Source organism: Sphaeramia orbicularis, chromosome 4, assembly GCF_902148855.1.
Source record: "Sphaeramia orbicularis chromosome 4, fSphaOr1.1, whole genome shotgun sequence".
NCBI lineage: Eukaryota > Metazoa > Chordata > Actinopteri > Kurtiformes > Apogonidae > Sphaeramia > Sphaeramia orbicularis.
Genome location: NC_043960.1, coordinates 28,892,922 through 28,965,010, shown reverse-complemented (window position 1 = coordinate 28,965,010; position 72,089 = coordinate 28,892,922). Strand labels below are relative to the sequence as shown.

Genomic DNA, 72,089 nt, shown 5'->3' with positions numbered 1-72,089 from the left:
TGCAGACCAGGACAATACCAGCTAACATGATAACAGCTGTGTATATAGTCAGACTGAAATGTAAACCCCTCCACTGTTATTTCTTCTTCCACCATGAGTTCGTGTTAGATTTAGTGTGTTTCTCTAAAAAAACTACACTGAGCAGATTATTTGTCTTCTATACTTTTTTTGGCTTTGTTTATGGATTAATATTTTTTTATTTGTTTGTTTTTTCTTCAATAAAACTAATTATGTTTTGCCTTTCATTTCCTTTTTTGTTTTCAGTGCAAAATGGCCTACAGTGATGTGAGGAACATTCACAAGAGGGCCCTGAAAGACAGACAGACAGACACACACACACACACACACACACACACAGATAGATAGACACAGACAGACACACACAGACAGACAAACAGACACACACACAGACAGACACACACACAGACAGACAGACAGACAGACAGACAGACAGACACACACACACACACACACACACACACAGATAGATAGACACAGACAGACACACACAGACAGACAAACAGACACACACACACACAGACACAGACAGACACAGACAGACAGACACACACACAGACACAGACAGACAGACAGACACACACACACACACAGACACACACAGACACACACACACACAGACACACACACAGACAGGGGTGCATGGCCGTGGCATCAGGGTGTGCACTGGCCCACAGCAGGTGGCTGGCTGGGCCGCCCGGTGTGCTGGGTGGCCGGCGTCCCTGGCCCCCTGGGGCCTGTGCTCGGCTGCTGTGGGGCCTCTGGCTGGGGCCTCCCTTGACCATCTTTGGGGTGGGTACACTGTCGCCTCTCTGGGGGGCAGGCTGGATTCCCCCTCTCTGTGGTGTCTGCTGGTTGGCCGGGCGTTGGGGCCCTCTTGTATTGTTGATACTTTCTTGTGAGGGTCTTCGCCACCTTTTTCTTTCTGCTGCACCCCCCCCCCCCCCCCATCAGGTCCAGCATCAAAATGTGGTTCAACAAAACTCATAATAAAGACAGTAGAATATCAAGGGGAGCTTCATATACTTTATGAAGTTTCCCTTGGCAAAGCAAATTTGTTCAGCACAAAAAAGCAGCCAGACTACCATTCTGCTGTTATGATGCTGGACAAGACAAGTTAAAAAAAATAAATAAATAAAAAAAATAATAAAATGGCATTCATTTGCTAAATGATTTTTCCCTTTGCATCTGTAGCATGTCTTTGTTCCCTTTAGCGTTACCTTGTCAATGCTGGCTGCTCCACTGTTTTCATTGCCCATGCCTCTCAGTTGACGTGCATCTCTGTCAGCAGACTCCATGTTGAGCGCAATCTCTGAAGCTTTAGCGAATGTCAGGTTGTTTCCCGAGAGTAATCTCCTCTGGCAGGCTTCGTTTCTTATTTCACTGACTAAACAACCTCTTAAAGATTGTAACAGGTATAGCAGAAGACCCAAAAGCAGAACTTCGGACCAAGTGCAGTCTTTATTTTCATCAGACAAGCAACAGACAAGGAGCAGGCAGAAGGTGAGTCGGGGACAGGCGATGGGTTGGTAACCGGGAAAACCAGAGGAGCGAAAACAGGAGACGTGGTGAGGGACGGAAGGCAGGTGGGTAAATCAGGAGGCAGGCAGAGAGACATGGTCAGAACAAAGGCAGGTAGGTTACAGGGGAGCAGACAGGCAGCCTTGGTCAGACAGACAGACAGGCAGATATCTAGGCGGCAGGCAAAGCAGGTCAGAAACAGTCAGGATCAAGGTTCAGACAGGAATAACACTTGAGAGTCTTAAACTAGGTAGAAGAACAATCTGGCAGAGAACAGAGAGCAGAGAAATGAATATATACACCCAGCCTGATGAGCCACAGCTGTGCTCACAGGTGAGTGGAGTTAGCTGATGAAGAGGTGTGGTTGAGTTAAAGAGAGAGGAGCAGCAGAACAGACAGAGATGTGACAAAGATGAATCCAGATTTGTTCCCAACTCACAGTTGACGGTGCATTGCTTTAACTCGGCCACATACAGTGCCACTGACTGATTAGCCTTCTGGCTACATCTATTAAAAAGGAATCTTTCCGCCACCAACAGAGGTTTTGGTTCAAAATGTCCTTTAAGGATAGCCACTATTTTGTCAAAAGTCTTGTCTTTTGGCTTATTTTGGCTGCACCAACTTTCTTAAAAATCCATAAGTTGACGCACCCATTACACTTAGCAAACTGGTGACATGCTTTTCTTCATCTATGTTGTTAGCTTCAAAAAACTGTTCTAGCTATTCAGTGTGCGCTGACCATTGCTCATTTTCTGGATTGAACTCATCAGTTCTTCCAAACAGGGCCATTGTACTCACTACTACCGACACCGTGTGTCTCCCTTCCCCGTGGAAAAACATAAGATTATATTTTCCTCGTCACCAGTGTAGCGTATTTACGAGGCGGGCACACGCTAACTTTCATTCCAGAGCTTTTACTGCCATGCTTCACTCATAACACAATGGTGCACATGTGCAAACCAGCAACCTGGTCTCTATGGTGTTCACAGTAGTGCAAAAACTTAAGTACCCATAACATCATACAGTTATTATATGGTCAATACACCACAAAAGCATTTCCACATATATTTCCATCATAATATACAAACAAATGTTGTCTGATAATGTTCATTTTATGAAATATCGTCCGGAGCGGCCATCAAGAAAGCACAATTTTGGGACTTTTATTTTGAAACCACCACAAGGACAGGATATTGCATCGGCCAGACACATCTGAGGGACCCAGCGAAACATCTGGAAGGTTAGTAAGTCTCTCTCATATTTGCAAATAAATCTGTTTTAATTGCTGTACTGATGTACTAGCCACTTTTGGATATCATGTGGGGCGACCACCCCAAAACTGTGAATAATAAGTTTTTATCTGCAAATCTATATTTTGATGATAAATTTGATAGTGACATGTCATAAGAAGTAGCTAGCTTGTAATATTTGAGGGAACTTGAAAACATCACCTGGGGTGACCGAATATCATGTGAGGCGACCACTGTTGAGTGTTTCAAATTATAGATCTATGTCCTGTATTTGTAGTTTCTGTATACTGATATTTTATACATGATTTATATACATAAAGTTCATTGTTTAAGCATAACTCTTTGTATACTTTAACATATAGTTTTCTAAATTTAGTAATTTTCCATTCCTATTTAGGAATAAACATTTATTTTTTCATTATTGTTCTATCTTATGAGAGAAATGTAAAAACTGTATACCATGACATTCCATATAGGTAACTGTACATGTATTAGTTATGTTTAACTACTTTAACTCATTCCCTAGATGGTACCATTAACAAGCAAAGAGAAGACGGCTTACCATAGGCAGCAGGTCAACTCAGACCTTGCAGCAAGAGCAGAATACCTGAGCTTGAGGAAGACAGCGGGTTGTGCCCAATGGGTAGAATATGGGAGGACGAGGCTGGTTCCTGTCAGCTGCATACATCACCAAGGTTAACATTTAACTCCATTGACGTATGGAACTGCTGCAAAGACAGGGGCCGTTGGACAGGTGAGTGTTCAATTAAGTCTGGTAAAAATGCACAGGTTAAGCCTGTGGTCCTGGCCGCTCCTGTTAAAACTGTGAGACATTCTGGTATGGATGCTGTCTGTTTTAATCAGTTCGGTGATTCCTCTTGTATCTCCCCCTGTGATAATGTGGAATCTGTGGATAATGGCAGTTTAGAGCGGTCTGATTTTTCTGCATTTCTGTCAGATGGTCATGTGTCTCTGGTAGGCAGTGATGTTCAGATTCCAGTGAAAGTCTTGAGATACACTGGTGCATCGCATTTATTGCCAACTCTGTGTTGCCATTTTCTATCTACGGCCACTGGGGATTATCTTCTGGTCCAGGGAATGGGGTTGATGGTGTTACCTGCTCTGGTTCATAAACTACAGTTCAGTTGTGGTTTGGTTGAGGTAGAAGTGAAGATGGCTGAATGTCCTGCTCTGCCTATTCCAGGCATAGGGGGGCAAAGGGGTATTGTTTTTGGGTTTGTTTAACACTTGTTGGGATTCTACTTACAAACCTGACTCCAATTCTTTATCCCTCACGTTCTTTACATTGGTTATTACCTTTGCCATAAAACAGACCTGAAACAGGATTTAAGTTTAATTTAGTTTATTAGTTTATTGTATTGTGGACAATCCCAACTAATTAACTTAATTAACTGTATCAATAACAGTAAAAAGGGCAGCTTTAGCCAACATGGCTAGTATCCTGCTGTACTCCCAGGCCTGATGACAATAGGCACCCAAAAAAACCCAATATATTACAGCACATTAATTAAAAAGAGACAGTTGAGACAGCCATGAGACAAGATAAATCAATAAAGAGAAAAGATAAAAAAGAAAAAAGAAAAAAAGAGAACAGTGAAGAATCAGTACAATCATACAGAGACAGCTCATATAATCCAAACATACAAAAGCAGCATTTACAATATAATCACACACAATACATCAGCACATAATTACAGACAGGGATGTAAACAGACATCACATATGGACAGACAGCATCCACGATTGTGATAATAATAACAATGAATCAATCATTTAATGAACATTGCTCAAACTTGCACAGAGCTATGGTCTAACAAGTTGACAGAGAATCAGACTCCTTAACCAGCAGACATGAAGTCACCAAACATAGACCCCAGCTCTCTGACTCCAGTCCTCAAGAGCCCAGAGAAACCTTTTTCCTCATCCTTTCTGGTCATCCATGGGGTGTTGTCTCCTTCTGGCCTCAACCAATAACTTTGCGTATCCTCCATCTTACAGCTGTCTGCATCATTTTCAGCCCCTGTCCTTACCCCCCAGATCTCCTTTACCCTCTTCTTTTTATGGCTAACAAAACAGTAACAAACATTCCATACTTCTAAAAACCAAGCTAACCCATCTGTGACCCTCTGTCTGTATTTTTCCATTATACCCCTTGAAGCTTGTAACTCTCTAACGTCAATATTTCACAAACATCTTTACTTCAAACTTAGCACATACAGTTGCAGAGAAAACTATTAGACCATCAAAAGTCATCAAAAACAATGGTTATGCAATCAAGTCCTAACTCCTGTGTGTATCATGTGACTAAAACAGACAGAGAAGAAAACATGGAATGCCTAAAAGCACTGTTTTTGGCAGTACAATGCCAGAGCTATTGATGTAAGAACTGAAGTGATTTTGGTTATTATCAAGAAAACCATGGAAAATGGATAGATATCATCTCTGAAATTAAACTCTTATGAGCTATTTTTGTTGTTATCATTATATTTGACCAAACAAATGTACCTTTAGTTGTACCAGGCATTAAAATGAATAAGAAACTGAAGAAAACAAGGGTAATCTAATAATTTTTTCTACGACTGTACATAGAGGCAGTTGATAAGCTGACATCCGCACATGCATAGACATGATGACATCAGCTGGATCAATGCCAAAATAAGCTATAATACATGTGAATGGCAGGGTTTGTTGTGTCTGGAACCGCTTGTTCTGTTTTGGTTTTGACTGAATTATTGTGAGTTCAGTTTAATAAATCACTGTTTGACTTTTTACCACCTGGTCTGTCTCCATCCTTGCCACAGCCTAAGAGCTGGGTTGTGACTGTTTTACTTTGTACAGTGTGTACAATGAATGGATAACGACGTGCTCTCAACTCATTCATTTAATCACAGGTGGACATGCTACAGCAACAGCAGACATCCTTCAAATGACACACCCCTTCTAAGTTGTGCACGTGATATAAAACAATACACTAAACATCCAATAGGTGGCAGTTGAATATAGGGTCACTTCTTAAACTTAGATATTCTGCATAGAATATTACAGTGACACACCCATGCAGCTATGTTGGTGTTTATGGTTCATTGACTCTGAATGTTTCTTTTATTCCATACATACAACTCTGTTTACTTGTAGACTGAAAATGTTCATCCCTGTCCGGTCAGACTACCAGGGTCCACAAAAGTGATGCTACTTAACCCTCCTTCATTTCTGAAATGTTTGTTCTTGAACAAGTTCCTGAAGCTGCACTTGAACTTTTTAAATGTTTATGTTCTTATCATTTGTGATATTTGAATGTTGTTTGAAGAAAAAGTGTGTTCAGTTTTCTTTTGTCTGAACTGTATTGCGTACATTTTAAATAGACTTTTAACTAGCTGCAGTTTTCTCATCATTTGGGGCGACCATCTGTCATGTGGGGTAACCAACGATGGGCAATAACTACAGGGTGTCCCATAAGTCTCCATACATAGGAAAAATAAACGTTTCTTGACGTAAACCATTTTTGTTTATATAATATGCTCTATATGACTGCCATTTTGTCGGGAACACATTTCAATGCGTGTCCTCCACTGCTGAAGAACTATGAAGAAGAAATATAAAGAAATACATGTTAGAACCATATATGTTTGGAATGTATTATGTCTCCTATGTATGGAGACTTATGGGACACCCTGCATACTAAATTCAAATATTAATCAACAGTACTGTTGAGTCAAAGTCTGTCAGTCAGTCCAAATCAGCCAAAAGCTGCCACCTGTAGGAGGAGAGAAACAGTGAGCTTCCTCCCTAGTCTGACTCCAGCTGATGAGCTGAACTGAAGACACCTGCTGCAGATTGTAAGGCGGAGGAGGACACACTGCTTTAGTTAGGCTGCAGACACTGGATGAGACACAACTGACTGTTCAGCTTGGGCAAACTATGGAAGGCTACTGATATGAATGGACTAGTATTTGTGTTTTAGTGTAATGATGTTAATGATGAATGTGTATTTGAAAGTTCTGCACTTTAAAAAGTTAAATTGACATTAACATATTTTGAATAACAGTACTTTAAAAAAATTTAAGTTGAAATATTTGAATAAAAAGGTACTTTAAAAAGTTAAATTAAAGTTAAAATGTTTGATTAATGAAGTACTATAAATGTTTCTAGACATTTCAAAGGAATGTGAGATATTGTTTGCTATAAAATTGATTTCGTTATGTTTATATATTTCTGTTTTGTTTAAAGGTTTTCAACCTCATAATCCTCTAAATCAGGGGTCAGCAACCCTGGTCCTAGAGAGCCACTCTCCTGCATATTTTAGATGTTTCCCTCTTCCAGCACACCTGATGGTCATTATCAGGCTTCTGCAGAGCTTGATGATAGGCTTATCATTTGAATCAGGTGTGTTGGAAGAGGGCTACATCTAAAACATGCTGGATAGTGGCTCTCTAGGACCAGGGTTGCTGACCCCTGAACTAAATAAAAACTAAAGGAGGAAGAGTTGACCCGTTTCCTCTTTTATGGTTTGCCAGGCCATTTTCAAGTTTGAGCAGGAGCTGAAAGATACAAAATCTATATAACTTGACAGTTGAAAACCAGTTGGGAAAACCATTGCATGACAGAGGACAAAGGATTAAAGGTCTGAGTAATGTCAAGAGGTTGCCAAAGCAGAAGAGAAAGTAACTAGACTCCATTATAAACTGATAATCTTCACAAAATGGCGGCGGTAGCTTTTGGGAAGACAATGAGCCAACTGAAGAAGGAAAGAACCTTGATTAAAAGTGCTTTCACCAAAGCAGTTAATTATCTCACACACCAAAGACTAATAAAAGTGGGTTAAGCAAACTATGACCCCTTTAAAACATCAGGTTGTTCATACTTGCTCAGGTTATTCACATTTTTTGTAAAAGGATAGTTTGTAAATGTAAACATTTTTGTGTAATTGTACATTTTTTACACTAAAACAGAAAAAAATTGTGGCTTTCATTATGTACAAGTTAGGGACAAAAATACATTGCTGGGTCACAGAAGGATAGACCAGTGATGTTAACTCATAAAGACCCAAACATCCACCATTGAACAAAATCGTCTGTTGATCTAAAATGTGTAATACCTGTTGATCCACTAATCCTATTAATACATGTAATTAGCTGGTGTAAAGTGCAGTTTGTCATCTTTTCATGGTCATCAGATATGACCCATTTGGACCTTCAGAGGCTCACGTAATGAACGTGGAAACACCATCTTCTACAACATTGATTCACCAGTAAAACCCATGGAGTTGGATCACTGACAGTGGACGGAGACAGTGGGTTTATGTTCAGTTATTGATATATTTGCTGAAAAAAGTCACTTTTTCTTCAGTTTTCTCTGTTTCTGATACAATGACCATCAAGTTTAATCTGAACTTTTATGACCATGTAACATATGAATATATTATTAATATATAGGACAATATAGAATATTATATGTATTTATATTATGTATCTATATGTGTTTTTGTTTGAGGGTCTTTGTTTTTTTTTTTTTTTTTCTTTTTAGTTTTTATTAATATCTGGTAGGAAACGTTGTAAATGGGTATTATATTAGTGTACATAGGTAAAAGGATATGTGTTATTATTATTATTATTATTATTATTATTATTATTATTATTATTATTATTATCATTATTATTATTATATTCGTACAAAATAATTACTATATAATGATCAGAAGGAATAGAAATTGGGGGTAGGAGTACATAAGTTTTTACTTCTTCCTACTCCTTTTCAAACATGTATAATTTCATTTCATTTGTTTTATTATTACTATTAACTATTTTTTATTTATGTTGGTTGTTTGCTTATCAATCATTTATGTACCAGCACTTATATTTTGTTGGTTGATTTTTGTTTTGATTTTACTGTCTACATGTTCGAAATAAAGATTTCATTACCTCCGCCAAGGAGGTTATGTTTTTGCCAGGGTTTGTTTGTCTGTTTGTTTGTTTGTCTGTCCGTTAGTGTGCAACATAACTCAAAAAGTTATGGACAGATTTGGATGAAATTTTCAGGGTTTGTTGGAAATGGGATAAGGAAGAAATTATTAAATTTTGGTGGTGATCGGGGGTCGGGGGGGCCACGGGGGGGCCACTGATCAGCCTTGGCGGAGGTCTGCGCTCTCCGAGTGCTTCTAGTTCATTCATTCAACATCATGATCAGTAAATTAAACATAAGAAAATACCCGATTTTCACACAAAAAAAAAAAAAAAAAAAAAAACACGAAATACAGAGGATAATATTATAATATATGGTGATAAAAGATTTAAGAAAAGTCCATCAGAGAGAAAAAAAAAATCATTTGGGAACTGCCATAAACACAGCACTGGGTTTGTATGGGTTAAATGGACTACAGTCCTGCGCGTGCCTGGCAGACTAAGCTCAGGACATACTTAGCCTGTTTACGCTGATGCGTATTGATGACGTATTTCTGGATGCGACATTACTACTTCCCATGTATGTACTCCACGCTGTTTACTTAAAAGTTACGACCTACGTGTGTTAACAGTATTTTCCTGGTGTTTTTTCTAGTAAATCATGGAGAAAAAACACTCCAATTCATCCAGGAAGAAACCGAAGCCTGCTAAGATGAAAGACGGCACGGACCCGGTCAAAAACTTTCAGAAATGGAAGAAAAAATACGATAAGACGAAAGCACGAGTGAAGCGAGAGAGAGCTCAGAAGAAGAAACCCGAGTGGCAAGTGGAGAGGGAGTACATCCAGAAGCTGGTCAGCAGATACAGCGACATAAACGGCAAGGATGTGGTTAAATTCTCCGATTTTCCCATTTCAAAGAAGACATTGTTAGGTTTGCAGGAGGCTCAGTACAGGCAGCCCACAGAAATCCAGAGGCAGACTATCGGCTTCGCCCTGCAGGGAAAAGACGTCCTCGGCGCGGCCAAGACTGGCTCTGGGAAGACATTAGCTTTCCTCATACCGGTGTTGGAGTGTTTGTACCGGCAGCAGTGGACCTCCATGGACGGCCTGGGGGCCCTCATCATATCCCCCACCAGAGAACTCGCCTATCAGACTTTTGAGGTGCTCCGCAAGGTGAGGATTTATGGATTACTCTGATTACAAAAACAAAGGTGACCAAAACAGAGCATTTATGGATTACTCTGATTACAAAAACAAAGGTGACCAAAACAGAGCATTTATGGATTACTCTGAATACAAATACAAAGGTGACCAAAACAGCATTTATGGATTACTCTGAATACAAATACAAAGGTGACCAAAACAGAGTTTATGGATTAGTCTGAATACAAATACAAAGGTGACCAAAACAGAGTTTATGGATTACACTGAATACAAATACAAAGGTGACCAAAACAGAGTTTATGGATTACTCTGAATACAAATATAAAGGTGACCAAAACAGAGCATGTATGGATTACTCTGAATACAAATACAAAGGTGACCAAAACAGCAATTATGGATTACTCTGAATACAAATACAAAGGTGACCAAAACAGAGCATTTATGGATTACTCTGAATACAAATACAAAGGTGACCAAAACAGAGCATTTATGGATTACTCTGAATACAAATACAAAGGTGACCAAAACAGAGCATTTGTGGATTACTTTGAATCGGTGTACTGAACTTTTTTGGCTCGTGACCCCATTTTAACATCATAAATTTCTGGCGACCCCAGACATTCAAAAAGGAGACTTTTTTTTTTTTTTTTTTTTGGCTAAGATTAATTTGTTTTTGATCATGTAGTAGTTACTATGCTGCAAATAAACGTTAACTTTAGACGACATTTAGTCTATATAATGTATATTATTTTGGACGGAGGCAGAAAAGCCAGGTGTAGATTACTGCACAAAGTGAGAATGTTATTTTCCTTGGTCAGGATATGTACAGTTAGTTCAGCTTGTAGTTACAAGGCTGCAAATTAATACTGAACAAACAATAACTCAAACTGAATTATGAAAGAGCTGCAGCATCTGAAACTGACCACAATGAACATTTGGAAGATAAACAGTACCACAGTGCTTCAGTTTCAGCTTCACAGTTTGTCATGTCTTTTATGTATTAGGATTGTTTCTCTCAACTCACCATATATTTTTTAGTAGTACATATTTTTATCAATTACTAGAAATTTCAGGTGACCCCTTTGAATTCCAGGCAACCCCAAGGTTGAAAAACACTGCTGTGAATACAAATACAGAGGTGACCAAAACAAAGTTAATTAAAATGCCAGTGTAGTAAGTAATGGTGTTTTTATATTGCTTTTTGTATATGAAAAGTGATTAATATGGTAATAATACAAAATTTCCTGATTTTCCTGAAACAACAGGTTGACAGACATCCGTTCAAGGTTATTAATAACAGTAAAAAAAATAAAAAATAAAAAAAAAAACAATAAAAAAGCTGACAGCTGATCAGTTGGCTGTTTGGGGTCAGTAATTATGGTTGATATGATTACAAACTCTGAACAGATAATCAAGTAAATGCATTAAGTAGTTAAATAGATTTGCAATATTTAATTCAGTCTGAATCTTTCTGTCAGTATGGATGCTCTGTAAATGTCCTATTGTTTATAGTAATTAATTAGTCTAAAATCTAAAACCACAGACAGTATAATCAGTTGTTAATCTGCTCAAATGCTGCCACAGCCTTTAGGTATGGTTGTGGTGCCAGAATAAATGTGTCTTGGTGTTCCTGACCACTTCCCTCGGTTATCTTTTCTCATCTTGTCAAGCTAACGATTTGCGCTTTAACATCTTTGTGCCATAAGGTGGGGAAGAACCACGAGTTCTCAGCGGGGCTCATCATTGGCGGAAAGGACGTGAAGAGCGAGTGTGAGCGGATCCACCGTACCAACATCGTCATCTGTACTCCAGGCCGATTGCTCCAGCACATGGATGAAACTGCCACCTTCCACGCCTCTGACCTTCACATGCTAGTACTGGATGAGGCAGACCGTATCCTGGACATGGGCTTTGCAGATACTCTCAACGCCATCGTAGAGAACCTACCCAAGACCCGGCAGACGCTGTTGTTCTCCGCCACGCAGACCAAGTCGGTCAAAGACCTGGCCCGTCTCAGCCTCAAAGACCCAGAGTATGTGTGGGTCCACGAGAAGGCCAAGTTCAGCACCCCAGCCACCCTGGAGCAGAACTATGTGGTGTGCGAACTTCACCAGAAGGTCAGCATGCTCTACTCGTTCATCAGGAGCCACTTAAAGAAAAAGATCATTGTGTTTTTTGCCTGTTGTAAGGAGGTGCAGTACCTATTCAGGGCCTTCTGCCGTCTCAGGCCTGGCATCCCAGTCCTGGCCCTGCACGGCAAGCAGCAGCAGATGAAGAGAGTGGAGGTGTACAACGACTTCCTGAAAAAGCAGAATGCTGTGCTGTTTGCCACCGACATTGCTGCCAGAGGCCTGGACTTTCCTGCCGTCAACTGGGTGCTGCAGTTCGATTGTCCGGAGGATGCAGACACATACATCCACAGGGTGGGCCGCACCGCCAGGTATAAGGAGGGGGGAGAGGCCCTGCTGCTGCTGCTCCCGTCAGAGGAGAAGGGTATGATCACCCAGCTCCAGGACAAGAAGGTTCCCATCAATAAGATTCAGGTGAGTGTACAGGTGGCCAGGTATAGGGGTTGATAGATGTGAGTTTTTTCCCTTTCAGGGCCATGACTACTTCAGGGTTTCTGCAGGTCTTTAAAAAGCATTGAAGTCATTAAATAGAATTTGTGAAATTTTAGGCCTTAAATAGCATTAAAAAACATTAAATTCAATGTCCAGAGGCATTAAAAAATTAAACACACTTGATGGGAAAAAAGCATTGTTATTTGCGATTTATTTTGATTATATAAACATTTAAGAATTTTAATCAGAAGTGTAGGCTGGTGATTGACAGGCGGAACCTTTTAATTGTCTATTGTTTATGGCTGATACACAAAGTCACAACACCGGATGCTTGAACGCAACGTGCTGTGAGCGTGATCATGCTGTGGTGAAAGAGCAGAGGGGATTTTAGCAAATGTTGGAAAAATGGGAAAATGCAAGTTTAAGCAGAGGTGATTGGAGGGAGAACTATTCAGAACCTGGTTAAAGCTTGTCGAAGCTTAACCACCATGTATATATAAAACTATATGTAAAACTGTATCTGCAGTTGGACATGGGCATTAAATTTGTTTAAAGTGACATTGAAATGGGCATTAAAAAGCATTAAATTAGATTTGCTAATACCTGCAGAAACCCTGTGATTATTTGTAATCAAGCAGAATGATAACTGGTATTTGGAAGAGATAAATATTTGCAGTAAAAATGAACTGGAAAAAGATCTTGTACCACATATCAAAATAAATCCAACACATTTGCCCTAAAGCCAACTGTCAAAGAAAACCAAGAGAGAACCACAATTATCATCTGTAATGAAAACCCAAACAGACTTGAAGCACTAATACTCACTTCAAATAAATACTGCATAATAAACACAAATGAAATGAATAATGCAACATGAACAAAATGAAACAGGTAAAATGTAACACTAACAGTTAGAATTAGTATCACTGCAAGACAACTTTAAGGAATAGTAATATATAGGAAATCTTTTCTTACTTTCTGTAGTTCAGGGAAACTCATATCACTGAAGCTAATACATACCATGGTCTTTAATTATTTAGCTCCAGGGCCAGTGTAATGCTGAGTTCTGTTTCCCATCCCTGTTAACAGTGTAAGAATTTTGGATTTGCTGACTGATTTTTGTAGTACAAGAATAAAATACCATCTGTATAACACAGGACCACTAATAAACACTCGGTTTGATTCTGTGCATCTTTATGAATTTAAACTAAACTAATGTCAGGAACCAAATGACAAGACTAAATAAAAATAAAAATAAAAAATAATGAATGTTTCAAAAGCATAAGAACTCAATTACATGGTATTTGACATAGAAAAATGTAACTAAGCTATATAAATGTACAGTGTGACGTATGACATGCCAAATAATGTATTTGTTTGCTTCCAGGTGAATCCTGACAAGCTGCAGAATGTTCAGGAGAAGTTGCAGGCGTTCTTGGCCCAAGAGAAGGAGCAGAAGGAACGAGCTCAGAGGTGTTTCGTTTCCTACCTGCGCTCCGTCTACCTGATGAAGAACAAAGATGTGTTTGACGTCTTTAAAATCCAGCTCCACGAGTACGCACTGTCTCTGGGCCTCGCTGTAGCTCCGAGGGTGAGGTTCTTGAACAAAGCACAGGCCCAGAGAGCTGAAAGGAAAGACAGGGCTGAGGAGGGGGAGGATGAGGAGCGATCGGATGAAGAGCAGGAGCTCAAGAGCTTTAAGGCCCAGCTGAAAGGAAATGTTCCACAGTCCAGCCAGAGTTCTGAATCTGAAGAGTCCTCTGATGGTGAGGAAAGTGATGAGGAAGAAGCAGTGAAACATGCCAGGAAGCTCCTCCTGGGTGCAGATGAGGAGGAGGACGGCGGAGATGATGATGATGATCTAAGGGACTTGGATCTTCTGACGTTAAAAAGAAAAGATGTCTTCAGGCTGACTGGAGACGACGAGGGCGACAACCAGCCGGAAAATAGTTCTAAGAAGAAAACTGACAAAGAGACAAAGTTCAAAGAGGCTAAAAAGATCCTCAAGAGAAATTTCAAAGTGAACACCAAAGTAACGTTTAGCGAAGAAGGTGACGCCATGCAGCTGTGGCCACCCATACAGCGCACAGCAACAGCCGGCAATGACGAAGAGGTGGAGGAAGGAGAGGAAGAGACCTCCGGGATCAACGTGGAGAAGGCCAGAGAGAGGCTGAAGCGTGAGGACCAGGAGTTCGACAAACAGGAGTACAGCCGCAAGGTGAAGGCCAAAAAACGGGAGAAGAGGCTGAAGGCCAAGGCGGCCAGGAGGGAGGCCAGCAAGAGGGAGGGGCAAAAATCAGACGAGGATGAAGAGGACGAGGTGGTGGCGTACCTGGCCAATGACAGCGAGGATGAGTTTGACCCCAGCAGCCTGCCCGACCCCGACAAAATACGCTCAGACGACAACGACGAGGAAGAAGAGGAGCATGAGGAGAGTGACCATCCAACAAAACGGCAGCTCAGTAGTGACGGAAGCGATGAGGAAGAAGAGCAGTCCACAGCCAGGAAGAGGAAGAGGGTGAGACAGGAGGAGGAGGAGCACAAAGCACTGGACACTGGCTTGTCTCTGGCTGAAGATGAAGAGTTAGTCTTACAGTTACTGGGAGGACGGAGGTAGAAACTACAGACATAATGAACAGTCAGATAACGAGGCTCCGATGTTTCCCTTAATGGTTATAAACTCCACGTTTAGTTTGGAATACAGAGGTCCTTTATACAGTACAATTCCAAGCCTCTTCATTTTCTCTGCTGGGGCAAATGTGTGTTATGTGCTATACAGGGCGTATCAAAAAAAAAAAAATAGACATTTTGAAAAATTACCTCCAGTTCCACATTTGATATTTTTTTGAATTTTCTTTAATGGATGTTGGTAAGGTAGGGGATTGGTGGATATTTGTCCAAATTTACAGACCCAGGTTTTCATGCATGAGTGAGCAGGGGCAAATTGCGCAATCCAAGTTGAAACTAGTTTGTGCGAAGTAGCAGTGGGATTTAAATCCAATCAAAGGTCATGGGAGGGGACAATGGACATCCATCTTGTTTTCCACAAAATTGCCAGGTTACAGCATTAACACTTTGGCCACCATGTCAATTTCATTTCTTTACCCACGGCAGCTGTTCCTGCCTTTCAAAGTTAATTACCTCCACAAGAACATATTGTGATCACTTTGCTTTGTGTGTTCGCATGTTTGTTTGTTTGTTAGCAAAATAACTCAAAAAGTTATGGATGGATTTTCATGAAATTTTCAGGAAGTGTTGATACTAGCACAAGGAAGAAATGATTACATTTTGGTGGTGATCGGGGGGGAGGGGGGGCGGCGGCGGATCTGTCTTTGCGGAGGGCTGCGCTCTCCGAGTGCCTTTCTTGGTCAACTTGTTTAGGCCTGAAAATGTCACTGAGGACAGGCCAAGTTAGGGTTAGGGTTCAAATGAAAACCTGGGTCTGTAAATTTGGACTAATATCCACCAATCCCCTACCTACCGAAGTCCATAAAAGAAAATAGAAAATTCCAAATATTATCAAATGCAGAACTCGGGGTAATTTTTCAAAATGTATAGTTTTTTTTATATACCCTGTATTCAGACTATTTCACTGCTGTCACACCATTTAGGGAACTGATGCTGTTCTCTGTAAAATATCAGTTCAAATATCAGTGAATAAACCACCAGCAACTCCTGGTTTGACTATTTGTCGATGGAGTTCTGTGGCTTTGAGAGAGACAGATTTAGGCTAACTGGTTCAGCTTTGTCTTTAAGAATAGCCTCAAGATCAGCTAAAGTAGTGCAAATATTCTAAATGTATTCTACATTTAAATTGATGTTAACATTTTCTAATATTTTTCATTCAGTGGTTTCTGACTCCTATCTGATGATGTCTTTTTTTCAGTTTTGGTTATTTGCAGATTTTCTAATTTAAAGCAAAAGTATGAAGTTTTTCACAAGAAAAGCAGAAAATTAGAAAATGAACAGAAAAAATAGATTGAATTTAAATATTAACAGCAAGTTTTATTGGTTTATTGTTTGTAATTTGTCAGATTTATGTGGAACATCCACTAATAAAAGATTATGTACCTTACAGCCTATAAACACTTTTACAGTAGGGTATTCTGATTTCGTTTGTATAATTCCTACATTCTAAGCACAAATAGGCTAATTCTATCAGATTATTTGTACACCAGGAAAACCGACTTTAGTGTGAAACTTGTTTGAGGTGGGTCAAAGTGAACATGACCATGTACTGTGGTTAATTGTCAGATGGAAGCAAATATATAAGTATATAAAAGCTTAAGTTGCTGTGTGGCTTCTGGAGGTGTAAATGTACACATTTGACTTCATCATGTCAATAAGGACACGTGGAATCTTTTGACCTCATCCTCAAATGTGGACACACATTCCTCGGTATGCGGACTGGATGTTTTGTTTATGAATGAATTAATATAATTTATCTATAATTCCTATGGTCATTTAAAGTTTTGTCACCACTTTGAGATTTACTCACATGCGGACATTAAATGAAAGAGTGTGTGTATGAAATGTCTCATGAGCTTTATCTCCTGCATCTCTTTGTTAAAAACCAGCTTTATTAGAGAGAATGAAATAGGTTCTTTATTACCCCGCCCCCCAAAGGGAAGGAAAGGGGTTATTGTTTTTAGTTTGGTGAGTTGGTTTAGTTTTTAACACTGTAGCAGCAAAACTATTGGTTGAATTCATACCAGATTGGGTTTATAGATTACCAGTGACCCAGAATACATGTGGTTAAATTTTGGGAAAAGTAGGTCAAAGTTCAAACGTTTTATGAATTTTTTGAATCTTTTTTTGTCCGTTTACTTATAATGGGCAAAATTTCAAATGTTTATTAAAGCATCAGTGTTTCAATTTACTTCAAACTTGGCACATATATAGAGGCAATTGATATGCTGACATCAGCACATGCATAGACATGATGACATCAGGTGGCTCAATGCCAAAATAAGCTACATTATGTGCAAGGGGCGGGGTTTGTTGTGCCTGGCACCATTTGTTTTTCTTTAACACTGTAGCAGCAAAACTATTGGTTGAATTCATACCAAATTGGGTTTACAGATCGCCAGTGACCCAGAATAGATCTGACTGCATTTTGAAAAAAGTAGGTCAAGTTCTAATTTTCTATGAATTTTTTAAAATCTTTTTTTCCTCCTATTTACTTATAATGGGTGATATTTCAAATGTCTATAACAGCATAAATTTTGTTTCAATTTACTTCAAACTTGGCACATATATAGAGGTTATTGATATGATGACTTTGGCACACACATAGACATGATGACATCAGCTGGATCAATGCTGAAAGAAGCTACAATACGTGCGGGTGTAGTTTGTTGTGCCTGGCACCACTTGTTATTGAAAGTAAAAGGCCAAGTTTCAACCCACACTACATGACCGAGAGTATGTGAATGCACTGTTTTCCCATCGGTGTGCAACACTTCCTTAGCGATTTTGGACACTTAACTTTCATTGTAGGAAAGTCTAAATTCTACAAATAATTTGTACAGTATAAAAAATTGCGCAGTTTATTACTTGTCAACTCATTAAAGTTCTCCCAACTCTTGAAAGGTTAAGCTAATGTGTAAACTTTGCAAAATCTTATCAACTCAAAGTGGTTTTTAATTTAGAATTTTCTTAAGTTTGGCCATTTTCATTATCTTTATAATTTTCTCTGTCTTCTCTGTTTCACCAACTGCTTATTTTTCACAGGATAAGAAGGAGTATTTGCTTTGACTTAAAAGATGTTTTTTCTTTTTAATAAAGAAATGCTATTGTTAACTACAAATGTGTAAAAATAAAGATAGAAGTTATATTACCCCATCATTTAAGAGATTCTAAACACTAATACAGGTTTGTTTTTAGCAGTGAACACAATCAAATGGCTCAATTGTAATGAAATATAAGATTTGTCAAAGTTTGCTTTAGCTGAAACTGCTTAACCCACCACTAACTGACTGAAAATGGTTGATTAGCTGCCACATATATTAGAAATAGGAACAGGAAAGTTAATTGGAGTTTTCACACATTTTTAAGTTGTAGAGGAAAATCACTTTGCATATTTATAAATGTACAACTGAAATATATGCACAAAATGTCAGGATTTGGATCAACAACACAACTAAATACATACATTTTCAGATGAAAACAATGGGCTTTGTTACACTTAATTTTACGTAATTATATATAATTTTAATATTTATTCTGTTCATAGTGTAATGTGTAAAATAACTGTTACTTTTAATATAAAATCTAATCACAGTCATTTAATCCTCAGGATGTTTTTTGGGGCTTTTTGGATTGTTTGTAGTTTTCTGACTTTTGTTGTAGCTGAATAAAATAGTATTGTCCTGTTTGTTTATCGTATGCAAAAAATAAATAATAAAAAAATAAAACAATTTTAGCTTCTTAATGCTTAATGTGCGTGGATGAGTTTTACTGACGTATCAATGCGTTTTTTGTGACATTTCATATTCATACTAGAAGTACATCAGTAAATGACCATATACTGTGTGATATGACTCTGTCCATAAGGTGGCGGTAGAGTCTGTGTAATACATCACAGATACTTTAATATGCACAGCATTTTTCCACTGTTATATATATGATGAGATCCTGAATTTAACAGAAGTGATGTAAACAGTATATTATGTTTTGGTATTCTGAATTCAGCCTTTTTCAGAAAGAAGTATTTTTTTATGAGTAAGACATGTGGAATATGCTAATATTATTTGGGTTTTAAGAGGATTCTTCGGATATGTATTAAGTCCGTTTGGGAAATTTGTATATTTTTCTAATTTTACAGCAGCTTTTGCTTTTGCTCAGCTGGAGTACAGACAAAGATCCTCTCTAGAAAAGATGGATGCTCTCAATTTGGGGGGGGGATTAGTGGTCGGAATAAAAAAACAAAACAAAAACACTTTCTTCAAACATTGTGATAGAGGACGAGTACATGAACAGGTTTATGGACATGAGCAAAATATTGAAAATTTACTTTTCTTTTTCCAAAGGGTGTTTGAACGAAAGAAAGGGAGAGGCTGAGTTTACAGAGTGGAACATCTGTCACCAGTGGAAAACTTTGATTTAAAACAAAACAAAACAAAACTACTTTGGTTATGAAACTCTCATATCTGAAATGATCATAGTATGAAAGTGTTGATCATTATGAAAACCTAAAGCTATCAGGAGCATAAATATCACGGATTCCAATCGGGATTTCACTTTGCATGTTCCAGATTGGACTATTTGTTAGTTCTTTGCTTATTAAAAGTCATAGTTGCCTGTGAGAATATCCTGAAACACCTCCAGAATCGAGTCCTCCTGCCTCGTTTTTTTTTTTTTTTTTTTTTAAATTTAAACTTTATCATCGGTGCTTTGACTGAATAAAAGGCAACCTTTATCTACACTGAGAAGCGATAACCAGGCCTAGAGGTCAAGTTACAGCAGCACACCTGCAACAGGTAAGCTAACAGGCTAACCATGTCATATTTATCTATTCTTGTTGTACATGGGCTAAATGTTTTCACGTTTTAGCTTTTTCTCTCACAGTTACCTTAAAGAATGTGACTCGCGAAGAAATGACTAAATCCTTTCTCTAAATTTGTAAACAACGCTAGTTTAGCTAATGTTGATATTTGTTGTTGACAATTAGCTTAGCATTACATCAAGGTTAATTCACGTCAGTTTGTCACTAGCTAGCTAATGCCAAATATCATGTTAGCCCTAACATTCAATAAATGAAACTACATAAAACTAAAATGTTAGGATAAACTCTGTCTGTTCTAGCTGTACGTGTCGCCAGCTAGCTAACCTAGAAAGTTTTGCTGTTGTAACTGGTGCTAAATCAGCAAACCTAAACTTAAGGTAGACTTTTGGGTAGCACATTTAGTTTAACTTACAATAACATATCCTAAATACAATAACATATCCTTAAACTTACAAAAACATATCCTAAATATCATTATCTTCCTTAATTGATTCTTAAACAGATTTTTCTAGAAACGGTAAACTTTAAGACTGATTGGAAATAACCATATGCTTCAAATTCATGCATTTCTGTATTAGTCTGAATGCATAACACTGCATTTCTTCTGTTTAAATGTAAGTATGGAAACGAGTAAAGTTGCTGCTGAAGCCCCAAGCTGGAGTCCACAGTGGAAGGAGATAGTCCGGTTCAAATGAAGATCATAAAGGTGGCTACTGCACAGCTTCCACACACTGCTTCAGGTGTCCTAAAGGGTGACACCATCTCTGCATCCCCTAAACTCATCTCCACGGGCCAGATCCACCAGCCCACCTCCTCCACAGTTCCAGTCCAAGGCTGTCAGACCTCTCCTCCTCTCGTGGTGGTAACTAAGGTGGCCACTTCAGCAGCAGTGGGTACCAGTAATGAACAACCACAGGCATCCAAAGCTGTCCTGAACCAGGTGGCCTCCTTAAATCCAAACCCAACTCCAGGAAGAACAGTGGTGATAACTGTACCCCGGGCACCTGTTCCAAAGTCGGTCACTGTGGCCCCTCAGCTCTCTCAGGCTGCTATCCCACAGCTCCCCACAAACATCCACATCCCACCAGGTGAGCTCTGACAGACCACAGAAAAAGTGCAGGTGTTCTCAATGTACTATACTGTCAGCTGACAAATGATACAGTGATCAGCAGTCACTCAGTAGATTCATGAGTATGAAAATGATGTGAACAGTACAAACATTATCAACCAATCAAATTTTATTTATGTAGTCCCATGTCAGAACAAAAGATATCTCATGACACTATACATTTTGAGCCTATCTAAACTAGACTCTTAAGACATTACAGTATAGTTCATACAGTTCCTTATGGCTGTCATAGTCCATGGTGTCTGCACAGGCCCTTATAAAGATAAATGCCTTAATATTGCAATATTTCTTCTAAGAAGTCAATATCTATAATATTTTATTTTAGAAGTTTGTTGCTGAACCATTTTATTTACTTTTGATTTATTTTTGTCAAAGTGAGTGAAGTTGTTGGCAATGATTTTTGCTGCAGGTAAAAATGCATAAATCAAAACTCACTGAATGTAAACAAACCTAAAACCTCAAAGCAAATGGTAATGATAAATCCTCATCAAATCTTATGTGAAATGAATGAATGAATGAATCAATCAATCAACAAATTTTATTCATATAGAACTACATCATAACAGAGTTGTCTTATGACACTACATTTAGAGCTGGTCTAAACCAGACTTCTTCATATACATTAATAAATAAATGAATACAATAATATTCATCACCCAGCAGTAGAAGACACCCTTATGAATTCGTCTTATCAGCTGATGTCCAAAGTTTGGGAAACAACTGATAAAGTCTGTGCATCCTGACTTTCACTGAATATAAACTGATGAATGTTTTTGGACAGGGATGATGCTGATCCGCAGAGTGACAGTGGTCAGCTGATGCTGGTTTCCCAACAGGCTTTTGGCACAGGCTCAACAGGCGCCACGAGCCAGCTGTGGCCAGCAGGCGCCCCCGAATGTTGACCCCCAGGTGTGTGTCTTTGATTTCACTTATACTGAACACGCAGACCACAGTGACGGCTCTCTGTACTGCTGTGGTCATTACAAGCTGCCCATGTCTGACTGTGATTCAGGTAACTCCAGCAGCTGCTGCCAAAACTAAGGAGAAGGTGACAGTGATCAGAATGACGGCCCCTCCCAGCTCCAGCCAGCGCCAGTCCAGAAAACGGCTGTGGTTGAAGGTTAGAGCATCATTAACTACAGCTACACAGAGAGCTCAGGAGTAATAAAACTGCATCTCAGGATGAATAATACGACTGAACTCTTACTCTTTTGGGTGTATGGCTTTTCTAAGTTGATATATTGCTGCTCAGGTGATTGGTACTCCTAACCCAGCTTTAGTCCAGACCCTCAGTTCTGTGCCAGATCGGGGGAGTCAACCTCGCATCCTGACAGCCATCACAGAAACCAAAAAGGAGCCCACACCCACATTCAGTCAGGTCAGTCAAGAACTGTTTTCTCAACTTTAAAGAAGTGAAGTTTTTCTAAAATGTTTGTGTAACAAATAGCTGTCAAACAATTAAAAAATAAAAAACAGTCACTGAACCGAACAGACTAATCACAGTTTGCCGTGATGTGTCAGTCACTTGCTGTGTTTGCTTGCTGTAATTAGTCACTTTCTTTTCTTTGTAAAATATGAAAAATGTAAATATGAAAAAAGTAATGTTGCGTCAACACAAAGAAAGCGTATTTTAAAGCCTCCTTTTAACGTGATAATTTCCTGTAAGATACAAATTTTCAGTAAAACCACCAAGGCATTCAAGTCTGATTGTATGCTTGAAATATGTATTTTTTTTTATCTGCCCTAACAGCAATAAAAGTAAGAATTAAGTCATGTATTTGGAAGTGCCCTCTGAATTACTGCAACCAACTAGGCCATTAAAATTGCTTATCACTTTGGATGGTAAAAGCATCATACTCACTGTTATATGTACTGTAACTTTAAACTCTAGCAGTGAGTGTCAGCTGACATACTCCTAACAGTAAATTGCAGATATAATGTTTAAGGTGAAAGGAAATAGGTGTTCATAATTCCAGGTGTCAAAATTCTCAAGTGCCTGTGATGTGATAACAAGAAAAGGGTCTAAAATAAGCACAGAAAATTGTGAGTTCAACAAGGCTGGCTGTCTGCCCAACAACAGGAGACACTGGAAAGTGTGAAGAAGTGCAAGAACTTCCTGGTGACTCTGATCAAGCTGGCCTCCAGTGACTCCAGGTCTGCAAATATGGCCAACAATGTCCGCGGTCTGGTCAGGAGCCTTTTGGTAAGTCTTCATTCTTCATCAGTAGGAAGGAGGGAGTCACGTTTTTGATAGCTCTGTTTACAGTGCATGAAAAATGTTGATGTAAAGTGTTAAAGTGCATCACAGCACTTTCCTTATCTCCTACTGGGAAAAAAAACCCACTGATATTTTCAGTTTTTTTCCTGTTCTGTCGGTGGTCTGACAATGTATTAAATATGATTTGTGAAGTAACCGTTCCTTTTCTTTTCTCCAGGAGGGGAAACTAGAAGCAGAAGAGTTTACGGAACAGCTCTATCGTGAGCTGAAATCAACTCCACAGCCTTGCCTCGTGCCTTTCCTCAAGGTGACACAGCAGTGTTCACTCCTCACATGTCTGCATCTCCTGGAAACATCTTGAAATTCTACAATTTAGGGGTACAAGATGTCTGAAATTGAGAACAAAGCCATTGTACAATTGTCCTTGGTTTTGAATTGCAGTTCCACCTTTTCACACATTTTACATTGTTAAAGTCTTTCCCTGTTCATTCCACTGTGTTGTCAGACACAAATTGGTTCTGGCATAATTTTGGTGATTAAATATTATCTTCTCACAGAAAATAAAAAATGTGAAATGACATTTTCCTATCTGTCCCTCTTCACTGCTGTCAGAAAAGCCTCCCTGCAGTGCGATGTCTTACTACAGACCCACAATTATTCATCCAGCAAGCTTCAACCTCCAGCCGAAGCCCCAGCACTTCCTCCCTGAAGCAGTCTGACACAGGGCAAAGCATCAAGGCCCACCAGCAGGTAGACGTGTGTCCACTCGTGTGGAGTGGATGTGGAATGGAGGCCAATGGCATGTTTTTGACTATGGTTACTGTGAAACACAGGTGATCCAGCCAACTAGAGTGTACACAGCCAAGATCAGCAGACCCTCCTCCAAACAAATAGGCCTGCAGTCAGCAAAACACTTCACAGGTAACCGACTGGGCCCTGAGTGAACATGTTCATTTTAGATAAGACCAACAACATCAGACTTCATCTATGCAGCTGTACACCCATCCAACTTTTTTTTTCTTTTTTAAAATAAAACAGTTTTTATTTTTTATGTAAAACTGACTCATGTCCCCCCACCTCATCTCCCTTCTGTTTTTTTCAGTTTTATCCCTGTGTAAACATTTCAAATGTGTGATGACAGGAAAAAGTGAGAGGTGACAAAGTCGCTTTAACACATTTTTAAACTTTGACAGACTGCCAGTTCTGTCGCCGCACAGAACTCCTCCTGCTCGCTGCTGTCACACATGCTCTTAAAATACAGGCTGATTAAATAAGATGTTAACCTGCAGTTATTCCAGGACATATGCAGGTCTTAAAATGTCTTAAAAAAGCATTGATTCCACCTGCACAAAGAAAGGCTTAGAAAGTACAAGTCCCTAGAAATCCAACAGTTTTATCTGTCTTGCTGTAGGCAGTTATGTGAAATGTTTCTGCATTTAAACACAGATAACAGGGAAATGTTATACACTCATAAACTGAAAATGAGATATTCTACAGCAGAGCAGAAAGCTTGCCAGACTGATAGCTATGACCTCAGCTCATCACAACAGGCAAATATTGATTTTTAGCAAACACTGCTATTAATAGGAATAACTATCAATAGGAATTATCAGTTGAGGAAATATTCGGATCATTTACTTAAATAAAAGAACTCATGGCACAGTCTGAAAACACTGCACTGAAAGCAGAACTTCTGCTTTAAAAACCGTACTTGAGTAAAATGCTCCCTTTGACAGTTTTACTATTCTGTAATGTTTTTGGATTCATTTTACTGTTGCATTAATTTATATTTTGTATTTTACTTCTCTACATTTTTGTGGTTGAGCTCATTTGAAGTACTTTACGTACTATTGGTAGCTGGCCTATTTCAGCTTTGTGGCCATGCATTTTTAGTTATTAGCCTAAATTTAGCTGTATTCTGAGAAGGAAACAAAGTTGTCAGACAAATGTAGCTGTAGGTATAGTGGAGTTGATGTTGAATAAAAAGGAAATACTCAAAGAACATGTACCGCAGATTTGTACTGAGTTGCATTCCATTAGAATTCAATTAGAAGTTCCTCACCCCTCCTGATTATTTCAAAGACTTAAATCTCCCAGATTGATCTTAACAATACATTCTGTGTTGAATTTAGATGCTTTTGAACTGTAAAACCCAATAGAAACCCTTTTCCTCTCTTAAAAACATGTACATATAAATTAATTCTCCCTGGGATTAATGAAGACCAGGGGTTGGTCCCTGAGTACCTTCAATGGCTGTTCACTATTCAGAAAGTGTGCTGTGTGCTAATGCTAATGCTAGGTACTGTGTGTATGTATTAGGAGGGTAAAATGCAGAGACAGAATTTTCCTACTTGGATAATAAATTGAGTTAACATTTAGCCTTTAATCCCTCCAATGGCAATTCTGTTGCAATGAAATTTTTAATGTAACATTCAGACTCATTTAGATCTTGTTTGCTGACATTTAAAATGATCCATCTCAGATATTTTACAGTGACGCAGCTCCCAGTTATCAGCTGTCCCTTATCATTGTTTTGCAAAAGCCACTGTTTGGTTGTCGAACACATGACAACCGTGGCAGTGTTTTTAAGAGTCCACGGTCCTGCTTCTGTCTGCTTGAGTTCCCCTGAAGCTGACAGGTTCTGAGATTTAAAAAATCTGAAGGATCACTGGGTGTTGTCTTTTATATGATACTAGCGCATTGACCCGTGGGAATTCATGGGTTCTAGCTGAGCTAAGCTTACCGGTGTAATACACAGATTAAGAAAAAATAGAATGACCCTCATTTTGTTTTGTATTGACATAAACATGGACCAGAGACTTTTACACAGGACTGCACATGATGGTTTGTGAATTTTGCTATTCCCGGTAGCACGTAAAGGCAACATAAGACTTTTACACTGGACTGAACATGGAGGAGGCAAACGTTAACGGGCTGGGTCTAAATGGGGACCAGCGGAGTGGAACTGGGCCACAGTAAGAAGCAGGCCGACCTTGGTAATGTGTGATCTCCTATTGTGTCCCGGTGGTTCTGTTGATCCGGATCAAGCCCCCCCCCACACACATACACACATTTGCTGCTGTGAATGGACTTGTCCGCAGGCCGCCTGTAAACTCATTGTAATTTTAAAAACTAATACCTCCAAAAGTATTGGTCATATCAGTATGCAGTTTTCGCCTGTCTGATCCTTGACCCAAAATACATTAGTACTCCAAAAGGCACAGGCTAGCTCTGTCCAGTTTTTCGGTTACAAAGCTGATACACACACACACACACACACACACACACACACACACACACACACACACACACACACACACACACACAGAGGTCATTTGGCTTTTATAATATAGATACCAGGCTACATTCACTGAAGCACCTCAGCTGTAATTGACATTATGCGTGTTTTGTGTCTTCACAGGACCTTTTCCTATGAGGCAGCCCCTTACTCATGACCCACCTCATTCTACCCGATTTGCATTCAAGGACAGTTCAGCATCTTACAAGTAATGCACACTTGGTTTCTTTAGAGTCCACCTGGTGTTCATTTACTCTGCAAAGCTTTTATACTTGATCTCATGTTCAAAACAGTTACTTTTTGCCCGCCTGTACATGTGTCTGTGTTTCCTAGAGAGGATGATGACATAAATGACGTAGCGTCCATGGCTGGAGTGAACCTCCGAGAGGAGAATGCACAGATCCTGACCACTGTGGTTGGCTCTGTGGTGCAGTCATGTCAGGATCAGCCCTTCCTTTCACCAAACCCAGTGCTCAGCCGAATCCTGCACACAGGTACAGCAGCTGCTTGGAGACAGCCCGCAACACAAGTACAGCCATTTCCCTGGAAAGTTTCCTGAACATACATAGCTGACTGTTGTTATGATAACCCTCCCTCATGTTTTATGTGTCTTGCGTCAGGAAAGGCACTGGGAGTGACAGATGTGGGTCCAGAGGTTGTGGCTCTGGTTTCTCATGCTACCCAGGAGTACCTCCGCGGGATACTGGAGAAACTCACTTTGATGGCAGAACACCGCAAGTCAGCCCTCAAGGTACGGCACTCTGATGTAAGATTGAACAGCTGTTTGTGTGCAATATGAAACCCACGTAACTCTAAACTTAAAAGTAACTATAGCTTCATTTTTGTGGTCAATGGCTACCAAGTGCTGCGACTATATTATTCAGATCAATTGATAAATATTCTGAGGAATAATCTATAGTCTTTTTTCCATTGGACATATGCACAAAACTTTTCCAGTATTTACTAAATGACAAAAAAACAGAAGTGCGTAATGTTGGTTTTTCCATTAAATCGCAAATGTGATTGCAGGATGTCATGAGAAGTCATTCCATAAACATGGCGATGAACATAAATATCTGTTTTGAATCTAGAATGCTCGTTACCACCTCTATCCCGTACTAAATACTAACCTCGTGTGTCCACACATACTGTGCCATGTTTGTTTTAAACCTCTTCCTCTTCGCTTGTAACATCTGTCAGCATCTTTTTTTTTGTTTTTGTTCATGTGACTCTAGTTGCGCAAAAAGGTCTTTCCATTGCAGTTTTGCGTGACATACCGATTTCACTACACCCGAAAAACCACCTCTTTCAAGCCCAAAACTTTTCATTGAAAAACGAGAGTTTTGGCGATATTGTCATTTTTCCATTAGGCAAATTTTTATGCACAAATTATATTGGTGCAATTTGAGGGTCAATGGAAAAGCAACTATTGTTACTGTAGCTAATAATTACGGACAGTTTCAATTAGTACATAAGATTGCTCTTTTCAGCTGAAGCCTATCCAAAGAGAGGGTTGAAGGACAGAGAGTCATATATTATGCAGCTTGTTAAGCACCATGACTAAAATTTGGGTAATATGAATACAAATCGATTTAACTTGAGGGTGATGAGTTGCCATTTCTTGAAAATTGAAATGCTCATGAATTCAGTGTTAGTGTAAGATTTACCACAGCAGCAGTCACACTCCAAATGTTAAATTTCACCCTAAAGGTAAGTGATGATTACCTTGAGTCTGTATTTGCGATCCGATAGGAGGATCAGTGGTCTACCAAAGTGAGCGATGTGCGCGCTCAGCTTCGTTTTCTTGAGGAAGTGGAGAGTTTGAAGAAGAAAAAGAAAGATGAAGAGGAGAAAGAAAGACTGCTGCGATTGGCCAGGGTAATCTTAAAATCTTTGCACAGAATTCACACCATGTGCATTTACACCCACAATGTAGATAATATCTAATTCTATATTTGTATAAATATTTATTTAAATACCAAACTACTTATTTTTCTCTTTATGTCATTTTTCACTCATGTTTTTTTTCAGCCTGTCTTTTTCTCTGCACTTGCTTGTATGTTGCTGTCATTAACTGTGAAATTTCCCCACAGTGGGATAAATAAAGTCCTACCTTATCTTGAACAGTTTTTTTTTCCATGAAGTATCATCCAACTGCTTTTAAAATGCTTTTAATTTCTTTGTATTTTGTATTTCAGTGTCATTTTCAGTTGCACCAGCATGATTCGTTTTTGCTCTATGTATTACTGTCTATATCCACGTGTGTGTTTGTGTTGGTCCACAGCGTCGCTCACACATGGAGGATCCACTGCATCAACAGCTGAAGCAGCGAGCCAAAGAGGTGAGCTTGTGGTTTTATTCTCTGGTGTCTGTAGCTGCTAAATGCTCTGCTGTGCTCAGCACCCACATCTTTACTCGCGTCTGTGTGGCATTTGTACTCTGACACAGACCTTTTTCTATGAGAATTTGTCTATTTAGCTGGGCCTTGTGGGTTCAGTGGACACTATGAAAGCAAAGTTATTTATATCATTCAGTTACCTTCAGATCAACTCAAAGTTAGACTAATAATAGACTGTAGATGATGAGACCTTAAAACTCAACTAATCCTTATAAATTACTATTAGGGAAAAAATGCAACATAAACTGTGTTGTCTGTTTTAACCTACAGATTTACTACATCCACAGTCATTGATTAAATTTTTCTCACACATTGAGTATGTTACTCGCCCATAGCTGATATTGGCTGGTATCAATGTTTAGCTGATACATTGGGGCTTTTTTTTTTTTTTAAACAAATCCCAATATCGTCATAGTAGGCGCTGCGTTTTTCAAGCCCTCTTTATGTGAGGTAATGATTAAAAATAACAACAAGGTATTTGTTCATGTTGCAGTTTAAACTACAGAAAACACGTCTGAGAACTTAACCCCTGATGTTTTTTTGTCTCCACATCAGCTGCAGCCACGGCTTAATTTTATCTTTTCTATCATTTGTATGTCTTTAAATTCACCTGTACCCCTCTCATTAATGCAGTATTTACAAAGGTCTTTTTAATGACATGAACTCAATATACACTGGACAAAATACAAGGAGGATGAATTAATTGGCCAGTTTATATGAACATAAAATATTGTGTATAAATAATCATGATTATGTGTATCTGTGTATTGTGTATCTTTAAGATCATGAAATAACTGAGAAGTAAATATTTTTGTAGTGGTGTAGGTGTAGGATTAAGTAAGTACCTGCTACTTTTCTTTTTTATGAGCATGTAAACAAAATTTTTTTTTTCTTTTTGCACATCGTAATATATTTTAGAGCATTTTTTTTTTTTTTTTTTTTTTTACACATATGTGGACTTAAACGGTCTATAAACTGCAGCCTGATTGGTTGGCAGAGGCATATGTCTGTGAGGCATAAAGTCTAGTTCATGCTAATTGTGTGTTTGGTAATGTGATAGTGTGGTTAATGTTTTCTGCCTGCAGTCCAAGTGAGGTGTGAAGGAGATGAAAGGCAGCGGCACAACTGTGGTTATTTACAGAAGCAGTATCACAGAGGTTCACCACAGCAACAAAATCTGTTCAGTTACATGCCCTGCTGATGCCACCCACCCACACACACACACACACACACACTCACACACTCACACTCTCTCCACCGCTGCACTGTACTCACACCACAAGTCAGGTACACTTTGTACTAGAGAGTGCAGTGCTAATTGGAAGTGAGTTGAATTAAAGCTTGTTTCTCAGCTTGAATAGAATGTGGAGAGAAGCGGGTTGGAAGAGAAAGGGACAAAAAAAAGCTTTTTATCTGTGATGGAGGTGGATTTGTTAAAATGCTGATCATGTCCTTGTGATGTTGAGTGATCACATCTTTTCAACTGTGCATTAACTCGAGTTGTTCAAGTCGTTACTGAAGTCCTGTAATTCCTTCCTGCCTCTCTTTACTTAGAATTGGCTTGTGTTGTTTTAAAGGGGTCATATTTTGCTAAACCCACTTATATTAGTCTTTGGTACATTTATTTGTGTATTTGGGGACCCTAATAGTAACATAAAGTTTGAATTTGAACCCTCCAGGTGCTGCAAAGCTATCTTTATATTAATTCCAGCAAAAATCGAGTGGATTTCTGCAACCTATTTTAATTCCTGCTTTATTTGTTATGTTTTATAACTGGTTACATCATGACATTTGCACTTATAAGGTCAAGCCTTCTGATGAACGTTTCTCTGAGTACGCCATAATTGTTTGTCAGCAGCAGCGGTTGTAGTAAAAACTGAAAATATGTCCAAACTTTGTGCCAAATTACCTAAAATGTTCAGTTGTTGGTTGTATTAGTGAACACAAGTGGCTGAACAGGACAGAGCAGCACAGCCAACAACCTGGAGGTGATGGGACATGAAGTGGCTCATCTGCATTTAAAGGGCCAGCGCTCAAAACAACCTTTCTGGTGTCATTACTCAGAAATAGGGTTGAAGATGGACCTGTGGAGTTGAATTAATGAAGAATTCAGACCCAAGCATAGCATTTACAGTTTATGTAGACCACAGGGAAATATTTTAAAATACATAATTCCATTTATAAAAGCAAAATATCACTCCTTTAACACATTAAACATCAAACTTATAATATCTTGAAAAAAGGTAAATATTTTTCCATTATTTCAGGAAGTGAAAATTGCATAATGATAACCATATAATATCTTTTTCATCATATTTTTGGCCAAATTGTGATGTCTGTGCAATTTTACTCCTAACACTGCTACTTCATTTGCATCATTGACTATGTCCTGAAAAAAAATGACTTGGGCAACTTGGCTGTCTATAGTGGGTTTTCCATTGGACATCTTTGCAAATCTTCACCGATATTTACTAAATGTTGAAAAAACAGAACTGCGTAATGTGGTTTTTTCCATTAAATCACAAATGCAATGATTTGTTTATTTATTATCGCTAGATGACACGAGAAGTCATTCCATAAGCATGGTGACGATCATAAATATGTTGATTTACAGATATATGTATTGTATACAGTCGCGGAAAAAATTATTAGACCACCCTTGTTTTCTTCAATTTCTTGTTCATTTTAATGCCTTGTGCAACTAAAGGTACAAGAGTTTAATTTCAGAGCTGATTTCTAGCCATTTCCTGTTTTCTTGATAATAACCAAAATCACTTCAGTTCTTACATCAACAGCGATGACATTGTACTGCCAAAAACAGTGCTTTTAGGCATTCCATGTTTTCTTTTCTGTTGGTTTTAGTCACATGATACACACAGGAGTTAGTACTTGATTGCATAACCATTATTTTTGATGACTTTTGATGGTCTAATAATTTTTTCCGCGACTGTATTACCCCTCTATCCCGTACTAAATTAAAAAATGATTGGTTTCCTGGTGTGTCCACACATCCCGTGCCATATTTCTTTTAAAACTCTTCTTTGCTTGTTGTAACATCCGTTAACATCTTTTTTTTTTTTTTTTTTTTTTTTTTCACGTGACTTTTTTTTTGTTCACTAGACTAGTTGCTCAAAACGGTGTTTCCATTGCAGTTCTGCGTGATATACCAATTTCGCTACGCCCGAAAAACTACCTCTTGCCAGCGCAAAAACTTTTCACTGGAAAATGAGAGTTTTGGTGACATTGTCATTTTTCCATTAGGCAAATTTTTATGAGCAAGTTATGATCGCACAATTTGAGGGTCAATGGGAAAAGCGACTTGTAACACTTTCACTGAGTTTCTGATCTTCAAGGGGACATACCAAAGTTAAAAATACAGTCCATTCAACAAAAGCACAATAGTTTAAGTCTGTGCTGTTTTGTTGATATGGAAATAGGATAGATATCTCAAGCAGATGAGATGCTGCAGTGTCCCTCAAAATTCAGTTGCTGGTCAGTTATTGTCCTATTATATTTATGAGGTTATACTCAAAGATATTTAATGGATTTAATTTCATGTATGAGACCATGTTTTCTTACATTAATTTTGTGTTATGACAAAAAAAATGCTATATTTAACTTTAAATAACATTCTGATATTGTTGTCTCACCACATTATGCAACATTTAAAAAAAAAATGTTTTTATTGTGCATCATCTTGTCAATAATATTTGATGTATTAATTTATGGATTAGAAAATTTTCACATCCATTTCTAATACAAAATGTATAGTCGAATGTGTTTCATTAAAAGACAGAATTATTTGATTCACCACCTCTCTTTTCCTTTCAGTTACAACAAATGGAGGAAGCTCAGCTGCAGCAGAGAGAGGCCAACCTCACAGCTTTGGCTGCTATTGGACCACGCAAGAAGAGACCCCTAGAGCACACCGACAGCCAGGTGAGTCTAATCCTGAATATGGAAACCTGATAAGCCTTTAAATGACTCCACGGTGTCAACTTTAAAGCCCCTTCCCGGCGTCATCAGTTCACATCCATAGCAAACACAGACACAGGAAAGCCCACAGCTCAGCACAGCCAGCATGTGTCGACTGTTAGTTTAGTTCAATGAGTCTTTAATGCTCTGTGTGTTTAAGTTTTGGCCCTGCAGGCTGTAGGTTTAAAAGACGAGGAGGCTCTGTTAACTGCACACATTTCTTCTCTGCCTTTGAACTCCATTACCCAGCGGAGCTTGCTGCCTGCCGCCTCTGCCTTTTTCCTCTGCCAGCCACAGGGCTTCCTTTACCCCTGCATAGGCTTTACCTTGGCTGGCCCAGAACGCTCTGGTGACAGGAAGTGTAGAGGGGTGATGGGAGAGTTTCTGGAGTGTTGAATGTCTGTCAGGGTAGAACTTAAATCCAGATACCACAGTGATATTTTTATGGAGGAACCTGCATTCAAAATGCCATACTCAAAACAATGGGTCACACCTAAAGAGTGGTGTCTTGTGTCTTTTGTCGATTCATCTTTGGCAAAGATACATGTTTGCTGCCATCTATGTGTGGTTGATAGTGATAGAAAAGTGATCTGGTAGGGGGGCCACAACACACAAAAATCAGGGTTCAGTACTTACTGGGGTTGTTGAGTCATGGTTAATGGTACAATACAATAAAATGCAGAAAAACAACATGAAACCCCAAACACAAATGCCTTAGTTTCTTTTCATTCTGAACATGGAGTAGTGCTATTTGCTCTGTACCCCTTGGCCATTGGCTGAAGGGGTGTTGTTTTACCGTGTGGCGTCCGACTAAGAGCCTGATATACTAAAGGTTTGCGTGTGTAAAAAACTTGACTGCGCATGCAAAAACACGTTGAAGCTTATCTACTAACAGGGCGCACCGAGGTTTGCGCCACTCAAATGGGCAAACTAGCTCACGCAACCCATTTAGTGTGTTTGCCCTGATGAATATGCAATATGGGCGTTTCTGCCAGAACGTGCAAAATTATTGGGAGGAGTAAATGCAAATGTTTATGTAGCGTGTGCAATGTGATTTACCAAACCTGAAACTGATAGTGATGGCTGATTTGGCGTCTATATTTAGGGCATATGAAAGGCAGGTGTAAACTTTGCACAAAACTGGCTGCAGTAGTTGTGGCGAGGAGGAGGCATAGGCACAACCAAAGGCAACACAGAGAATCAATCTGTTGTGATCACATCAACATTTTTGGAATGACGGGAGGACAAAATAATAATAATTTGAGACATATGGCCCCCCACTTTATGGGCCTACCCTCCATGCCTGGTTCCTCTCTCTCTAGGACAGGGGTCGGCAACCTTTAACACTCAAAGAGCCATTTCGACCCGGTTTCCACGGAAAAGACAACACTGGGAGCCGCAAACACTTTTTGACATCTGAAATGAAGATGTTACCTATATATACTGTAAATTCCGGACTATAAGCCGCTACTTTTTCCCATACTTTAAACACTGCGACTTATACTCCGACGCGGCTTATACAACAATTTTACCGGTACCATGGCTTGGTGCCGCGCACCTCGGTGGTGCCGCGCCGCGCACCTCGGGGCCAACGCTAGGTGCCGTTGCACCGCCGTACCATGGCTCGGTGCCAGGTGCTGTGGCACCGCGGTGGTGCCTCGGCTCGAGGTGCCGGTAGTGCCGCGGCACCGGTGGCACCCAGTTGTGGCACCGCGGTGCCATGGCACCTGACACCGAGCAGTGGTACTGCGGTGCACCGGCACCAAGCCGTAGTACTGCAGTGCCACGGCACCTAGCGTTGGCCCCGAGGTGCCGCGGCCCCTTGGTCATGCCATGGCACCTGGCATCATTAAATGTTCTATTTTCTTCAGATATTTTTCTTTTCTTAGATTTCTCCATACTTGGCCTACCTGGGGTTGAAAGTCTCGATAAATGTACGGCATTTTGGCAGGCTGTCGGAGAGTGTGACGCATATTTTGAGCGACGAAAAATACTATATATATATATATATATATATATATATATATATATATATATATATATATATATATATATATACATAATTTTATTTTAATGTTTCGAGATCACAATAATCTTATAATTTACAACTACAATTAAACAAACGAACAAACACAAATAAAATACTTTGTTCAGATATTGCGCAGTTTTGGTGTCGCAGGGCATTCCGCGCATGCCGGCTGCCGGCTGACACGTCAAGTGCTGTCAAACGTCTCTGAAGAAGGCAAATGCTGATCACCGAAATTGCACAAGGTCTGAAGAAAGAAGTTAAAAACTTTGACTTAATAAGAAGACATGATACACGTTTTTGAGACAAATAACATACACTTCAGTCGGACACTTATAATTCATTTTCCCAAGCCACGCAGAGCCGCAACATAAGGATGAAAGAGCCACATGCGGCTCCGGAGCCGCAGGTTGCTGACCCCTGCTCTAGGACCTGCCTCTCTCTAGGCGGGTTCTGAACCCCCTTTACAAGCAATGATGTGGAGGATTTTCTCTCATGCCCACAGACTAAAAGAGCAACTTCATATTTATAAGTGCTGGGATACCCCAGAACAGTTTTTACAGCGCACTGTCTCCATGACGACAACCAGTAGCGCACACAAAATCCACGTTTAAATAGGGTGGTCTCCAAGACTTTGCACCTGTTGTCATTTGCACAGGCAATCTCAGTTGATCACCCCTGACACGCAAATCATTTGCATGCGCATATTTTAGCGCGAACAAGCACATTTGCGCCCGTTATTTGCGATCTTAGTAAATCAGGCACTAACTGTCTGTCCATCAGTGTCAACTCAATTACTCTTCACCAAATCGTCTGATCTCCTTCATGTTTGGTGTTGAGATGCAACTTGGGGGCAGATAGCAGAATCTAGCACGGATTAGATAAGGGGATAGTGACAGTGGTAGGGGAGCAGGGGTATCAGTGCAGAGCAGCCCTTAACATGGTTAATTGTGGGTATTAAAATACTATGATCAGAACATGGGGGGGGAATACAACTTGTCAAGCAGTGGAATATTTCAGCATATGAAGTAAACCTGTCAGCAGTGCAACATGTCATCCTTTTTTTTCTTTGTGGATTAAAGCGGACTACACACTAGAGTGCTGTATTGCTACCTTCTACTTGCTGAATGATGATGAATCGTTTATATCAGTATTATAGTGGACTTTGTGTGTGTGTGTGTGTGTGTGCCAGGTGTGTGTGCTGCCCAGACCTGGTGTTCAGAGAGTGAACCGAGTCATGCTCAAAGATCTGCTGCAGTGTATGGAACAAGACCACTTCTTGCGTCACTCTTTGACGCTGTACAGAGCCATGCTGTGATCTCTGGTCACACTGAGTGAACAAACACAATCAACAAACACAAATCAGTGTTTGGGATCCTGTGCACCTTTGAGTTACCAAAGACTCTTTGTTTCTGTTCATCAAAATACTCAGTATAAGAATGGGTAATACTTGAATGGATAATTTAATTTGTATCCAGATAAGTTGGTGGGTTGTTTTTTTTTTTTTTTGTCGTAGTGCTCTACTAGCAATGAGTTTTGGTTTTGATGTTTCCTTTTGGGAGAAAAATGTAAGAGGAATTACAGATGGGAATAGAGACTGAACACATACTGTTCTCACTGTGATTTTGAGTTGTTTTTTCTTACACTGGTTTGTTTGATGATTAAAAAAAAGTTTAATTTGTCACAACCGCTGTGTTTTATTGAGGTGTTTCTATGTTGTCAACTAGTTACTGCATCAATTTTGGCTTTGGATTTAACATTTTAACAACTATTACTTGACTCGATAGAGGCATTTCATACTCAGGTTGAACTCCGTTAATCGTGCGATTATTTTGTGCAAAACACAAAAAAACATCACAAGGCTCAAAACACCTTGATATTGAGATAAACATGTCTAGTAATCATCTACTAAAGGTGTCCACATTAGCTCAGGTATTCATACAGTAATGTGTAGGCAGCCTTACTCAAAACTAAACAGATTCTGCAGCTAAAGTCAGTATTAGTGTTTGGATTCAGTAAATCCTCAGTTCTGTTTGGGTGACTGGATGTTTGTTTAAATCATTTTGTGTCATATTACACACTGGTGTGTTCATGGTGTTTTATCCTTTTTTCTGACTAGATGATCTCATATAACTTCTACAATATTCATATTTATTTCTGAAATGCATGACCACACACACGTATTTTGTTGTAATTTACACACAACTGAAATATACTGCAAATATGTAAACGGTACCAAAAACAAGTATGCAACTTAGAAAAAAGTATGAATTTTGTAGAAGCCTGATGGGATCATCTGGTCATAGAAAAGTAGGGATGCACCGATACTACTTTTTTCCAGACCGAGTACGAGTACTTACATTTGAGTACTTGCCGATACCGAGTACCGATACGAGTACTTAATAATCTCATTCCAGTTCTTAGTTCCTTTTGTAAATGTGCTTTATTGTCGTTGTCATTAGTCTGACTGGAAAAAAGTGCTGCTACTGACATTTAATGTGTCGGAATGAGTGTTTCTCAATTAATCCACCAGGGGGCGCCACTCTTAATTAACCATACTGGACAAATACCAAGAAGAAGAGTAACGTTTTTTTGAGAAGAAGAAGAAAGTCAGTAATAACAAACATGGAGACGACAGAGGTAACACTAATGTGATACTAATATTGCAGCGTTTTCACTGGTAAGGTCTAACAGCTTAGCTTCAGCAGGTAGAGAAAAGAGAAATGAGTGATAAGTTTCGTTTTCACTTCTGTTGGCGGCACGGTCTGCACCGCTCCGTACTCCCGCTGGTATTCTCATTCTGTTTACGCATCCGCAAGGACCTGGTAAACGGATGGAATGTACGCAGAGGACTGACAGAACGCTGTGTCTGTATCTGTCTGTGTCTTTAACATTACTGACAGTCAGCGTTACTTTTATCACTGTCATTTATTGTGAAAAATCTCCACACTCGTCACACTCCCCACACATTATTCCACCACCGTGTACCTGCTGCACTGAACTGTGAATGTCACATGGCCCTAAGTGGTATCGGTGCATTTGTATCGGATGTCTTTTACGAGTACGAGTACACAGACTGAGTATTGGTGCCAATGCCAATACTCGTATCGGTGCATCCTTATAGAAAAGGATAAAAGAATGAAAGCCTCTGGGACATTAAGGTGTGTAATATAACACAAGATTGTTTAGGAAAACATCCAGGCAGTCAACCCAAGAGAGTTGAAGATTTACCGAATCTAAATAAAGGTCACACTAAATACTGAGTTTCCCCCAGAACTTGTTTATTAGTGTTTTTTTTTTTTTCTCTTTACCCCGCCACTGGAAGGGGAGGCAAGGTGTATTGTTTTTCATTCGGTTTGTTAATGCTCCAGGAGCAAAACTATTGGTTGAATTTATACCAAATTAACTTTATAGATTGCCATTGACCCAGAATAGATCTCATTACATTTTGAGTAGGTCAACCGTAGGTCAAAGTCCAAATTTTTTTAATGAATTTGTAAAATCTTTTTTTTTTTCCATTTACTTATAATGGGCAAAAGTTCAAATGTCTGTAGGAGCAAAACTATAGGATTTTATACCAAATTGAGTTTATAGATTGCCAGTGACCCAGAATAGATGTGATTACATTTTGGCAAAAGTAGGTTAAAGTTCACATTTTTTATGAATTAAAAAAAAAGAATTCTCCCATTTACTTTGAGTGAAATTTCAATTGTCTATAAAAACATCAATTTTGTTTGAATTTACTTCAAATTTGGCACATATATAGAGGCAATATTGATATGCTAGGCGGGGTTTGTTGTACCCGACACTGCTTGTTTTGCCTTTTTTTTTTTTTTTTTTTTTTTTTTTTTTTTTTTAAATGTGTTTCATTACTGTGAATGTATTTCCTCATTCCTTGTTAAAAAATAAAGACACACACCCATTACAACCCTGAAAAAAACAAAGCTAAAGGCTACCTAAGACTTTTGCACAGAACTGTATATTGTTTTAGTTGGGCTATTAAATCCTTCACCAGTAACAAACGTTAACCATCAAGTAATGGTTATGACTGAATGAACTTCTATTAATTGTTTACTGTCACTGTAAAATGTTGCTGTCAGGGCTTTCCTCACAATACCTGAAAAAACTAAACAAAAAGTAAAACTACTTTCACAAGTAAAGTTGATCCCACAAAAAAACCAAAAAACACTGAAACAAAAATTGAAAGTAAAAACAAATTTAAAGACAATTAAAAATAAAACCTGATGATCAGACCTGTAAGTCTAGTGTAAATGGTACACATGCATCGACAACATGAAGATGCTGATACCGATTTGCTCTAGCAAAGTAAAAACATGACAAACTTGTGCTTTTGACCTTTAAAAGACCTTTTATTAATCATGATATCATTTAACAAATGATATGCAAAATGTGGTAAGTGAATAAAGTTAGGTTTGCTGCGCTGTGTCATTATTGACTAACCAACCTATATATTTGCTGAACATATTTCGCTTTACTTGCTAAGTAAAGAAGACCAGGATATATGTCTGGAATCCTTCCCCAAGGTCACATCAGAAGTCTGTCATATTTAATTGATTGTTTCAGCAGTTATTACAAATCGTGTAATAGTACATGCAAAAAAGCCAAAGGCGCTGTGATCTCTACATATTGTAATGAACATTTACAGAACATACACACTATGTACATTACATTAGTGGCCTTGGGTGGAAAAAAAACTGTCAGTAAAAACCATTCAATTTTAAATTTGCTACAACAAATGAACAAGTCCTTCAATTTAAAACGTGTTTCATAAATTTTTTTGTTGTAACCTGTGTTATGTTATCTGACCTGTTTAAACTACTGTACAGGTCAGGTGTTGGTGCAATGTTCTTTAACTTGGCAATAAAAAAAAAAAAAAAAAATTTAACAGAAACAGCATCTTTTTACATAATATTTAAGTCACATTCTTAGTCGATCTATCCCACCAGATTGTCATGGATTTGCAGTAGTAGTGTGAAATAACAATCTGATGACTGTCTGATACATAATTGATTTGTTTGTGAATTGAACTAATTATTCAAGGCAGAGTGTTTCACATGACCGCTGTTGCAAAATCACTCACGATTTATGTGTTTAAATGGGCAGGTTCCGCATGAGTGGACACTATGGGTTACACACAAAACCTGGAATGAAACTGCTGATTCATGAAAAACCTGTATGTCTTGATTAGAAAAACCACTAGGATTGTCAAATTTAACACAGTGTCTTTATTTATAGCGGTATATAAGACCATTTCAAGCCATGTTTTCCAGATCCAATGCACTGACACCTAGGTAGTTTTTCCTGTCCCAATTTTGGTCCTATTTTTGGCTCCAATATTTTATTAAAAATTCATTAATTATGGAATGGATGAGAGCAAGAGTGTAATTTTTTTTTTTTTTGTATTTATCTGAGGTCATCATTAGGTACATCCTGGGGGATATATATCTTAATGTCTCTTTTATTATTGGTTCTAAAAAGTGCCAGATACCAAATGAACCCAGTTTCATAGAAGAACCCAGTTGTTGATTTTAACCTACATTTTTAATTGTATAATAAAAAAAACTTTTTATCAATTAAGATATTTTGAACATAGTCACTTCTTAGGGTTTTTTAACTGGAAAGTGAGAGTTTTTGAGTGTGTTTTCAAATTTGAAGAACTTGGAAAGTTGCCAGTCCCTACATTTCTTCTCTTTCAAAATGACCGCTCTGCATTTCAATAGGAACAAAAGTTGTATTAATACACTGTTAATTAGTTCTTTTGCCTTAATTGTGTCCCATTAAGTGAGTCGTACCCACAGTACTGTCAAACACATTGCTACAGCAAATGTGCTGCCATCAACTGGTGTTACTAATAGTGGCTAGTCTGCCCAGAACTGGTTCTAGTATTGGTTTTCGGATTTCTTGCACTAGGACATGGGTGTAAAACCATTTCCAGCCTTGAGGTGACTGTAGTTGCTCCTCCCATATTGTCACTCTGGCAGAGCTGTCTCAGGTGAATGAGGCTAGACTGTGTTGTGGATTAAATAAATATCCCATCATAAAATTAAAAGTCATGGAATATTTTATCCATATTGCACATCTCCAACTATTTACCTTCTCTACATTTAAACAGAAATGCTAATGCTAATACTCAGAATTAAGACACATTTTTCTATGATTGTTACAACCACAAATGGGTCTGGTTATTTCCTGTAAGAATCTGATTTAAATATCATAGACCAAAATTATTGTTTGAGTCCAGTTTAACTGCAGCTGAAGATTAAATGTACTTATGTTTAAGTCTGATGACTCTGTCATGCTGAAGTGATACTATCCTCGTTTTGAAGAATTTGTGCTCATACTTGAACAGAACAGTCGCTCCTCATCTGTGCAAATGTCAACGTCCTTGGATTCCTTTTGAGTTCAGTCCATCACTTCCTGTTTCACTTGTTTGATGGCGGGGGGCCGCTGGCTGCCTCGAATGTCCCTTCGTAGAACGTATTCAGTAAACTGGGAAGAGTCCATGCCGCCGCCGCACGAACCTGTGATCCTGAAGCCTCTCTGCTGCAACCACTCCAACACCTGAGTCACACAACAAAACAACACAATCACTCAGAAGCAGTCATGATGTTTATGTTTACTCATAGCAAGTTCTCACTTTATGTAGATGGCAAAGGGTCATGGTTAAGAAATTATAATGCCTCTAATACAGTGGTTCCCAACCTTTTTTTGCCTAGTGACCCCATTTTAACGTCGCAAATTTCTGGCGATCCCAGACATTCAAAATGGAGACTTTTTTTTTGCTAAAACTAATTTGTTTTTGATCATGTAATAGTTTTCTATACTATGTTGCAACTAAACGTTAACTTTAGACTGCATTTATTCTATGTAATGTGTATTATTATGGACAAAGGCAGAAAAGCCAGGTGTAGATTACTGCACAAAGTGAGAATTTGATTTTCCTTTGTCAGGATATGTACAGTCAGCCCAGCTTGGATTTACAAGGCTGACAATTAATACTGAACAAACAATAACTCAAACTATGAATTATGAAAGAGCTGCAGCATCTGAAACCGACCACAATGGACATTTGAAAGATAAACAGTACCACAGTGCTTCAGTTTCAGCTTCACAGTTTTTCCTGTCTTTTATGTATTGTGATTGTCTCTCTTAACTCTCCATATAGTTTTTATTAGTAAGTTAATTTTTATTTTTAGCTTACTGGCCGACAGGCCGTAAGCTATTGTCGTCATGCGGTGTCCGTCGTCGTCATCTGTCGTCCATTACAAAAATTTCAGTCGGTGACCCCATTTGAATTTCAGGTGACCCCACATGGGGTCCTGACCCCAAGGTTAAAAAACACTGCTATAATATGTTAATAATACTATATAAAGTGTTGGGGAAATTGTGGTTGATGTAAAAAAAAATAAATAAATAGTAACACTGGTAACATTGGGATGATATATCGTTAATAATTAGTAGTATTGTATTAGATAATGCTTATAGAAATGCCAAAAGTCACTGAATTCCACAAGAGAAGTTCTAGGCTCACATTCTTGAATAACCATTCATACAAACAGGAAATTGACCTTTTATTTCAAAAACCCACCCCTTATCAGATGCCGTTGTAATATGCTAGTCATAGATAAGATGTTGAGTATCATCACAGAAGTCGTCCAGTTATTATGAAACCAGCTGTTTTCATAAAAAACGTTTATTTTGGGCCTGTGCCATTTCTTCCATAGGACTGACATGGCTACACATGGAGATTGAGATCTTCCAACTTTATTCATCATCTCCACATTAGGGCACCCACTGGTGGACTATGAAACTTACGACGTATATGTCCAAAGTGAAGTCGTGCTGCTAGATGACCCAATATTAGACAGATGTTTTTAGTCTCTACTCATGATTTATGTGGATATAGTGGTTTGATGTGGACCGGGGCCTGGAGTTACTCATCATCTTCTTTGTGTAGGTAAAATCATACTGAGCCTCTTTGGCCTCAAACAGAAACTCCCTGAGAAGTGGTCCATTAGTTTGTTTGTCCCCTCTCTGCTGCAGCGAACATGGCTGACATTATCTGTGTATTTGCCCTCAGGAGGCCTCTGTTCTTCTAAACTGCTGCTGCCTGTCTCACTGGGATTTCCCCTGAGACTATGACAAATAATGAAATGTGTTAGCCATCACTTTAGCTGCACACAACAAAGGTACAGCTCTATTGTCAACGATTTTAGTACATTTTGTGATCTTACTGTTGGCTCTTAGTTATTGAAGTTCCCTGTCAGTATTTGGGTATTTTGTTCTCTGCGGTACTAAACAGAATTAAAGTATTCTCAGATGAACAGACGAACAGACAACCAGCTCACACCAACTACTACATGACATATACACTTACATATACCTAAACAAAAAGAAGTCCCCTAGTAGATTTAACAAAGCAAATACTTGAGATTCTTCCATTGTATAATTACTGCAGTGATGAATGGTTCAGTTGTAACAAGTTATTTAACCTCCTCCTTTCTTTGTCAAGCGACCTTGGGTACCATGAAAGGTGCTATATAAGTCCAAGTTATTACTATTTACCATGTCAGACAACAAATCCTATGGTCTTGGAGAAATCTTGTTGTAAACCATTGGCCTGCAACAAGCAAAGAAAACAACTAAGGGGACTAAAATGACTAAAACTGGGTTAAAAATTGTCCAATCATTAAAATTTGGAAGGACAGAGAACCAGAGTGAAGCATAATCTTCTAGGAAGAATTTAAGTTGGATGTGATCCGAGACCAACATTAAAACTCACTTCTATGTTTATTAGAGACTGCAAGAGTATTTTCAAGTGCACTATGCATAGGAAACTCAAAGGGTTAGGTCTAAACTGCTGTGTAGCGTTTAGTAAACAACTGACCAGTGAGGCTAATCGGAAAAAAAAAAAAACTTCAGGTTGATAGAGAGCATAAAGACTGGACTGTGTTTCAATGGGAAAAGGTCATATGGTCTGAGTTTCAATTGACCTTGTTCCAGAGTGATGGGTGTATCAGGATGAGAAGAGAGGTGGATGAAGTGATTACCCATCATGCCTAGTGCCTGCTATACAAGCTTTTGAGAGAAGTGTTACGATCTGAGGTTGGTTCAGTTGATCAGGTCTAGGTTCAGTAGCTACGTGTTCATAAAATCAGATTAGCTGAACCTGAATTTACTGAATGCCCAGAAGTGAACAGCATTAGATTTTTTTTTTCTTCACTAATGGCACAGAGATATTCTAAGATGACAACACCAGAATTCATCTGGATGACGTTGTTAAAGAGTGATTCAAGGAATATAAGATGACGTTTTCACATATGGATTGGTCAGCAGAGTCTGTTATGGAGAAGATTTTCCACCGTGGTCTGACTCAGCCATCATTAATACAATATCTTGGAGAAAAATGAATGTAACTCTGAAATAGGGCTGTGCAATTAATCGAAATTCAATTACAATTTCGATTATTACACGCAATGATTACAAAAATTATGTAATCGAGAAAAAACGATTATTAATTTTGAGTTGTTTTAATTCACGCGCACGCAAGCTCCCATGAGCTGCTCCGCCCCGCCCCCCTCTAAGCTACTGCTGCCTGCTAGCCGGCAGGTCCACCCCAAGAGGAAAGTTGTGCCTAGCGGTCTGGAAAAATGGCAGGAGAATCACAGCAGAAGTGCTTGGTGAACAAAAAAGGCAAGTCAAATTCAATTGTATGGAATCACTTTGGGTTTGATGAAGAAGACAAAGAGCAAAAACACATCACGTGCAAAAAGTGTTTCGTAGTTGTGTCCGCACCGACCGGTAACACAACAAACCTTTTTAACCATCTAAAGTTTAACCACCGCCACCTTTATCATATTCTTTATCTTATGAAAAACTAAAACGCATAAAACAACTTCGTCTGCAATGCAATCTTCAGTCTCCGAATCTCTTTATGCTGCAACTCCCGTATTAACCTAACCCTAACCCGTATAACCCTAATGTACGTATTCTACAGGGTGTCCCATTAGTCTCCATACATAGGAAAAATAAACGTTTCTTGACATAAACCATTTTTATTTATATAATATGCTCTGTATGACTGCCAGGTCTGTCGGGAACACATTTCAATGCGTGTCCTCCACTGCTGAAGAACTATAAAGAAGAAATATAAAGAAATACATGTTAGAACCATATGTATTACAGGGGTTGGACAAAATAATGGAAACACCTTCTATGATGCCACAATGTTAGGTGTTTCCATTATTTTGTCCAACCCCTGTATGTCTCCTGTGTATGGAGACTTATAGGACACCCTGTAGATGGCTGATGTATACAGAAGGCCTTAACTGTGTAATAGACTGAGTACAGAGGCAGAACCCAAAAGCAAGACCACAAATACCGAATAAGATTTAGTGTTTTTATTAAACACTTTTACAGAAGAAAAAACTCTACACAGAGAATATTTGTCTTCTGAGAGGCCTCCGGTTCCGGGGGTAAACGTCTGGGCTGCGGGTGGGATAGACAGACGGCCGACTCGGCCGAGTCGGGAAAACCCCCACGGAATCCCCACTAGGGACAGACAGAGGGTGGTCAATAGACAAGCCAGGTCATACACGGGAAAACAATCAATCGAGCAACGGTACATAGGGGACAAGCAAACTCACGGTAGTAATCCAGGCGGAGGTCGAAGCACAGGTTAACGTTGGAGGCTGAGGTAATAAAGGGAGCAGGCAGAGACGAAGTCGGGTACGAACCAGGTCGGGAACAGGCAGGCAGGAAGAGGTCAGGCTGAATCGAAGGTCGAGGGACGAAAACAGGTCAAACACGGCAGACGAACAAACAGGATCCAAGAAACGCTGGTAAGTGAATACAACGAGTTGCAGAGCACAAACTGGCAAAGGAACAGGGGAAGACACAGGGTTTAAATACACAAGAGGGCGGGAAGACAATGAGACACAGGTGGAGATAATCAGGGAGGAGCAAGGTAATCAGGTGAAAGGTGAACACAAAAGGAAGTAAAGACAACAGACAAGACACATGAGGGAAACTTAACAAAATAAAACAGGAAATGACAAACAAAACAGAAAAGACAGACAAAGTCCAGAAGCCGACATGACAAACTGAAACCTCACAGCACGCCACTGAATTTACTATGTTTCATACTACATTGAACATACTTGAATTTATAATTTGCACTTTACGTGAGTTTTTTTTTTTTTTTTTTTTTATTGCTACAGTTCTAGGGCAAGTCTATAGCAGTTTAATTACAGTGCACTATTTGTTTACAAAAGGAAACATACTTGAATTTACAGTACACTTATTTGATTTCAAAGATTTTTTTGTTTCGTACAAAAGTGAAAATACTTTGTTTTAGTGGTTAAAAGCTTTATTTATGTTTAAAGAGCATATTTTACATTGTTTTGCAAGAAAAAAATAAACAACTTTAAGGTTAACAAATAATCGTTTTTAATAATCGTGATTTCAATTATTGCTAAAATAATCGTGATTATTTTTTTTTTTCTATAATCGAGCAGCCCTACTCTGAAATAAATGTTGTGATACTGCATGAGCTTACCAAAACAATGCCACGGTCAATGTGTTTCATAATGAAAGCTAAAGATGGTCAAATGACATGGTCCTTGATTGACTGATTGATTGATTGATTGGGTGTGTAGAACTTCCTTCTGACTTCATTATGATTAACCATAACCTTGAAACAAATGTTAAAGGATACCTGTTTTGCTATTGTTGTTGCTAGCTAGTTGAAAAGATCACATATACTACAAGTGGTTCCGTCTGGTAACTTTCGTCATTGCCCGTTGTCAAGTACTCGTGGGTACTAAGTCGCTGCTCCATCAGTCAGGCATGGTCAGCAACCTGTTGCCTCCTTCACAGGCTGTTCCAGCATGGGTAGTGATGAAATCTCGTTGTATTATCCGATTAGCTGAGCTGTGATGGACTGATCACTGACCCCGTGCAGCAGACACCCGTTTAAGATGACACATTATCGACCAGTACTAGGTCATGTCCCTTACTCAATGGTGGAGTGCAAAGCTTATGGCTGCACAAACAAGTGTGAACACATGCTTTCCACTCAGTTTTGCTCACTGACTGCTGCTTGTTTACTCGCATTCATCACCTGGAATCCACAGGGGTACGTCACTTACAGCCGGCAATGGCTGCTCCCCATAAGCTCTGCCCCTGCGTGTAGTTCACGTAATAAAAGGGTCCAGTGTGGTGCATTTATGGCAATTTTTTTTACTGAATTTGCGTCTCTCTTGTTTATAAGAAATACACAAAGCACAATTAATGTCGTAAGCATGACCATTACAGGTACCCTTTGAGTAAAATGTTGTCGTTTGTTGGGGTTCGGTTTACCTGGACAGAGTTGAGGTGGCAGTAGCTGCTGAGAGGGAAACGGATGACATGTGTGGAGTTGTGGTTCCAGCTGGCATTCAGGGAGTTGTGCATGACCTCTCTGACCTCAGGGAAAACCTCCTCAATCACGGTCTGCTGTGCACTCACACTGATCTTCTCGCCAAGTTCTGGAGCCACATGAACCACAACACACTCACAATCCTGGCACAGGGTTCTGCATTCCCTCTCAGTCCTCCAACGGTCCAGTTCAGCCTGCAAAGGAGCCAGCTGGAAAAAAGAGGCCTCCTCGTACAGCAGGGAGTACTCCTGCAAACATACACCATGGACACAAACTCATCAGCTTGAAATGAGCGTACTTTATCAAACATGTACATGAAAGAAAAAACCCGATAGGAGTGGTCTTTTCAAGATGATGGTAGCCCCATCCATAGGGCACGAGAGCTCACTGAGTGGTTTGATGAGCTTGAAAACTATGTGACTCGTATATCATGATCTTAAGTAACCAGAAATTAACCCAACTGAGCACTATTGGCAGATTTGTGGAGCAATATGATGCTGTTTTGGATGAATGGTGTGTATACTTCAGGTGGAGTTCACAGGAGTAGCACCGAATGTGTTCTGGTGGTATGGTGGACCAACACCAGTTTGGTCTGGACTTCAAGAATTTCCAGTTAGGGTGTTGGTTTAGACCAAACAGTATCATGATTTGTTTAATGACCAGTGTGAAAATACTCTTTGAATAGTTCAAACTTTGGGGCCGATAGCAGGAAGTTATGCAAAGCTAACATCATGACAAACAAATTAGGAAAACTTAACAGAAGAAGTGAAAAAATGAGATTAATTAACGACATGCTGAGATCAGAAACACAGCAATCAGAAAATAATTACATTTATTTGCTTTTTAGTTTTTATAAACATAAAATCGCACAGGGCAGAAATCTATCATTCATTCATTCATTCATTATCTGAACCTGCTTTATCCTCGCTAGGGTCACTGGGGTTGCTGGAGCCTATCCCAGCTACTTATGGGGGAAGGTGGAGTATACCTTGGACATGTCGCTAGTTCATTGCAGGGCTGACATATAGAGACAGTCACTCTCACATTCACACCTATGGGCAATTTAGATTAACCGATTAACCTATCAGTGCATGTCTTTGGATGGTGGGAGTAAGCCAGGGTACCCGGAGAGAACCCACACAGACACGGGGAGAACATGCAAACTCCACACGGAAAGGTCCCACCCCCATCAACTGGTGTTGGAGTCGAACCCAGGACCTTCTTGCTGTGAGGCATGAGTGCTATCTACTGCACCACCATGTCGCCCTACGCTATGTCAAATAATTTAAATATAGAAAGTTATATGAATGATATATTCTATACTATATTATTTTTTTTATATATTATAACTGTTAGTTACTGATGAGAGGTACTAATAAGTAAGCACCTAGAGATGAACAGTTGGTGGCGCTCATTCTCCATTAAACAGATGAAGGTGCAGGGAGATGATGCCTTTTAAAAAAATCTTCAGTTTAAGGTAAAACTGGACAATTCTATTATATTCATTCAAATGTCTTTATACAGCTGAATAGAGAGCAGTATCACTATTATGCAAAATGATTGTAGTTAGGTCAAAAAATTGCAATAAGGTGATAATGTAATAACTGTGACAGGCCTGTGTGCAGGAATGCCGTCTTTTGGGAGGTTTATAGATGATTTGGGTCAGTAAAGCCATAGGGAGGAATTTTGGAGCAACACCAGAGCTGCCTCTACATGTGCATGAGCTGCATTCATTTGAGCAGAATGAGTATGACATACAATAGTTGTCGTAGCTTTCTGTCAATTTGATTTAAGTTTGTTTTAAGGCACTTTTGTTTGGTCTGAATTTTCTGACTTTTCAGTTTGATCCAGATTCAATTTGCAGCCAGTGCAGAACAAAACCTTAGTACGACCAGAGGAGGTGGTCTTGGTCTGGAAAAAATTCAGTCATGGCTGGCCATTTGTTTCCAGTTGAAATTATTTCAATGTAACACATAACAATGAAGTAGGTAATAGCAGAAAACTTATTCAAGATATGATCAGAAAACACCGAAATTGAGACAGAATTTGTAATTATTGCTTCGTAACACAACCTTTATTTTTGTTCTTTGGTTCATTCAGTGAGTTTTAGTGGCAGAGAAATAATACTTTTACTGTTTGATCTGCTTAGCGTTAGCTTAGTGGTGCAGAGTTTGTCACATTGGTCTGTTGTTTTATGAAATTACGACATACTGATATTGGACTGTTAGCTTGTTTTCGACATTTGTCCATTTAAGTGCTTGTTGTTTGGATTGTGTTCTGTTGTCTGACAGTTGATTTTATTGAGCTTTTAGCTGACATTCTTCTGGTTGCTTAGATGTATAGAATGTCTATATCGCTACAAGTGTTGCATTGTATTACCATGGCAACACAGACAGAACTGCAGAAGTAGGGTTCAAGAGCCTATGACAGTTGCAGGAAGTAACACCAGGCTATTGTCACCAATAAACAAAGAAGAAACCGAAATGGAAGATGAAAAAAGTTAAAAATGAGATGAATTAACACTTCTATTAAACAATCGATGTCAGATGTTGTGAGATGCAGCATGTACAAATGATGTCAACACAACTATCCAGATTAAATGTGTGAAGTATCAAACAAACATGAACCTTTTTCAGACATTCAGCAGTGAAAAAGTCCTCAGTAAATGTAAAAGGCACGTATAATCTGACCTTTTAGAGTTTTTCAGCCACCCTCCACTCCACAACACCATTTTTTAAAAAATATATATTTACAGGTAGACACAGGTGCGTATGAACACAAAATGCACACACTTGAGTTATTCTGTTATATAATTTTTGCTGACTCAGTTAAATTTGTTGAAATAATTTTTATTGAGAAATGCTGGACTGATGTCAGTATATTGGAGGACTGAGCAGTGCATGTGTTTGTTGTCTGTTGTAGTAATATCCTTAAAAACTACACTTGACACTCCCATCTTTCGAATCCCTCCTGTGACACTGTCGATAACTGGTTATCGGTAATTGGTTGAGACGCTCTGCAGTGTTATACTGTGGTAGTACCTGATCCAAGCTCTAGACAGACACTCACTTTGAAGTCATCTGGGAGGAGGAGTTTCGACGTCCGGAGGAAGTTGAGGATGTAGCGGAACATCGGACCGTCCCGATCGATGAAGTAGTGCTGCTTTAAACTGTCCAGAACTATGGGCTCTGTTCCATGGAAGAGACGACCGATCCTGCCCGAAACAAGAAAAATTAAGACAGAGAAGCCTGTTTAACAAATACTAACCAAATGTTACGAAAGCCGTTGAGTCTGCTGGCCACAAATGTCTGAGAAATATGGCAACCTGTCCTCTGGAGCCGGACCGTGGGACAGAGTTTCATTATCTGACACTTTGAAGCAATTATCACACTAATACTGACTTCACCTGCAGAAGCTAAGTTTTTTTGTTTTTTTTCTTTTATGTGCGTTTGTTTCAATAGTGTGCACTTATTTCCTGCATATTGTTGGAAACAAACACACACATTTCAACCTTTGCACATTGGCTTTGCAAAAGCATCAAAGCTAAAGGCTGCCTAAGACTTTTGCAGAGTACTGTAGATCCGTGTCATGTCATTTTATTCTAATGGAATAGCTGAGCACAAAGTTAACGTTAAAGTTAAAAGGAAGTGATGACCAAATAAAAAGAGCTGTTACATTGAATTAAATTAGTCAGTATAATATATAACATAGGCCTCTATGTTGCTCTGTAGATGCTTTAATGCAGAAATATTACATACTATGCCTTAAATAATTATTTAATATTTCTCACTGATTTTTAATTTACATATTTAGAGAGGCCTCCAATTTTCTCTCAAAATTTTTATTCTTCTTCATGGTATTTGGTGAGTAGGTCAATTTCAAGCTACGCCCTTTGGTGGATTGATTGAGAAACGCGCATTCCAATGCACTGGACACACAAAAGTATGAAGGCAGTGACGCACGACAACATTAGAAAGACGTACCTATTTACGTACGTAAAGCAAGCATAAATGAGCCTTAATACTGAAGACAATTCCTGTGTTTTAACAGTTTTAGAGGTATTTTCAACTGTTTCTTCTCACCGTGACTCAGGGTACTTGGTGAGTGTTGCCAGGCTGCTGGTGTACATATGTCCTCCGACGTCTATATGGACTGGTGCGTTGGTCTTGGTGAGCTGGGCCGGTGTGGGGATGCCAGCCGAACCCACAGGAGACACAGGACTTGCAGAGACCAGCTGCTGAGTCGGCATGCTGCTACTGCTGCTGCCATGGCTGTCCTGTACACAAAGAACACACACTATAGCGGATGTGGAGAAGCAGTAACACATGTACTGGGATGTCAGATGTCAGTGTAGATCCACACAAAAACATCAATATCCATTGTATACATCCCTAAAACAGTACTCCACTTATTTTAGAGAGATCAGAGTTACATCTAACTGTCCTGCCAGTGGACAGTTTCCAGCAAGACTAAATACGAAGGTTTTTTTTTTTTTGTCTTTTTTTTTTTTTTTTAATGTTTTTATATTTGGATGTCATCAGTGATGTAGATCTCTTCATAGACAATATTGTATTTAAGCTCCAGAAATAAAGTAATCATACCATGATATTATGACCACTGTCTGGTGAAGTGGTAATTTTGATTATGTCATTACAATGGGACCTCTCAGTGGGTGGGACGTAATAGGTAGCAAGTGAATGTTTAGACCTTGAAGTTGATGTATTAGAAACAGCAAAATGGACAAGGGTATGGATCGGAGAAACTTTGATAAGAAAAAAAAATAATGACGGTCAAATCACTGTGTCAGCATCTCCAGATGTTGTTGTTGATTCCCAATGTAAAGTGGTTAGTACCGACCAAAAGTGGACTAAAGAACAACCACCGGATCTCAACTAATCGAACATCTATAGTACTACAACATTATTACCACCTGTCTAATATTGTGTAGGTTCCCCTTGTTCCACTTAAACAGTTCTAACTCAAGGCCTAAACGCCACCAAACCTCTGAAGGTGTGTTGTGGTATCTGGACCAAGACATTAGCAGCAGACCTCTGAAGTCCTGGAAGTAGAGGTGTACCGCTCTGGATCAAGCTTATTTGTCCAACACCTTCCACAGATGCTCAGTTGCCCTGAGACAGGGATGTCCTTCTAAGTCCAGTTTTGGTCGGTACTAACCACTACAGACCAGGAATACCCAACAAGACCTGCAGTTGTGGAGATGCTCTGACCCAGTCATCACCGTTACAATATGGACCTGGTCAGAGTCACCCATTGTTCATTTTGCTGTTTTCAACACATCAGCTTTGAAGAATAAATGTACACTTGCTGTCTAGTACTGTACATCCAACCCAGAGAAAGGTACTATTGTAATGAAATAATGAATGTTATTATCACCTCTCCTGTCTGTGGTCAGAATGTTACGGCTGACTGGTGAACATACAAATGGTTGACAGATATAGGGAAAATTGATAGGAAGTATCTTTTTAATGCGTTAAGCTGCCACATGCCTCCAAGACAATTTCAGTGTTACTCGACTTGATGCACTTTGTAAAACTTTTTCATAGGTGGAAGAAATAGGGCATCTTTTTGTTTCTGTGATTAATTGTAGGTAGGGCTGGGCGATATGGAAAAAAATCATATCACAATAATTTTTTTCATATCAGATATTACTCATAAGTTAGTTGTGAAGAGATAAGAAGGTTGTTTTTGATTTAAATATGATTTATTTTCTGTCAGAGGTTGAACATGATAGATGTGCTGGAGAACATTATACAACTGTTTCAGATAAATAAAACGGGTACATATATTAAAACTAAACTAAAAGTCTGACCAGCAGGTAAAAGCTTTCAAGTTTTAAAAGAGAACACAAACAAAACAGACCATTTTCACGAAACAATGCCGGGGGCTTATACACGGGGGTGCGTTCCATAACTGCCAAAACTGGCGTAAACCGAAAATGAAACTTAACATGCTTTGAATGTCCGACTCCTGGCTTCTATGTTGCCCCCTACTTTTCAGTAACCTTGTCGTCCGAGTTCTCGGTCAGATTTCTTCCCAAGGGAACACTCATTACCTCCCACTGCAGCCCAAACATTAGCGTGTGTGCTGTGGCCGCTCTTACGCATGTGCTGTGTGCATCAACCTAACTTGCAGTGGCTCTAGTGTGATTGGTTCAGTGCGCGCTACTTAATTATGATTGGCTGTTCTTATGTCTGTCAAAACATGGATGAATGAATTCTATTGAAATTATATCAAGCATGTCTCATATTTCTATCGAGGAAAAGTTATATTGCGTTATATATCATTGCCGTTTTATCACTCAGCCCTAATTGTAGGTTTTCGAATGTTGTTTTAATGATATTTTTTAAGTACTATTTCTGACCTGTTTGGTCCAGCAGAGCATGGAAGTCTGTGAACTCTACTGAAGAGATGAACTCCATGCTTCCAAAAGATGTTTTTCAACATTTACTGTTCATTAAATGACTACAGCCAAAGAGAATATAAACTCTCTCTTGGAGCAACAGAGGTTTTAGCATGTGTTGTGTTGTAGCCCTACAAATTTGCTGGCTCAGTTTAGTCTCAGCTTCAACCTTATTTCCAGCTCAGTATGAAAAATTTTGAGGGAAAAGCTGTTATAAACCCACTGTGCGCTGCCTGCCGCACAGCAAGCTACAGTTAGTGGCTAGCTGATAAAAATAATGCATCATTTAGCAAGTAATGAGTCAGATATTTTTCTCAGTTGGTGAAAATCACAGAGTTGAAAGAACACCAACGTGACTCCAAGTGTTTTAGAATGTTTTCTATCTTCTAGACATCTATGATAAATAGACAAGATTAGAGTTAAAGAATTAGTTTGTCTTATTTAGATCAGGGTTGTATGACATACTCCAGTCAGTCTATGACCTATTTTACTTATATAATATATAGTAAATGACAGCTGCAGGGTCCCAGTTTGTCCCAGGTCCAGAGCAAACAGGAGTATTAATACAGATGCTGGGTAATGTATGCTGTGGCTCCAGTTAACAAAATATATTTTAGCTACCTGTAAAAAAACACGATCATTTTAATTGTGTTGTATATTTGGAAACATTCTACCACTTCATATTACTATCAGATAGTCCTTATCAGTGGGAAGTTGAGGGCTTCTTATGCCGATCCCTTCAAAGATGCAAATTTCATTTGACAAAAATATTTTACACAGCACAGTAGTTGCTGATCTGCTGTTAACACCAGTTAACAGCAGATAAAGATTAAAATATTTTTAATATTGCATACACTTACTGTCATTATGAAAAATTAGCATATGTTCACATACTCTTCTAGTCCTTTGCAGCAGCAGTAATAGTCTGCAATGCTTGCTACCATTGCCATCTTTGAAGTGGATTTGGCTAAGATTAACAATTGACTGGCAACCTCCACAAAACAGACTCCTACACAAACTTCACATAAAGCAACAAGCATGGGCAAATTACATACATCTTACATACTAAACCTTTATGCTGATTTTGGGTTTTTATGGTGTTTTTTTAGATGGTTAGAGTCAGTGCTTCTGATTATCTAGATCAGTTGTCCCCAATAAGTCAATCTTGATCAACTGAAAGATATTTAAGGTAGTGCGGATAGATTGTATGCCATTCATAAAAAATGTTTCAGATGTAAGTCTGTTGTCTATCCTCCATATGGCGTTAACACATAATTGATGTACAGGGCATCCAGTCTAGGCTCTCTTCTAACATAGGGTTACCCTGTGATCAACCTGCAGGACAACTGTGTGAGCTATTACAAAACTTAAGTGAGCTAAGGAACTAGTTAACCATCCAATTTCATATCCACTGAAAGGCGGTTATAAAATGATTGGGAGAGTTGAACCAAGAGACCAAAAATATTCCACTTCAATGCAGGATGGGAGGTGGGTTTTTTTTTCTCCATGTCATATTCAAAGTGCATTTGTCTGACCTGTTAATCTATCATTGGTATTCCAAAGACGGGAAAATGTGGAGAGGCACTTTGGAACTGTGCATGAAAACTATCACACTGACTTCATCTAAAAAGCGAGCTGAGAAAGATGAAGGTGGGGAAACTAAAATCAGAGTTAAGTGGACAGAAGTCATTTTTCCCAGTGGAAGATTATTCAGTCCAAACAGTGTTCCACCATGACTGATGATCATGTGGAAGTCAGCTTGAGGCTGGTATCAGCAGATACTGTACAGACAATGCAACCCCGGATGACTTTATTCAATGTAAGTCATCAGAGTAAGGAACTGATCAGAATTGCACTGAATTGAATTGTGCCATAAGGGCTCATGTAGCTATGGAAGGTATGCCTCTTATAAAGTATACTCAGTTTATATCCATTTTTAATGTAGGTAGATAATTTTTGACTTGGTCATTTTAAAAGTCACTCACAAGCTGAAAAAGTGTGGGCACTCCTGATCTAGATAACATGTTGAGTCTGGATTAGTCCCTCATACAATCCCACTTCAATACATCTGAACCCACACTGTAAATGTATAACACACATGTTTAACACATATACATAATTCTAGTAATGCAGCTCACAGTAACACTTAAAAAGGGCTTAACATAGTAATAACAAATGTGCATTTCTGTTGACATAGATGTTTATTATGGTTGCAGTGTGTATCTCTCAGGAATCAGTGAAATTCTTTGCCTCAGTTATGCCTTCAAGGCTTCTGCAACAAGCCAGTCACACTGTACCGCATGACATGCTGTCTGCTGCTTGGCAGGCCTCAAAGTAAAGTTTTAGAGGAGCACTGATGATTTAGAGTCGTATCTGCCAGGCAGCCTCAGGACTGCCACACAATGCCAGACGCCTGACAGCAAGCAAAGAAATACAAGGACAGGGTGTCAGGCTCTGGCATAAACATATGACTGTGCCCTGGCAGAGCTGCAGAGCTACCCTACACTTCCTCGTAGGCGACTTAACAATGCCAGGTGCCTGGCAGGAAACAAAGCATTAGCTCAGAGAGGCAAGTGGCTGCCTGGTAGGAGGCCGCTGGCTGACAAGCTGGGAACAAAGGTCCCCTGGGCTCTCACTCAGCTCTCTGCTGGACCACTCTGCTGTTTTCTGCAGTTCTGTTCCAAATTGCTCCCTTCAAACCCGCTCAGTTTTTTATTGTCTTCTGTTCAATATAGAGTCTTAAGAGGCCAGATTTCAAGACTTTAAAAGTCTGGTTAAGTGAGGGGAGCTTCTAACTAAGGCTGCAGTCAATTATTATTTTAATTACGCATTCATTTTCGTTCTTTCTTTTTGTTTTTGCCTTTATTTGAGGTTCAGTATGACATAAATTGACCCTATTTCTAAGTTAACAGTGAGCCCATTTACGTGCACACTAAAATTCTGATCATTATCTGATTTATGGAGTTATCAGATTATTCAAGTGATCATGTGAACAGCATAATGTGATATGCTGTATCAGATAACTGCTGTTATCTGATTGTAAGAAATCAGATTAACATACACGGAGACCCATTAATCTGATTTATTTCGTTCTTTTACATCTGCATGTGTTTAAAAAAAAAAAAAAGAAATCCTCAAAAACAGAAGTGACATAGTCAAACATGAGTGGGAGACAATAATAGGAAGTTTGATTCCACTGTTACAACATAGGGATGCACTCTAGAGATATCTGATAATGGACTGAAATGTCCGACCAGGGCTATTTTTGATTATCACATTTCTGAAGAGCATGTAAACACACTGGATTCAATTATTACAATTACCTGATTTCTCCTAATTATATGATTTTTTATGGTCATGTAAAGGAGCTCAGTGTCCACATAGTGTTGCAAAATGTTACTGCAGTAGAGGAACTGCAAAGAACAAACACCATTGAAGATGAAAAGAGATGAGCACAGGTTTTCACAGGGTAAAAAAACACTAAGTCCTTCACATAGAAATCAGTCTACAGTGGATGTAAACAACCATGGCAGTAGTTGGTTTTAGAAATGGAGAATATGTAAGATTTACATTGACTGATGTGAGCAACCATAAATCTTAACCTGAACAAATCCAAGATGTAGTTGAAAGGGGACATTTTCAATATTCCACAGCCTAAAGAGATATCAGAATATTTGTCCATAAATTATTTTATTGTCCAATATACATATGCTGAAAGTGCTTAAAAAAAAACACCTATGATTTCAAACAGGTAGAAGCAGAACTAAAACAAAACTTCGCCAGGCAAAAAAAACACTACTTAGAAATGTCCTTTGTTAAAAAAAACATTACCAAATTTACAATGTACAGGTGATACAAAATTATAACAAAATATGACTAAAAAATTTGACACTAGCAAGTGCTGTTTGCGCTCCAAACAGGAAACATGCTACTTGACTGGTCACTAAACAACTAAAAACATTTTAAAACTTCACTTAAATGCAGATTATACATGGTACTCACAGGCAGTATCATGTATAGCTCATTTATTTAAAGATTCATATTGCTGTAAAACTATTTTATGTGATTCCTATCATCTTCTTTTTCATGTGAGACAGGTGGGGGAGAGCCCTAGCGCCCTCTATTGACAAGTCACCATTGCTAAAATCCGTAAGTAGAGGATAAATCACAAATGGTACAATTCAAGTAAAACCCAACACTAGCCCTAACTGCTCCAAACAAATGGGTGTTTTTTTTTTTTTTGTTGTCAGTGTTTATGGTTCACTTCAGTGTGTTAAAAGTGCAGCATATGTACACAGGAAACCTACACTAACAAGCAAACTGCTGCACTCGAGTCTTAATACTCTAATACTGCATATACACTCAGATCTTTGAGTGTTTATGGGAGAGAAAAAAGGAAGAGCAAGAGTTATACACCTGCAACACACACACACACAGCAGATACACTGAGTATCTTCACTGTGTGGGAGGGGGATGGGGGTGGGAGGTTGTGATCAGGAGAAAACAGACACTCTTTACCCTGCGGCCATTACTATAATGCATGGTGGGTAAATTCATCAGCAGGTATAGTTAGTTACCCATGGCAACAGAAAGACAGTCCAGTGAGAAATCACCGCTGCTCCTCAGTCCTGCTGTGTGTTTGCGAGCACATGTTTACCTCAAACCATCACTTGGACGACACAAGTTTGTTGTTCTGCTTGGTGGCATTTAGAAACATCTGAGTTCTGGTGCCGATTCTAATGAGATCACAGCAGTTTCCTCTGTGTTGTCACAGAGATTAGGCCTGTGTGATATGAGGAGAGAAACGCATCCATCATTTCACGGCTATTGTTTGTTTCATCAAATCACATTCTTGACAGCATTGTTTTTCATTATGTAGACTACACTTGGCATTCTTCCAAACAGCGTTGAGTCAGGCATTTTGTTAACATTTTATATGTTCATATTGGAGTCTTATTACGTCATATATATATATTGTCTTCTCCCACCAAAACAAACAAAAAAAACATCTGGATTTAATTAAACAAGAAGGTAAGATCCTTCCATTGGATAATTAGCCTCATTTCTTAAACAACCGTCACTTTGATAAACCTACAAGTCCATGTCTTTGGGTGGTGGGAGGAAGCTGGAGTACCCAGAGAGAACCCATGCAAACATGGGTTTATGCAAACACAGGGAGAACATGCAACCTCCACTCAGAAAGGTTGCTGGTGTTGGAATCAAACTCAGGACCTTCTTGCTGTGAGGCGACAGTGCTAACCACTGCACCACCGTGCCACCCACTATTGCATACTTCTATTCCGATACACTTTTAATGCACAGTATCGTTACTTGTTACCAAAAATAAATTAAAGGAAATTTGGTGTTTTCACTGCTGACATTACCAGGGACAGCAACAAAGTCAGGAAACTGATTTGTCATTTCGCCTAATCGCATAATGCACAGGTGCAAACATAGGCTATCAGGTTAACCCAGTTTTCATTTCATCTCGCTTCGACCCTCTACAACTACACAAAGTTGACTCCATAAAAAAGATGTATTCCTGCTATGTTTGAAACTAAAAGTTCTTGTCTGATATTCCTGCAGTTTTTTGGGAGCGGTGTTTTACTTCAATACTAGCTTGGTCTAGGCGTAGTAAGATTTTTCCCCCAGAGTGGTGAAGCGGCCGTCATGTGATCGTGTCAGACCAATGTAGTGAGCACCTCTTGTAAACAAATGTTAAACATGGCTGCCTCCTGGGTTCAGCAGGTTGGAACGACAATACTCGAAAATACTCAAATAATTCCTCAAAACGAGTCTAAGAGATTATAAACGATTCAGTAAGTGTCTTAGGGCTCTAAGCAACAAAAATACAAACTGAAAATTGGATGACAATAAGAGAAAGTGTCCCAAAAGCTGTTGGTTTCCATACCCGGGCATAGCCTATGTATTTTCACATAGACAACCACAGTAATCCTGCTGTTTTGTTACAAGGGATTGTTGTACAGCACAGATAGTTTTATTCATCATCACTATCACTAGAGCTGCCATCAGATGTAACTCTTTCAGTGTCTGTGGTTATATTTGCACAGTTTTGGCAGCAACATAAATCAATGCAAGGCAGCTTAGCAGACATGCAGCAGGGACAAGCTCTGCCCCCCTGTGAAATGCCCCGTCCATCCAACAAAAGCAGGAGGGAAAAAATGGCTTGCCACTATATTTGCAGCCTGCTTGAGCTGAAAGGAGGGAACCCCACACACATACACGGACCGCTAACACCCCCTCCGGCAATCACAGACCACTATCCACCCCCAGCAATCACGGACCGCTAAGACCCCTCTCCAGCAATCACGAACCGCTCACCCCACCCCGTCCAACAATCACGAACAATTTCTAAGCACATTTTTGTGGTTCATCTTACGGCTTCACAACGGTCCATATTCAACCTGTTGGCAATCTGTTGATGTGATCAGCAATGTAATCTTAAAATTATGACTGCCTTTGGCTGTTATTAACATTTACTAGTACTTTTACTTTCATTACTGGAGTACATTTAATTGTAGATTACTTGATATACTTAAGTACCGTAAATACTAGATACTTAAAGACTCTGACTTGAGTAGCATTTCAGTTGGTGACTTGAACTTCTACCAAAGTAATTTTTTGATAGGGTACCTGTACTTCTACTCAAGTGTGACTTTCCAGTACTTCATACAACATTGATTTGGTCTGATGAGTCCAGATTGACCCTGTTCCAGAGTGATGAACGCATCAGAGTGAGTAGAGCTGATGAAGTGATTACCCATCATGCCTAGTACCTAGTCAGCAGGGGCAGTGTTATGATCTGGAGTTGGTTCTTTTGGTCTGGTCTAGGTTCAGCAACATTATGTGTCCATAAAATGAGCTCATCTGAACCTGAATATATTGAATGAGCAGGTCTGAACATCAGTGATTTTTTTCTTTGCTGATGACCTTGTCATATTCCAAAATGACAAAACCAGGATTCATCAGGATCAAATTGAAAACGACTGGTTCAGGAAACACAGACCTTGTTTTCACCACAGAGTCCAGTGCTGAACCCCACTGAGAATCTGTTGGGCGTAATAGAGAAGAGTCCAACTCATCATCAATACAAGATCTGGACAAAAATGAATGCAGCTATGGATGGAAATAAATGTATGAGTTTATCAAAAATGATGCCGCAGGGAATGTGTGTTGAAATCAAAGCAAATTGTTGTGTTTGAGAATTTACTTTGGCCAGGCTGTGTATATAAAACTTGAAAGCGTATGTTTGTATTTTATTTTTATACCAATATTCAGGCATTCAGTTCAACCGCTCTGATTAAAAATGTAACATTTTTAGAGTTTTCTATGTGATTTGCATGTGCTGGTATACTAATGTGAAGTTTGTGTTAGTGTCTGTGTTATGCTGGGACATCTCTTGACATTATCTTGGTTTCTAAGGTAACAGTATATAGTATTGCATATTCTTGCAGCAGTAGTGAAGCACAAGAAAGACATTCAAGTACTTGAGAGCGAGTGTCATGATTTTCATCTAAAATGTAACCCAAAACCTCTACAAAGAAATCAGTATTCAGGCTGTTTTCATGGATATAAGCAACTCAATCTATTGGTGGCTTGAACAAATAACTCAAGCACAACAATAGACTCCAACATAAACTTTGCAAAGTATAAAAGCACAAAAGCATGTGAAAGTCTTCCAGAGAGAGACTGTGCACCAGAATACTTTTTATATCAGTGACATATTCAGACACTTTACTAAAAGCTGTCATTTATATAAAATATTGCAGATATGATGTTAGTTTGACTGTGAAACTTCTCACTCTGTATTTTATTTTTTCACTGTCTATTTTAGTGTCCCATCAGTTTAAGCATCATGTCTAACCTTCCAAAAACAGACAGGAGAGAGAAAAGGTGGATGTAGTCTGTCAAAAGAAGTTTAATAATTCTCCTTTTCAGTGGTGAGAACTGAAACACTATTTTTCCACATAATGATCATATGAAAAAAATCAGCAACCTGTAGTCAGTAATATGATGCTGGTGGCTAATGTGTATTTAAATAATATGTATTTGAAGTTATTCATCCTTTCCTTTCGGTACTTTCGTTTAAATGATATTTAACCTAAGAAACATGGCCTTTAGCTGGAATAGGTTTGAATCCATCCTCATTAAGAATCTGTGTTAGTATATTGTACATGTGGACATGCAAAACACACTGAAATTGACCCTCATCACGAGGTGAACATGCAGAAACACCACACACTGCAGACTATGAGCAGTGGGCTGCCATGTCTGGCCACCAGGAAACAAATGAGGGGGGTGGTTAAGTGGTTTGCTCAAGGGCATAAGCCAACAATCTGCTTGGTCCAGGGAATTAAACCCTTTGATCACAAGCTGTTTCTCCTACCGTTTAGGCCACAGATGCATCACGTCATATGCCTGTCTACACATTATTACATATTCAGATTTGAGGGGGCCCAATTGAATGTCTTTATGGGACCCACGGTTGCTCCCTTGGATACAGTATTATCCAAGTCTGCTTTGATGCTGTCAAAAAAAGGGGGCTAAAAATGGCTAAGCTTATACTGAAGCTGTTCATTTGGAATACATGAGGAGAAATTAGTGCAGCTAAACCGGGGGTGTCGAGCTCATTTTAGTTCAAGGGCCACATACAGCTCTATGTAATCTCAAAAGGCCCAGACCAGTAAAATAATTTGTGAAAAAAATAAAAATTAATTTATGATAATGTTCGTTGGAGGTTTTCTTGTAATCACTTGTGAACACTTCCTGGTGTGACATGTCTAAAAACAGCTGATCGGGTCAGAAACTTTATTATAACAATGTTTACATCGACAAAGTATCCTTTAAAAATGTGAACACAAAACATTTCTTAAGAAAACTTAGTGCAATTTAAAAATACTATACCTCACTTCACCATTTACACACGTGCATTACAACTTAAAATATTAGAGCTGTGATTATTTCTAGGTTATTGTGATAATATTTTACTGGCCTGACCCACTTGAGATCCAGTTGAGCTATGTGTGGCCCCTGAACTAAAACGAGTTTGACTTCTGTAATTGTTAACCCTTTCATGCATAGCGGTCACTACAGTGGACAGTTATTCTACAGCTGTTCTCTTGTATATTCATGGATTTTGTTGTTTTAGTTCCATATCAGCCAACACAGTGGACACTTATGCACCATCCCATACACTGACATTCAGACCATTACTGCAACTTTACTGTTCTTCATAAACCTGATCTGCACTAACATGTTTCAGTGTCAATCAATTGCTTGTTATTGTTATTAGATTGTAATTAACAAGCTTTTTTTTTTAACAAAAAGTTGAGTTTTTTTGCATATTATCTCCATGAAGTGAGTAATGGCTAGTATTAGTGTATGTTAAAATGTGAGAAAACATCAGATTAACTGCATTAAAAATGTATTTCATAGTTTCCACACAGTTTATCAGTAAATGTTTCTTTGCTTCAAAAATTAAATGCATGGTGTCCAGCTGAGTGGATATTTTTGCAACTCCATGAAAAATGCAGGTTTTTTTTTTTTTTACCTTTTTGCACGGCCTACATTCCATTGTGTACACATCTTACATTTTTACCGTTTATATCATATTTTTATTCTGTTATATTATACCGTAGCGAGCAAATGCAACAACATTTCTTTCTGGATACGCTTATATATCTGAATGACAATAAAGTCTGTCTAAGTCAGGGGTGTCAAAGTCATTTTCGTTCAGGGGCCACATTCAGCTAAATTTGATCTGAAGTGGGCCGAACCAGTAAAATAATAACATAGTAATATATAAATAATGTCAACTCCAAACTTTTCTTTATGTTTTGGAGCGAAAAAAGTAAATTTGCATTATGAACAGGTTTACATCTACAACCTATCCTTTCAAAAGATGTGAATAACGTGAACAAACTGAAAAAATAAGTGTAATTTTAACAATATTCTGCCTCAGTTTATCATTGACACATGTACATTATAATTTACAGATCACAGTGGATCTACAAATACACAAAACATTTAATAACAGAGAGAATTTTGTTAAAATTGTACTTGCTTCTCTTAAGACATTTCAGGTTATTCTCTTTTTTTTTTTTTGCAAAATTATACTTTGTTTTAGTGTAAATACATGAAAATATTTATATTTACAGAGAAGAATTTGGAGATGTCGTTAATTTTAAGTTATGATGATAGTATTTTACTGATCCTGCCCACTTGAGATTGAATTGGTCTCAATGTGGAACCTGAACTAAAAGGACTGTTAATATCTTAGTGTAATTTTTGCATTTCACAAATTCATCCCACTCTCAAAAATAGAGGTACCAGCTTGCTTGGGGTGTACTTTTTTGAGAGACATTTCTGTACCTTTTCGAAATGTAGTCCATTTTTGTACCTTAAGTACTTCACAAAGAAAGAAAACTCTCGTATAGTTGATAATGCCATGATGTTTAAAGTTTGAACCGGTGGCCTAACTGAGAAAAAAAAAAAAAAAAAACAGCATAGGCAAGCTATGACATCAAGACATGGAGGTGTGAATGAAAACTTGATAAAACAGAGATTATGGCAATAATCAGAGGTTCTAATAAGATAAATAAATTATTAGGCTATTATCATTGAGCTAATTGGGCTATTAAATTAAAACACAAATTATTATTAAATATAATATAGAGTAATTACAGTATGATATATAATAAATAATGTGCTAAGCCTAATGTTTGAACTATAATTAGCCTACTGTTAAGTTATCCTAGCCAATAGCCTATTCTCATGGTCTACACACATTTTTTAATGCTGCAGGGTACCTTATAGTACAAATTTGTACTTTACAGAACTTTGGACCCTTTTTCATAGTTTAAAGGTGCAATTCTGGCCTCCTAAAGACCAATATTGTACTTTTGAGAGAACATTCTTAAAAAATGTACTTACAGGTACATAAATGTTCTCATCTCGTACCTCTATTTTTGAGAGTGCAAAAGCTGGACTGGACCCTTTGGCGGGCCGGACTTGGCCCCCGGGCCGCATGTTTGACACCTGTGGTCTGAGCCTAAGTCTAAAATAGGTCCATAAAAAAATGTAATCCCTTTGTTTTTTTAATGCCTGAAGGAATAAAAACATTCTCATAATAACACAGACATAATTCATGCATGAAAGGGTTAATATCTTCACAGGCCAGATTGGACCCTTTGGCGGGCCGGTTTTGGCCCGCGGACCATATGTTTGATTCCACTGCGCTAAATGCTCCAATTACACTCCAGTAATGATAAGTGCATCACATGTCCGGTAGGTTCTTAGGTGGACATGTACTCGGACACAACCTCCTCCATCCTATTTTAAGGCTGTAACCATAACCGCAAATGAACTTGACAGCAGATCTATTTACTATATTTACTAGTTCATGTTTGAGTGTGTTCTGAGTCTTGTCTGCACACATGAATACGTTCAGAACCCACTCAGCTCATGCACACCACTGCCTACAGTCACCGTGAGCCGGAGGCGCACTTTACGCACGAACTGGAAAACACGCAGACAGCCCGTGGACAGACAGTGGACAGACGGTGGACAGACAGTGTTACCTGCGCAGTTACGGGGACCGGAGTCCGGACCGAGGGCAGTGTGTGGGACTCCGTGGCTCTCACAGACACCGGGTCGCTCTCGTTCCGCTTCACAGGGGACTCTGCGCGCGCCGTGGGCCGCACGCACAGTTTCTTCGGGGAAGGAGCCCCCGGGTCCTCTTCGTTACCGGGTCTCCTTACCGCCGCCGTCGGTGGTGCTTTTCCCGTCGGTGTCGTCAGATCGTCGCTGACCCGGCGGAGGTACGGGATCACGAGTTGGAGGTGGGACTGCGCGTGACCGTTGACCGTTTCCGAGGTAACGAAGAGCGTCGTTGTCGGTTTGGAGCCCGCGGCGCCGACGATGCTGTTGAGCGTCGCTATGGAGACGGCGCCGATGCAGTGGTTGGTGTAGGTTTTGGAAAGCTTGGCAGCGCGCGACAACATCTGCATCCTCGTGCCCAACAGGTTTTTCCCGATGGCCTTGTTCTCGTACCACGTCACGTCGCTCGCGCAGCAGTGGTCCCGGGGCCGCTGGAAGAACGCCCTGCACAGCGGGTTCCGCTTGGACACGTACCGGACGAAACTCGCGTAAGGACACAACTCCGTGCCGGTCTCGTACATCCGCGGCAGCGTGTCTTCGTCTGCGTCCGGACGTTTCTTGGTCCAGGCGGCGGAGCGGGACTTGTGATAAGGACCGAGAGCTTTGAAATACACGAACTTTCTCCCGTCTTCATCCACGGCCAGACCGAACGAGTCCTCCTCCAGCTCCCTCTGGTTCTCCCGGCCCCTGGTGCAGAAATACATGCAGGTCTCGAACCAGACTTTGTTGAGCAGTCCGAACGGCGTGTCCGTGTTGAACACGGAGGACTCGTACAGTTTGCGGAGGTCCGTGCGTGTGATGGCTTGTTTCTGCACCACGGGACCGGCGCCCTGCTCCTCCAGCCTCCGGATGACCGCAGCCAGGGTCAGGTTGGCGCTGCGCAGCTCCGGGTCCTTGGTCAGGTCCAAGGTGCGACAGTAGGGCGGCTCGTTCAGGTACCGGTTCAAGGAGCTCCGGATGCTGATGAGGGACGACTTACTGTACAACTGTCCACTTTTGGATCGCGCCTCCGCGTAAAAGGAGCGCAGCACCGCACACAGCGCCTCCTTGTCCAGAGTTTCAAAGTCCGGACTTTGCGCTTTCTCACTCAGATACTCTCTGAAGATCCGCACCGCGTACCGGGTGGCCAGCCGGGTGTTCTCGCTCAGTCTGTTCCGCTCTGACCGCTGCAGGTCCCCTTCCAGGTGAGAGTCCAGCCCGGAGGGGATGCTGCCGCTGAACGGGTCCAGCTCTCCCTCCTCCTCCTCCACACTCCGCATAACGACCGCCTGCGTCTCCGCCGTGGAACCGCTGGGGTCCAGTACTGTGCTCCCTGACTCCCACTCCAGCTCCACACCATCCCTATCGGAGTCCTCGTCCTCCTCATGACCGGTGATCTGGACCTCTTGTATCTGGTCTTCCTCTTCCTCCTCCTCCTCCTCCTCCTCCTCCTCCTCCCTCCTGCACCTCTCAGGGCAGCTCATCTGCTCCTGCTCTGTGTCTCCGCTGCCAGGCATTCTCGCCATATTGCGGTCTGTGAAGCAGTCCTCCGGCAGCGCGCATGCGCTATATTGGACCGCAGCGCTGAAAGCCTTTTGTGTTTAAGTGACCTTCAAGCGTGCACGCGCTTTTTTAAGGTACAGGGAGCGAGCGCAGCGGGAGGGTAAATTTGGAAGCGCGCTCCCGGTCAGAAGGCTGCAGTATTGGACTGCATATTGGACCAGCAGTCTGCTGTGATGTGGACAGAAACGGGACTGCAGGAGGGTTTAGTCCCTCCAGAACAAACACACTGTCTTTACTTTGAAAGTCCTTCATAGAAACTCACTCACAACAAAGAGTATGTACAATGCACCTGCTAAGCAAAACAGACATTATTAAATCAATGCTTCAACATAATTTTTATGACACACACTGATAGGCCACTGATAATTTTTCAGTTTTGCTTATACCTGTATATCTGGGCTTTCCCATGCTATGAGTAACACGAAACCAATGACTGCCCAGAATGAACACAGGTATTGGTGGTCCACAGTGGGCTTTTTTTTTTTTAAACAAGTTTTGTCTCTAAGCTTCTTGGATGTTGTTAATTATGTGCTTCAGTCTTTTTTAAACACCATAGTAATAAAAATGATGATGTGGAATTTTCTTTACTTTTTGGGAGAATTTCCTGCTCCAAAACCTCCAGTGCACTAAGGTGTTAAAAAAATAATAAAGTTAAAAAACAGACATGAAGATAATAGATTAACTGTAAAACACCTTTCTGCTGCATTTCTTTCAGTGATATAGAGAGGGTAATGGTTAAAATACAAAAAAAGTACAACATACTTTAAATTATCTAAAATCATCCCCAAAACACCAGTAAAAACTTTTGGATCATATGTGTTACGTCACATCACACATATTGATCACGCATGAATTCATAGTAAACTTTGACTTACGTTTACAAATATACATGAGCTTTCTACATGTATACTCTTTAAAAACATATACTCTTTAAAAAACTGAAGAACAAATGTGCTACGTGTGTTTTTATAATTGATCTTAATAAACTACAGTTTTTGCACATAAATGGATGTTTTTTGAATGAAAATGTAAAAGCATGAAATATAAATATATTGACCTCACTATGTGCGGGCCTTGAGGTGATTTTGTTCAATTTAAAACAGCTGAAATTAAATATATTAATTATATGCAAAATTGAAACCATTTTAATGTTTCTTAACCTGAGGGTTGGGAAATTTGCTCTTCGGTGCAACTGTCTAACAACTTTACAACAAAAAAGGTTATTTGTAAGGGACCTTGATTCTTTGTTCTGAACAAAGTTACCTTTGGACTTGAATTGCACAAACACTCCTGTCTCAGAATCTTTTAGCATCTTGATACTTTTACTTTATGCTCATTAACCCATAAAGACCCAAACAGCCACTGGCAACCAAAATCATTCACTTATTTAAAATGGCCAATACCTGTTGATCCATTAATCCTATCAATACATGTAAATAATTGGTGTAAAATGCAGTTTGTCATCTTTTCAAGGTCATTAGATATGACTCATTCGGACGTTCAGAGGCTCCGTAGTGAACATGGAAACACCGTCATCTTCTGTAACATTGATTCACCAGTAAAACCCATGAAGTTTGATCAATAAAAGTGGATATAGACACTTATTTTTTGTTCAGTTAACAATATATTTTGTAGAAAAAATGGTCTTTTTCTTTAGTTTTCTCTGTTTTGGATATAATCGTCATCTTGATCATCTAAATAATCAGTACATGAAATATAGGAAAATACCAGATTTTCACATATAAATGCAAAATACAGAGCATAAAATTAGAGTAAATTGTGATAAATCACTTGTGAAAGGTTAAAAATACAGAAAAAAGTTTTTTGGGAACTGCCACAAAAGCAGCACTGGGTCTTTATGGGTTAATTAAGATCCATGATTGGTGTTCGTGGTCTGTCTACAGTGCACCACTTAATATTGATGAGAGCATTCTACAGTATCATATTTAACGTTTCCACATTAACATCTTAAATTGATTTTTGAGAGTTTTGTTATATAGTGACATTACACACCAATCAGCCATAACATTCTGACTACTGAGAAGTGGTAAGTCATGTGGTAAGCAACATAAGGAACTGAGTGACTTTGACCAGGTCCATATTGTAATGGTGATGACTGGGTCAGAGCATCTCCACAACTGCTGGTTTTGTTGGGTGTTCCTGGTCTGTAGTGGTTAGTAGTGACCAAAAATGGACTAAGGAAGGACATTCCAATCTCAGGTCAGTCGATCATCTGTGGGAGGTGTTGGACAAATAAATCTGATCCATGGAGGTCCACCTTTCTACTTGCAGGACTTCAGGGATCTGCTGCTAATGTCTTGGTCCACTTACCTCAGCACACCTTCAGAAGTCTGGTGGAGGGTCAGAGCTGACTTTGTGGTCAAAGGGTGACCTAAACAATATTAATTTTAGTAATAATGTTCTCCTCCCATGGATATTCGATTGGTTGGAATCTGGTTGTTGTTCCTTACATAATTTTGGTAGGTACTAAACACTTTACACCTGGAATGAACAACAAGATCTGGAAATACTGACGCACTGATTTGGCTGTCATAATTTCTTCCTTGTCAGAATCGCTCAGATCCATACTCTTGCCCATTTTGCTGTTTCTAACACATCAATTTTGAGGTTTAAATCTTCATTTGCTGCCTATTATGTCCCACCCACTGACAGGTCCCTTTTTAATGAAATAATCAAAATTAATACTACTTTGCCTGTCGGTGGTGTGACGACTCGCCCATTTAAGCGGCTCCACAAGGACGCTCATTCTCTCACGGGTCTGCTCTCTGGCGTGGTCTCTCTGCTCTGGTCCACCCTGCCCTGGTCCATCTGGCCCTGCTCCTCCTGACTGGCTTTTCTTTTGGTTGTCACTTGTATTTAGTTGTTGTTAATTTTTGAGTGGGTGACACGGTGGTGCAGTGGCTAGCACTCGTGCCTCACAGCAAGAAGGTCCTGGGTTCGATTCCAACACCAGTCAACGAGGGGGTGGGACCTTTCTGTGTGGAGTTTGCATGTTCTCCCCGTGTCTGCGTGGGTTCTCTCTGGGTACTCCGGCTTCCTCCCACCATCCAAAGACATGCACTAATAGGTTAATTGGTTAATGTAAATTGCCCATAGGTGTGAATGTGAGAGTGATTGTTTGTCTCTATATGTCAGCCCTGCGATGAACTGGCAAAATGTCCAAGGTGTACCCTGCCTTCGCCCCTATGTAGCTGGGATAGGCTCCAAGCAACCCCCGTGACCCTAGTGAGGATAAAGCGGGTTCAGATAACACTGGGTTACAAAAAAATGTTTTTTGCAAGTTGTCTAGGTTTTTTTCAACTGAATTAGGACCATTTTGCACCGCTAAATCCAAAAATGACATCTGTTTTTCTCAATCAGGTCAGGTTTTTTTGCTAATTTGATTTTGAAAAATTTGATCTTCTCACAAAATTGATTACATTTTTGTGACTTTATCAGTTGATTTTTTTATATAGTTCTCACCCAAAATAGGTTTTAAGAGAAAAAAAATCATTTTCTAACAGGATTCCTGTTAGGTACAATGGTGTATTCACTGCAGATGTAGCAGAATACGTCAGGCTTATTTTTGCAAGATCTTCTAGTCGAAGCCATTTCATTCACCTGTAATATAAAAAAAAACATTAATCATAAATTGGCAAAAGTAAAATCTTCAGAACTCGTTTATTGCAAGAAATATGAAAGAATTTTGTATCATATGATGTGAAAATCCCCATAAATGTAAGCAAAAATGTTAAAAAGCCAATATGTAGCATAGTTCAGAAAGTTGACCTGATTGAGCAAAATTAATATGATTTTTGGATTCAGCACACCAAAATTATCCTAAATCAGCTCAGAAAACTTAAACAATAAATTTGTTGTTGACCAGTGGAATGAATGAATGAATAATTTTAGAGTTAATAAATCACCGTTTTGACTTTTACCACCTTGTCCGTCTTCCTTTTTGTCACAATCTCAGAGCTGGGTTGTGACAAGTGGGGGCTCGTCCGCAGCTTTGTTCATGTGACAAGTGGGGGTTTGTCCTTCATTCTGTTTCACATTCATCAGTAGTTTCTGCCGTGTGGGCGGGGACTGCGAGATTTTTGTGAATGACTCAGGTAGTAGTAGTGTCCAGTAGTGTCATAATGTTATGATTGATCAGTGTGTAAAGTGTTCCCAACATTGTTTGAATTCAAAAATCCATAATTTTATTCAATGTGACCCTGTTTCATTTGTTTGCCTATTGTTGGTATCCGTTACGGTGCGTCTAGGAGCTAATGAGACTGAAACATAAAAAGGCAACCAACAGATACAGTGCTCACAAATTATAATTTAATGTACAAATAAAGAACTCACAAAAATAACACCAACAGAGAGTCGGGGTGCCCAGCAATACAAGAGGGAGAATAACTAAACTAAAACAAGACAAGCTGGGTCACTGGCTCTAAACTAAAGATGGAACTGTGTGTGTGGCTGGCAGGCGGCAGGTTGGAGAGGAAGCGAGCGGGCGAGAGAGTGGGCAAGAGACCCTACAAGGGATCTGCCTCCAGCTTTAAGAGCTCGCACCGTCGGGTCCAGCCAATCAGAGCCTAAAGAGATAAAATAATTAATGAGAGAGAACGGGGCCGGAGTGTACACGTGGTGCACATAACAGTGTCCTTTCCCCTTTGCTGATGATAATATTAACATAAGTAAATGTGATTTCTGCCTGAAGCATATGAGATAGATGTTAAACGGCATTGCAGGTGAAAACAACAAATCCCATGTGTTGTAATTTTTTTCTACTGTCATTATTTTAATTGAAGCAGCCCAACTGTTAGAAACCACACACTGAGAAAGCCAAAGGTAATTTTTTACAGTATCTTACCTGGGAACCAATTTCCACTTTGCCCACGTAGGCACCAGACAGTGGGAGGTGAATATGGGGCCCTATATGGATATAAGTCTTGTATTTGGATTTGAAGACCCAAAAATAGGTTCATAGCTCAGAGGTAAACTGTGACAAATATGCAACCCACACTGTTACA

At 39.4% G+C, this 72,089-nt stretch overlaps 3 protein-coding genes across 3 annotated transcripts; 2 read left to right on the top strand and 1 right to left on the bottom strand.

Annotated features, from left to right (window-relative positions):
• The first annotated feature begins 9,278 nt into the window (after nucleotides 1–9,278).
• On the top strand, nucleotides 9,279–15,331 carry ddx10 (DEAD (Asp-Glu-Ala-Asp) box polypeptide 10). Its single transcript, XM_030132940.1, has 3 exons — nucleotides 9,279–9,881; nucleotides 11,579–12,415; nucleotides 13,821–15,331. The coding sequence occupies exons 1-3, from the start codon at nucleotides 9,369–9,371 to the stop codon at nucleotides 15,048–15,050; spliced, it is 2,580 nt and encodes an 859-aa protein (XP_029988800.1). The 5' UTR covers nucleotides 9,279–9,368; the 3' UTR covers nucleotides 15,051–15,331.
• A 5,300-nt stretch (nucleotides 15,332–20,631) lies between these two features.
• LOC115418326 (transcription initiation factor TFIID subunit 4B-like) lies at nucleotides 20,632–36,302 on the top strand. Its single transcript, XM_030132751.1, is given in 17 exon segments — nucleotides 20,632–21,028; nucleotides 21,851–21,867; nucleotides 21,870–21,908; nucleotides 21,910–21,978; nucleotides 22,082–22,189; nucleotides 22,322–22,447; nucleotides 23,150–23,272; nucleotides 23,505–23,594; nucleotides 23,900–24,037; nucleotides 24,121–24,208; nucleotides 26,709–26,793; nucleotides 26,919–27,079; nucleotides 27,206–27,336; nucleotides 28,338–28,463; nucleotides 28,870–28,926; nucleotides 32,815–32,922; nucleotides 36,177–36,302. Coding segments are annotated over 17 exon segments (1,989 nt in total).
• Nucleotides 36,303–40,434: 4,132 nt separating this feature from the next.
• On the bottom strand, nucleotides 40,435–66,942 carry LOC115417440 (uncharacterized). Its single transcript, XM_030131362.1, has 5 exons — nucleotides 65,445–66,942; nucleotides 51,506–51,699; nucleotides 50,493–50,637; nucleotides 47,366–47,671; nucleotides 40,435–41,566 (listed from the first exon to the last, which is right to left on the bottom strand). The coding sequence occupies exons 1-5, from the start codon at nucleotides 66,780–66,782 to the stop codon at nucleotides 41,408–41,410; spliced, it is 2,142 nt and encodes a 713-aa protein (XP_029987222.1). The 5' UTR covers nucleotides 66,783–66,942; the 3' UTR covers nucleotides 40,435–41,407.
• Nucleotides 66,943–72,089: the final 5,147 nt, after the last annotated feature.

Bases quoted from the DNA above. Each gene is read 5' to 3' on its own strand.
- ddx10 (XM_030132940.1), top strand. From the start codon at position 9,369: ATGGAGAAAAAACACTCCAATTCATCCAGGAAGAAACCGAAGCCTGCT. The intron at 9,882-11,578 runs GTGAGGATTTAT...TTGTGCCATAAG, and splicing joins CTTTTGAGGTGCTCCGCAAG to GTGGGGAAGAACCACGAGTT. The intron at 12,416-13,820 runs GTGAGTGTACAG...GTTTGCTTCCAG, and splicing joins TTCCCATCAATAAGATTCAG to GTGAATCCTGACAAGCTGCA.
- LOC115417440 (XM_030131362.1), bottom strand. From the start codon at position 66,782: ATGCGGAGTGTGGAGGAGGAGGAGGGAGAGCTGGACCCGTTCAGCGGC. The intron at 51,700-65,444 runs GTAACACTGTCT...CTTTGTGTACAG, and splicing joins CGGTCCCCGTAACTGCGCAG to GACAGCCATGGCAGCAGCAG. The intron at 47,672-50,492 runs GTGAGTGTCTGT...GTATGTTTGCAG, and splicing joins TCCTCCCAGATGACTTCAAA to GAGTACTCCCTGCTGTACGA.